At 47.5% G+C, this 72,089-nt stretch overlaps 1 protein-coding gene across 1 annotated transcript; it reads right to left on the bottom strand.

Annotated features, from left to right (window-relative positions):
• Positions 1-39,880: 39,880 nt before the first annotated feature.
• On the bottom strand, positions 39,881-67,459 carry LOC144500336 (golgin subfamily A member 7B-like). The gene is made up of 5 exons (XM_078223077.1): positions 67,373-67,459; positions 59,631-59,756; positions 54,407-54,559; positions 45,061-45,162; positions 39,881-42,573 (listed from the first exon to the last, which is right to left on the bottom strand). Exons 1-5 carry the CDS (start codon positions 67,379-67,381, stop codon positions 42,487-42,489), a joined length of 477 nt encoding a protein of 158 aa, XP_078079203.1. The 5' UTR covers positions 67,382-67,459; the 3' UTR covers positions 39,881-42,486.
• Positions 67,460-72,089: the final 4,630 nt, after the last annotated feature.

Below are 72,089 nucleotides of genomic sequence, written 5' to 3'. Positions count from 1 at the left end.
ATTGTTGTTTTGTTTCCATCCATGTGTATGATGAACAAAGAACAATACAGCACAGGAACAGGCCCTTCGGCCCTCCAAGCCCGCGCCGCTCCCCGGTCCAGGATTGAATCCTGAATCCAGGATCCCCGCCCAATTTTCCAGCCTATCTACATACCAATATCCTATCCACCGAGCTGTCCCTCACAGCTACGATGCTTTGTTCATTACAACCTATTAACTCACCCCCACCCCCCCATTCCAGACCATGTGATCTCCAGGGAGAGGCGAAAACCCAGAGTGAAAAACCCCAGGGCCAATATGGGGAAAAAAAATCTGGGAAATTCCTCTCCGACCCCCTGAGGCGATCGAAACGAGTCCAGGAGATCACAATGGCCCCGATCGGAAAATGCTTCCCAACCCTAGTCATTTCCACTTCCACGAACACCATATGAATTCCCTGCCCCCGAGACAGGTTCCCAACTTGGCATCCAAATCCTTTTCTCTTGATGCAGTGAGTTGTTCAGATCCGGAATGCTCAGTCTAAAAGGCCATGGGAAGCAGGATCAAGAATGGCTTTCAAAAGAGAATTGAATAGATACCTGAAGGGGAGAGATTCTTGGGGCTACAGGGAAGTGGGACTAATTGAATGGCTTTTACAAAGAGCCACAGAGACATGGGAGGCAGAATGTCCTCTCTCTGTGCTGTCCCATCCTATGCTTTACCACAGGGATTGGTTGAAGCAATTCTTTGCGGGAAGGGTAGATAAATTATTGAAATTTTGAGACTTAACAGAGGGTGCACAGAGATGTGAGATTGGATTTGGAGTATTCCAGCAAAGAGGCAGCGTAGATGAGATGGGGACTAATTTTAATCTAACTCACCTACTCAGGAAACGAAGGGGATCCAGTGCAACATTTTCCATCGATCTGATTTCGCCTCTCCATCAGAGTCATCACTCCCATGAGTTTTCCGTAGAGAGTTCAATTAAAATAACCCTCCCCCCTCCACCTCCCCCCACCACCACCACCACCACCTTTGGACAAGGCTTCCTTTAGTGTAGCGATTCATTTAGAAAGTAGTGTTATAAAGCGGAGGTTGATCCCCCTTCTGAGAACTAACACCCAAAGAGGAGTACCTCGCCCTATAATCTGTAAAAAGTGTGTGTGAAGTGGTGTGACCTGCTCTTCAGCAACTCCTAGTGGTTAAATACAAAATAAATCCCTGACACTCTCTCTAAAATCAACACATAACTATTTATTTATCTAATTAACAGTGAACAAATTAACTCAACTACTAACAAACCAAATAAATCCCTTCTAACTATTAACTATTCCCGAATAAAACAAGATTCTAATGGAATGCTGTTCCAATAAATACAATTCCCACTCTGACAAAATAGAATATAGTCACCCTCTAAATTACAACCAGGTTTGGTGCCTTCCAGAATATTCTGGGCCTTCTCTGTTGATTCTTCTGTCTGGAACTTCTTTCTTCTTTGGTACCTTTGCTATCGAGATGGTGCTTTCTCTAAGACACAGATGAAGCTATAAGAGCCGGCGATTCTCTCTCTCTCTCCCCCTCTCTTGAGAGAGAGTTGAGAGCTAACAGCTGTTAGCTCTAGCAAGTGGCAGTTGCTCTCCCGCTTTGTCCCACTGCCTCCTTCTTTTATACCCGTGATGACATTTCAATACTTTCCACAACAGGATTGGTTCCAGGTTGTCAAAACCATCAAATTTAAAGTTAACAGGTTTTTGGTATCTAAGTGCCTGATTCAAATTGATTGGCTAAATTCAAAAAATTCAAAAGCCCGTTGCCTTGGTAACACTGCTGCTTGGTCTTTTGCTATAAATGTTTCAGTTTGGGTTCTCTGTGTACTTGCATATTAACTCCCTAAGCACAGAAAAAGCACCACCTTTTAACGGGACCACACAATGCTTCCCCCCCCCGAGCATTTTACACTTTTACAAACACCAAATTCTAACTTCCTACTTCCCAATCTACATTGACTCTACCCAACTTCCCAACAGTAGACACTCGGTTGATTGCTCCTAATTTTCTGGCACAGGGATGTTAAGATTATCTGCAGCGACCACACTGCTACCCTAGCTAGATCGGGTGTTCATCATCAAATCTGGGACTTCCCTTCCCACGTTATCATCTCACGCTCCAACTAACTCGATAAACTGGTAAGCTTTTGGTGTTCATTTCTTGTCCATCCTTAATTGCCCTTGAACTGAGTTCAGAGGACAGCTAAGAGTCAACCACATTACTGTGGGTCATATGTAGGTCAGACTGGGTAAGGACGGCGGATTTCCTTCCCTGAAGGATGGTGGGGAGATTCTTTCCACTTAGAAGGGAAACCAGAACTAGAGGGCACAGCCTCAAAATAAGGGGGGGCCGGTTCAGAACAGAGTTGAGGGGGAACTTCTTCTCTCAGAGGGTAGTGAATCTCTGGAATTCTCTGCCCATTGAAGTGGTGGAGGCTACCTCGTTGAATATGTTTAAATCACGGGTAGATAGTTTTCTGATCGATAAGGGAATTAGGGGTTATGGGGAGTAGGCGGGTAAGTGGAACTGATTCGCTTCAGATCAGCCATGATCTTGTTGAATGGCGGGGCAGGCTCGAAGGGCCAGATGGCCTACTCCTGCTCCTATTTCTTATGTTCTTATGTAAAGGATGTTAGTGAACCAGATGGGCTTTTCTGACAATCGACAATGGTTTCATGGTCATCAGTAGATTCTTAATTCCAAAATGTTTCATTGAATTCAAATTTCACCATCTGTCGTTGTGGGATTCGAACCCGGGCTCTGGAGAATATCCCTGGGTCTCTGGATTATTGGTCCAGTGACAATATCACTCTGCCACTGCTTCACCGCGAGTTATTTAAGAATAAAGAAGTCTTACTACAGTCATGCAGGGCGATGGTGAGATCACACCTGGAGTAGTGTGTGCAGTTTTGATCTTCCTTTCTAAGGAAGGATACAACTGCCTAAAAGGAAATGCGACAAAGGTTCACTCAACTTCTTCCTGCGATGAGGGGGTTGTCCCTCTGAGAAGAGATTGAGTAGACTGGGACTATATTCCCTGGAATTTAGAAGAGTGTGAGGTGATCTCAGTGAGGGTGAACTTTGGGAATCTCTACCTCAGAGACCAGTAGATGCTCAGTCACTGAGTAAATTCGAGACGAAGATTGATAAATGTTTGGATACTCAGGGAATTAAGGAATATGGGGACAGTGCAGACAGGTGGAGGTTCTTTTATTCATTCACGGGACATGGGCATCGCTGGCTGGGCCAGCATTTATTGCCCATCCCTCGTTGCCCGAGGGCAGTTGAGAGTCAACCACATTGCTGTGGTTCTGGAGTCACATGTAGGCCAGACCAGGTACTTCCCTAAGTTTCCTCTCCGCCCCCCCCCCCCCCCCCCCCCCCCCGCCGCCCTCACCCCCACCCCCACCCCACCAGTGTGCAGGAAAGATTAACTGGTTTGTCTCAGTGATGTTAGTGTGTCCGTGTTGTGTGTAAACTAGCTGTTGAATTGCCGGCGGTCTATTTTCTGTAAAATATTATGGGAGGCTTTCTATGTGAAAGCATCAAGTCAGTGCAAGTCATTTAGCCTTTTAGTTCCACATAAGAACATAAGAACTAGGAGCAGGAGTTACAGGTCTCAGGTTATCTTTTGACACTCTGCTTCGCTTTGCTCTGCCATTTACACATTATGATCTCTTAATGGCCGCTATTAGCACCCTTCTTAGAACAAAGAACAAAGGAAATTACAGCACAGGAACAGGCCCTTCGGTCCTCCAAGCCTGCACCGACCATGCTGCCCAACTTAACTAAAACCCCCTATCCTTCCTGCGACTATATCCCTCTACTCCCATCCTATTCATGTATTTGTCAAGGCGTCCCTTAAAAGTCACTACTGTATCCGCTTCCACTACCTCCCCCGGCAAAGAGTTCCAGCACCCACCACTCTTTGTGTAAAATATCTGCTTCGTACATCTCCTTTAAACCTTGCCCCTCGCACTTTAAACCTGTGCTCCCTAGTAATTGACTCTTCCACCCTGGGAAAAAGCTTCTGACTATCCACTCTGTCCATGCCTCTCATAATCTTGTAGACTTCTATTAGGTCACCCCTCAACCTCCGTCATTCCAGTGAGAAGAAACCAAGTTTCTCCAACCTCTCCTCATAGCTAATGCCCTCCATACCAGGCAACATCCTGGTAAATCTTTTCTGTACTCTCTCCAAAGCCTCCACATCCTTCTGGTAGTGTGGCGACCAGAATTGAACACTATATTCCAAGTGCAGCCAAACTAAGGTTCTATAAAGCTGCAACATGGCTTGCCAATTTTTAAACTCAATACCCCGGCCGATGAAGGCAAGCATGCCGTATGCCTTCTTAACTACATTCTCCACCTGCATTGCCACTTTCAGTGACCTGTGTACCTGTACACCCAGATCCCTTTGCCTATCAAATGTGAGGTGTTTGCTGTAAATTTCCTATCTGTATTAGACCTTCCAAAATGCATTACCTCACATTTGTCCGGATTAAACTCCATCTGCCATCTCTCCGCCCAAATCTCCAACTGATCTATATCCTGCTGTATCCTCTGATGGTCCTCCTCGCTATCCGCAAATCCACCGACCTTTGTGTCGTCCGCAAACTTAGCCATGATCGGCACCACTCACATTCCCTTTGTCTTTTTGTCCATAGCATCTATAAGAACATAAGAACTGGGAGCAGGAGTCACCCATCTGGCCCCTTGAGCCTGCTCCGCCATTCAATAAGGTCATGGCTGATCTTTTCGTGGACTCAGCTCCACTTACCCGCCTGCTCACCATAACCCTTAATTCCTTTACTGTTCAAACATTTATCTATCCTTGCCTTAAAAACATTCAATGAGGGAGCCTCAACTGCTTCATTGGGCAGGGAACTCCACAGATTCACAACCCTTTGTGTGAAGAAGTTCCTCCTCAACTCAGTGCTAAATCTGCTGCCCCTTATTTTGAGGCTATGCCCCTAGTTCTAGTTTCACCCGCCAGTGGAAACAACTTCCCTGCTTCTACCTTATCTATTCCCTTCATAATCTGATATGTTTCTCTAAGATCCCCCCCTCATTCTTCTGAATTCCAATAAGTAGAGTCTCAGTCGACCCCATGAAGACACTGGGGTAAATGAGAGTGGATAGTAAGGGACGGAAGAATTTTGCAGCAATCTCAGGCAGGAACCGGTGCAAACAAATCTCCGCCAGACAGACAAAGATTCTTGGAATTATTTTCAAGGCTGACAAAAATTGTCAGAGGCACAAAGTAAACAGGTCCATCAAAGCAGAATAAAAGCATAAAATAAAATGTTTGAAAAAAGTGCAAATTGGGAAATGTGTTTCACATTTTGGTCTCATTACTCTTTTTAAACAATAAAACCCTTTCTAATATCCCCAAGGAGAGTGAATTCCTAATGACACCAGGTGAGCATTTCTCACTGCAGGTCATCCTCAAATATTGGCCGACCCGGGACTTCATTTTGTAATCGTAAAGAACTCTGCTCTTGGAGGTGTTTACATATTTCTTTTTTCTGCTTTTGCATTAGCCAGACTGTGAAATTAAAAACTTCACCACCCCTGATCTCAACTTCAAGTGTTCTCAGGCCAGGCTGGATCGAAGTTAAGTGGTTCTCCCACGAAATATTCCCAAGTCATTCATGATATTTATTAAACGTAGGTTAGTTTATGTATTAGTGTCACAGGTAGACTTACATTAACACTGCAATGAAGTCACTGTGAAAATCCCCTGGTTGCCACACTCTGGCGCCTGTTCGGATACACTGGGCAGCACGGCGACACAACGGTTAGCACTGCTGCCTCACAGTGCCAGGGACCCAGGTTCGATTCCCGGCTTGGGTCACTGTTTGTGTAGAGTTTGCACGTTCTCCCCGTGTCTGAGTGGGTTTCCTCCCACAGTCCGAAAGACGTGCTGATTAGGTGACCCGAACAAGCTCCGGAGTGTGGCGACTAGGGAACGTTCACAATAACTTCATTGCAGTGTTAATGTAAGCCTTACTTGTGACTAATAAATAAATAAACTTTTACTATAAAATGAAACTGAGGGAGAATTTAGCACGGCCAATGCACCTAACCAGTATGTCTTTCGGAATGTGGGAGGAAACCTGGACTAGCCATATTTCTTTTTATTCATTGGGTGTCACTGGCTGGCCAGCATTTATTGCCCATCCTAATTGCCCTTGAGAAGGTGGTGGTGAGCTGCCTTCTTTTAACACTCCAGTCCACGTGCTGTGGGCTTATCCACAATGCCGTTAGGGAGGGACTTTCAGGATTTTGACAAGGCATTAGTCAGGAATGTGGTGGAATATTCTCCACTTGCCTGGATGGGTGCAGCTCCAATAACACTCAAGAAGCTCAACACCATCCAGGACAAAGCAGCCTTGCTTAATTCCTACTCCTTCCACTACAACAAACATTCACCCAATCCACTGCGGACACACAGTGGCTGCACTGTGCACCATGTACAAGATGAACTGCAGCAACGCAGCAAGACTCCTTCGACAGCACCTTTGAAACCTGGCAACCCCTACCATCAAGAAGGACAAGGGCAGCAGACATGGGGACACCACCACCTGCAAGCTCCCCTCCAAGTCACTCACCATCCTGACTTGGAAATATATCACTGTTCCGTCACTGTCGCTGGATCAAAATCCTGGAGCTCCCTCCCTAACTGCACTATGGGTGTACCTACACCCCATGCAGCAGTTCAAGAAGGCAGCTCACCGCTACCGTCTGAAGGGCAATTAGCCAATAAACGCTGGCCTACTCATTGACATTCCCATCCCATGGACGAATATATTAAAAAACAATCATCCTGGAATGATATTATTACAAAGAGGTTAATGGTGTTGGGGAAGAATGGGTTGGAGCTCCAGAGAGGCTGAGGTGACTATGGACGGTGAAGATCAAGAGAAGAATGAAAGTAATGAGAGTGTTGGGATACTTGAGGATTAATTCACTGTATCAAAAAGGAGGACTTGCATTTACATAGTGTATTCCTCACAATATCCCAAACCAATGTCACAGTAGGAGGGCACGGTGCCACAGTGGTCAGCACTGCTGCCTCACAGCGCCAGGGACCCCGGTTCAATTCTGGCCTCAGGTCACTTTCTGCGTGGAGTTTGCACATTCTCCCCGTGTCTGCGTGGGTTTCCTCCGGGTGCTCCGGTTTCCTCCCACAGTCCAAAGATGTGCGGGTTAGGTTGATTAACCATGCTGAATTGATGCTAGTGTCATGGAGATGAGGAGGATAAATATATGGGGTTACAGGAATAGGGCCTGGGTGGGATTGTGGTCGGTGCAGACTCGATGGGCTGAATGGCCTCCTTCTGTCGGGATTCTATCGTTCAATATCCCAAAGGATTCAGTCGCGGTAGGAATTGAACCCTACAGCTTGAGCACTGAAGCTGTGCCCTTTCTTAACGATAAGGAGCTTGCAGCAGCCCAGCAGGCAGTTTATTACTGTGCGTGTTTCCTTTCCTTCCCTTCCTCTCTTGAAAAAAAAACAAATATTTATACAGCATCTTTCGCCACTTCTGGACTCACCCAGAATGTCATAACACCAAGTCTCTGTGCTTTTTGAAGTGCAGTTGTTACATTGTAGGAAACACTGCAGCCAGTTCTCAGACAGGAAACTCCCACAAACAACATTGTGATGAGAGGATATTCATTGATGTTGGTTCGGAGATAAATATTGCCAGATATCTACTTCAAAATATTACCTTGAGATCTTTTACATCCACTTACACAGCGAGATGAGCCTTGTCTCAAATGAAAGGCAACACCTCCAACACAGGAGGCACGGCGGCACAGTGGTTAGCACTGCTGCTTCACAACGCCAGGGACCCGGGTTCAATTCCCAGTTTGGGTCGCCGTGTGTGTGGAGTTTGCACGTTCTCCCCGTGTCTGCGTGGGTTTCCTCCGGGTGCTCCAGTTTCCTCCCACAGTCCAAAGATGTGTGGGTTAGGTTGATTGGCTATGCTAAAAATTGACCCTAGTGCCAGGGGGATTAGCAGGGTAAATATGTGGGGTTACGGTGATAGGGCCTGGGTGGGATTGTGATCGGTGCAGACTCGGTGGGCCAAATGACCTCCTCCTACACTGTAGGGATTCTATGATTCTATGAACACTGCATTGGAGAGTTAGTCTAGACTTCATATTCTGGACTTCGAATCACAGAGTGTTATCGCAGACTCAGATGTGAGAGGGTTACCTATCGATTCACTGACTCAGAGACAAGAGAGATACACGCTGACTTGATGACTCTGAGGTGAGCCACAGCAGCTGAGGAAGGGATTTCCAGAGGATTGGGGATGGGATAGTGCAGGCTCGATGGGCCGAATGATCTGCACTGTAGGGATTCTACGATGGACGGTTCTGCCCACTTGTTACAGCTTGAAACCATTTATGTATTTTTTAATATAATCTTCAAAGCAAATGTTCTTACAAATGACAGCACACTCAACAGTTCACAGTTCAATTAAAATCAGTGGGACTAAAAGATCTATGCCAAACATTTGGTAAGCAGATTACTGTGGGCAGTGTAATTGGATCCTCTCTATAGTTCTGACTCTGAACTGCAAACAGTTCCATATCCTCTTATCCATGCCATCATCCTATTAGGATGTCATATTCTGTTGTTGTGAAAGAATTGTCTGCTCAGGGTCAGATAAAATGGCGCGACACATGATAATATCGCCTACACGCTAAATTTACATAGGAACTTTTGTAACTAAATCATGCATTACCTAAGTTCTACCAGGTTTAGCATTTTTTTCACATCCGCATTATGTTTTGTTCAAAAAAATCCTTGCATTTATACAACACCTCAGTTAATCGGATAGATTGGAAAAGTTGGGAACGTTCTCCTTCGAGAAGAGTAGGTAGAGAGAAGATTTGATCGAGGTGTTCAAAATCTGGAGGGATCTGACCAGTCGACCGAGCGAAACTTCCATTATTGGAATGACAAATGAGAGGGCACAGGGTTCAGGTTATTGGCCAAAGAATTTTTAGGAAAATCTTTATCACGCAGCGAGTGGTTAGAATCTGGAATGTACTGTCTGAGAGTGTGGTGGAGACAGATTCCCACAGCAAGTGGTTAGGATCTGGAATGCACTGTCTGAGAGTGTGGTGGAGACAGATTCACTCAGTGAGTGGTTAGGATCTGGAATGTACTGTCTGAGAGTATGGTGGAGACAGATTCACACAGTGAGTGGTTAGGATCTGGAATGCACTGTCTGAGAGTATGGTGGAGACAGATTCACTCAGTGAGTGGTTAGGATCTGGAATGTACTGTCTGAGAGTATCGTGGAGACAGATTCACACAGTGAGTGGTTAGGATCTGGAATGCACTGTCTGAGAGTGTGGTGGAGACAGATTCACTCAGTGAGTGGTTAGGATCTGGAATGTACTGTCTGAGAGTATGGTGGAGACAGATTCACACAGTGAGTGGTTAGGATCTGGAATGCACTGTCTGAGAGTATGGTGGAGACAGATTCACTCAGTGAGTGGTTAGGATCTGGAATGTACTGTCTGAGAGTATCGTGGAGACAGATTCACACAGTGAGTGGTTAGGATCTGGAATGCACTGTCTGAGAGTGTGGTGGAGACAGATTCACTCAGTGAGTGGTTAGGATCTGGAATGTACTGTCTGAGAGTGTGGTGGAGACAGATTCACACAGCGAGTGGTTAGGATCTGGAATGTACTGTCTGAGAGTATCGTGGAGACAGATTCACACAGTGAGTGGTTAGGATCTGGAATGCACTGTCTGAGAGTGTGGTGGAGACAGATTCACACAGCGAGTGGTTAGGATCTGGAATGCACTGTCTGAGAGTATGGTGGAGACAGATTCACACAGTGAGTGGTTAGGATCTGGAATGTACTGTCTGAGAGTGTGGTGGAGACAGATTCACACAGTGAGTGGTTAGGATCTGGAATGCAATGTCTGAGAGTGTGGTGGAGACAGATTCACACAGTGAGTGGTTAGGATCTGGAATGCACTGTCTGAGAGTGTGGTGGAGACAGGTCCAATTGAGACTATCAAGAGGGAACTGGATTGTTACATGAAAATAAATGAAGTGCAGTTACCGGGAGAAGGTGAGGGAGTGGCATCAGGTGATTCTTCCTCAGGAGGGGCAGCAGCCAAGCATGACGAGTCGAATGGCCTCCTTCTTTATTGTAACCATTCTGTGATATAGCCTTCCACAACCATATGGCATCCTAAAGTACTTTGCAGCCAACAAAATACTTTTGAAGTCACTGTTGTAATTCAGAGTGACATGGTGGCACAATGGTTAGCACTGCTGCCTCACAGTTCCAGAGACCTGGGTTCAATTCTGGCCTCGGGTGACTGTGTGGAGTTTGCACGTTCTCCCTGTATCTGCACGGGTTTCCTCCGGGTGCTCTGGTTTCCTCCCACAGTCCAATGATGTATAGGTTAGGGGGATTAGCCATGCTAAATTGTCCCTTAGTGTCCCAGGATATGTAGGTCAGTTGGATTGGTCATGATAAATATGTGAGGTTATGGGGCGAGGGGGTTAGCCTGGCGGGATGCTCTTTCAGAGAGTCGGTGCAGACTCAATGGGCCAAATGGTCTTCTTTTAAAGTTTATTTATTAGTGTCACAAATAGGCTTACATTAACACTGTGGATGACACGAAGATGGCTGGACTTGCGGATAGCGATGAGCATTGTCGGGCAGGATATAGATAGGCTGGAAAATTGGGCGGAGAGGTGGCAGATGGAATTTAATCCAGATGAATGCGAAGTAATACATTTTGGAAGAACTAATGTAGGGAGGAGTTATACAATAAATGGCAGAGTCATCAAGAGTATAGAAACACAGAGGGACCTAGGTGTGCAAGTCCACAAATCCTTGAAGGTGGCAACACAGGTGGAGAAGGTGGTGAAGAAGGCATATGGTATGCTTGCCTTTATAGGACGGGGTATAGAGTATAAAAGCTGGAGTCTGATGATGCAGCTGTATAGAACGCTGGTTAGGCCACATTTGGAGTACTGCGTCCAGTTCTGGTCGCCGCACTACCAGAAGGACATGGAGGCGTTAGAAAGAGTGCAGAGAAGGTTTACCAGGATGTTGCCTGGTATGGAGGGTCTTAGCTATGAGGAGAGATTGGGTAAACTGGGGTTGTTCTCCCTGGAAAGACGGAGAATGAGGGGAGATCTAAAAGAGGTGTACAAGATTATGAAGGGGATAGATAGGGTGAATGGGGGGAAGCTTTTTCCCAGATCAGAAGTGACGATCACGAGGGGTCACGGGCTCAAGGTGAGAGGGGCGAAGTGTAACTCAGATATTAGAGGGATGTTTTTTACACAGAGGGTGGTGGGGGCCTGGAATGCGCTGCCAAGTAGGGTGGTGGAGGCAGACATGCTGACATCGTTTAAGACTTACCTGAATAGTCACATGAGCAGCCTGGGAATGGAGGGATACAAACGATTAGTCTAATTGGACCAAGGAGCGGCACAGGCTTGGAGGGCCGAAGGGCCTGTTTCCTGTGCTGTACTGTTCTTTGTTCTTTGTTCTTTGAAGTTACTGTGAAAATCCCCTAGTCGCCACACTCCAGTGCCTGTTTGGCTACACTGAGGGAGAATTTGGCATGGCCAATGCATCTAACCAGCACATCTTTTGGACTGTGGGAGGAAACCGGAGCACCCGGAGGAAACCCTCGCAGACACAGGGAGAATGTGTAGACTCCGCACAGACAGTGACCCAAGCAGGGAATCGAACCCGGGTCCCTGGCGCTGTGAGGCAGCAGTGCTAACTGCTGTCGGAATTCCATGAGATGACATGCCAATATACTTGGCCAATTTAACCATCCAATGGCTAAAACCTCCCCAAACATTATCTATTCCCGATGGTAAAGTCAAGAAACCACATCAAAGATTTATCAGGGCAGTAAATGTTAGCTGGACCACTTTCCATTCAAGCAATTTCTCTAACTTTTTTTGATGAAAACTATAGCTTTCCACACTTTCCTTCAGTAACTCTTACATACTTTCCTAGGGCATTGGAGGGCAGCCATTTTGAGTCATCCCTCCTCCATTGCTATGACAGGAAGGACCCTCCAGTCTCCTGTATCCCAAAATAGTTCAACCTATTTCAGTAGATGGTACAAGATTTGATTTGTCTGGGAGTTGGTCCAACAGATCCTTGGAAGACAATTTGACGGTGGCATCAATTACTGAGGTTGGTGGATAGCATGAAGCTCCCAGACTGGTCCAAACGGCACGGTGGCACGGTGGTTAGCACTGCTGCCTCACAGAACCAGGGACCCAGGTTCAATTCCGGCCTCGGATCACTGTCTGTGTGGAGTCTGCACGTTTTCCCCGCGTCTGCGTGGATTTCCTCCAGGTGCTCCGGATTCCTCCCACAGTCCAAAAGATGCGTGGGCTAGGTGCATTGGCCGTCCTAAAATTGCCCATTTGTGTCAGGGTTATTAGCTAGGATAAATGCATGGGGTTATGGGGATAGGGCCTGGTTGGGATTGTGGTCGGTGCAGACATGATGAGCCAGATGGCCTCCTTCTGCACTGTAGAGATGCTATGATTCTATGAAACCTGAGTGAAATAATGGAGGTATTCCAACATCAAACAGAAGAGGGAAGGAATCCAAAGATTATTGGCTGAAATGCTGAGAACTTTTCCAAACATTAAGTCAGATTTCTTTTAAGTGCTACATTTTTCTTTAAAGAGACATTGGGGATGAGAGCAGACCATGTTCTTGATGAGCTTATTTTCCTCTTGGCAATGTTTTCAGACCATTGGGTATAAATAGTTGCAAGGTGATCATGACCCAACATCTCACAGTTTCAGAGCAAACACACGCTGAGTTCCTACAGATGTTCTTAGTTATGGAGATATACTGAAGGGAAATTTGTCTCACTCATTTTTGAGAAAAGGCGATTCAGAGGAGATAATGCATGTAGGTCATTAGGATAACGAGGAATTTGATGCTTTGGTCACCAACAACTTCTCCAAATAAAACCTCAGAAACAGAACCTAGGAGTCTGGGCAAGCGCATGGAAACGAGCAGAATGCCGCTGTGGTCATCGCTCTGAAAATGTTCGAAAGTATGGAGACCCCTGTACATCGATCATTCAAATGTTATAAACAGGTACAGAAAACACAAAGGGTGTGATTTTCCCACCCCGCTGCGCTGCTCGAGTAGCCTAGCGGGAAATGGGAATCGCGCCCAGCATCTGGCCAGTCGCAATCTTCCCAGGTCACTTGTATTGGCGTAATCAGCCTTGCGCTGGCAATTGGAGGAGGTCTGTTGAGGGGGGAGGGGTTCTGTAGAGGGGATGTGGGGGGTATATAGGGCTCTTTGGATGGGTATATGAAGGGGTCTGTGGGGGGTCTATGGATGGGTATATGAGGGGGTCTGTGAGGGAGGTCTGTGCGGGTTACGTGGGGTGGGTTGTGTTGGAGGTATGTGGGAGGGTCTGTGGGGTGGGGTCTATAGGGGGTACGTGGGCTGCCATCTGTGGGGGGATGTGGGGGGGATGTGGGTGGTCTATGGGGTCTGTGGGGTGGGATCTGTAGGGGGATATGTGGGGGAATGTGAGGTGGGATCTGTGGGTGGCATGTGAGGGAATCTGTGGGGGGTCTGTTGTGGGAGGGGGGTTGGCGGTGTCTGTGGGTGGGGTGGTTGACAAATCTCCCATATCGAGTTATACAGTGGGTGGAACTTGCCCCCAAAAATTGGAAGGGTGGGATTTTCCAGCCGCGCTCACCCCAAGACCGGAAAAATCCTGCCCGAGGTCAGTGAACCTTTTCACGGTCTGGCCCCTGCCTGCTACAGGTGGGTGGGATGGGAAAATTCTGCCCTAAGAGACCCCTTAGCGGTCTAGAACTAGAATTAGAGAGTTGAAGTTCAGCAACATCCATATAAAGCACATGAATCACACACAAAGTACTGCATTCTGGGGGATAAACACCTTATGAACAATACACTGACCTTGGAGATTTACTCGATTGATGCCTGAATTCATAGATCATAGAATCGACAGTGCAGAAGGAGGTCATTCGGCCCATCAAGCCTGCACTGACAACAATCCCACCCAGGTCCTATCCCCATAACCTCATATATTTACCCTCTTAATCTTCCTGACACGAAGGGGCAATTTCAGTGGCAGAGTTAATGATGGGCAGTAGAGTGTGTAGGATAGTGCTTTTGGAACTTAGAAGGTAAATAAAAGTTTGAACATAGAAACAATAATAGACTGTTAGCCCCTCAAGCCCATAACATCTGTACCCTAACTCTATACTTCATAGAAATCATAGAATCCCTACAGTACAAAAGGAGGCCCATCAAGCCTGTACTGACCACAACCCCACCCAGGCCCTGTTCCCGCAACCCCACGCATTTACCCTGCTAATCCCTCAGCGTTTACCCTGCTAATCCCTCTGTTAGGATGTGTACCTGTTAACAGTGCACCTTGAATATTAAAAAAGACTAATTTCAATTATACTTGATGTGGAGATGCTGGCATTGGATTGAGGTAGGCACAGTAGGAAGTCTTACAACAGCAGGTTAAAGTCCCACAGGTTTATTTGGAATCACGAGCTTTTGGAGCTCCTGAGACTCACCTGATGAAGGAGCAGCGCTCCGAAAGCTCGTGATTCCAAATAAACCTGTTCAATTAAACTTGGCATATGGATATGGTATGCCCCCAGGAAGAACTGATCAACTATTGGTGAAGATTGGTGAAGATCATAGAATCCCTGCAGTGCAGAAGGAGGCCATTCAGCCCATTGAGTCTGCACCGACCACAATCCCACCCTGACCCTATCCCTGTAACCCCACATATTTGCCCTGCTGATCCTCCTGACACTAAGGTCAATTTAGCATGGCCAATCAACCTAACCAGCACATCTTTGGACTGTGGGAGGAAACCAGAACACCCAGAGGAAACCCACACAGACACGGGGAGAATGTGCAAACTCCGCACAGACAGTGATCCGAGGCTGAAATTGAACCTGGGACCCTGGCGCTGTGAGGCAGCAGTGTTAACCACTGTGCTACTGTGCTGTCCTTTTCTAGAAGGAGGCCATTTGGCCCATCAAGTCTGTACTGACCACAATCTCACCCAGGCCCTATTCCCGTAACCCCACGCATTTACCCTGCTGATCCCTCTGACACTAAGGGGCAATTTAGCATGGCCAATCAACCTAACCTGCACATCTTTGAACTGTGGGAGAAAACCGTAGCCCTCGGAGGAAACCCATGCAGACACAGGGAGAACGTGCAAACTCCACACAGATGTTGACCCGAGACCGGAATTGAACCTGGGTCCCTGGTGCTGTGAGGCAGCAGCGCTAACCACTGTGCCACCGTGCCACCCAGTCGATCCTGGAATCTTTTAAAGGATCTGTTAACATTGAGAGATAGGTTGAATTGACCTTTTTCTGAATGTTATAGATTGTCTCAGCTTCTGTAGTGTCATTTGTCGCCGTTGGCAAAAGGAGAGCAGAGTTTTCAGAGCAGATTGTTGGATGTGAATTGGCAGACACCTCCCTCACTGAGATGGAAGCTCTTAATAAAAATATTTATTTTTTTCAACTTTGTAATCACAGAGCTTCAACCAGGCAGAGAAAGGTCTCGGGGAAGAGCTTAAATAACACTGAGTTAACGCAGTGTGGCAGAGATCGGTACTCCAAGGAGTGCCCTCATCACTTGTTCTGGCTGCCTTTGAACCAAGCTTCATTCCATCTGTTACTTGAACTCCTTCAACCCCAACATTTCCTCGAACCTTCCAACTTTCAAATCTCTTTGTGTCGCAGTGGGACCACCACCCAATAGAGTTGGGGCGATTCCCCCAGCCAGCTACGCTGCTCCAGCAGCGCAGAGAGCCGGGAGACTCAAGCGGAGGCCATGTAGTGGACTCCCCACTGGGTGCCATAGCCTCGAAGGGTCTCTGGCCACCGGATTTCCGGCATCGTCAGCTCCGCTCCAGAAATCGCCGTGAAGCTGAATAAATTATTCAAATACACATTAGCATATTATTAATGGGCCTGGGACTGAGGTCTCCGTGACCGCTCACCTCTCCCCCCCCCCCACCAGGAATGTGTCACTCCAGCGGAGTTTACAACAAGTCCCCACGAGCGGGGGTGTGGGGAGGGTTGGGACTGCGGTGGGGGGCTGGGGGGGCGGTCTGCCGGTGGGGGAGTGGGAGGGTCACTATCTGTGTGGAGTTTACACATTCTCCCCGTGTCTGCCTGGGTTTCATCCAGCTGCTCTGGTTTCCTCCCACAGTCCAAAGATGTGCAGGTTAGGTGCATTGGTCATGCTAAATTGCCCATGAGTGTCCCGAGGTTAGAGGGAATAGCAGGGTGAATATGTGGGGTTGTGAGGATCGGGCCGAGGTGGGATTGTTGTTGGTGCAGACTCGATGGGCCGAATGGTCTCCTTCTGCACTGTAGGGATTCTATGAAATGAGAAATCAGGAGTTCCTTCATGAGGAAGTTCAAAGGGAGATATAACCACAGCTGACTTTCTTGCATTGCTTATACTCACCCCGCATTTCAAAGACAGATGACAGGGAACAACTTAGTGCCCGGCACAGGCAGATCCAAACAGAACATAAGAAATAGGAGCAGGAGTAGGCCATCTAGCCCCTCAAGCCTGCTCCACCATTCAATAAGATCATAGCTGATCTGATAGTGGGTTCAGTTCCACTTACCCGCCCGCTCCCCATAACCCTTAATTCCCTTAATGGTTAAAAATCTATCTATCTGTGACTTAAACACATTTAACGAGGTAGCCTCTACTGCTTCATTGGGCAGAGAATTCCAAAGATTCACTACCCTCTGGGAGAAGAAGTTCCTCCTCAACTCTGTTCTAAATTGACACTCCCGTATTTTGAGGCTATGCCCCCTAGTTCTTGTTTCCATTGTAAGTGGAAATAACCTCGCTGCTTCTACCCTGTCTGGCCCCTTCATTATCTTATATGTCTCTATAAGATCTCCCCTCAACCTTCTAAACTCCAATGAGTACAGGCCCAGTCTACTCAATCTCTCCTCATAAGCTAACCCCCTCATCTCCGGAATCAACCTGGTGAACCTTCTCTGTACCCCCTCCAAAGCTAATATATCCTTTCTTAAGTAAAGGGACCAAAATTGTACACAGTACTCTAGGTGAGGCCTCACCAGTACCCTGTACAGTTGCAGCAAGACCTCCCTGCTTTTATACTCCATCCCTCTCGCGATAAAGGCCAACATTCCATTTGCCTTCTTGATCACCTGCTGCACCTGCAAACTGAGTTTTTGTGATTCATGCACAAGGACCCCCTGGTCCCTCTGCACAGCGGCATGTTGTAATTTTTCACTGTTTAAATAATAGTCCATTTTACTATTATTCCTTCCAAAGTGGATAACCTCACACTTACCAACATTATACTCCATCTGCCAGATCCTTGCCCACTCACTTAGCCTATCCAAATCTCTCTGCAAACTCTCTGTGTCCTCCACGCAATTTGCTTTCCCACTCATCTTTGTGTCATCCGCAAACTTTGTTACCCTACACTCGGTCCCCTCCTCCAGATCGTCTATGTATATGGTAAATAGTTGAGGCCCCAGCACCGATCCCTGCGGCACGCCACTAGTCACTGATTGCCAACCGGAAAAGCACCCATTTATTCCGACTCTCTGCTTTCTGTCAGATAGCCAATCCTCAATCCACGCTAACACTTTACCCCCAACTCCGTGTACCTTTATCTTATGCAGCAACCTTTTGTGAGGCACCTTATCGAATGCCTTCTGGAAATCTAAATACACCACATCCAGCGGTTCCCCTCTGTCAACCGCACTCGTTATATCCTCAAAAAATTCCAGTAAATTAGTCAAACATGACTTCCCCTTCATGAATCCATGCTGCGTCTGCTTGATTGAACCATTCTTTTCCAGGTGTCCTGCTATTTCTTCCTTAATGATGGATTCCAGCATTTTCACAACTACGGATGTTAAGCCAAGAAGGGAAAATGCGCATCATATAAATAAAACAAATGATGTAGCTTCAGTATTATCCAAAGTTATGAAGTGTAGTCACTGTTGTGATGCCGGGGACTCAGCTTTCAATTTGCACAAAGAGTTAAACATTGCTAAGGATGGGCGTTCCCTGTTTCTTCCTGATATAATCAAAGAATCGGTTGTGTCCACCTGAGAAACAGGTAGTACCCTCAGTGTAAACATCTCATCCAATGTTACAGCACCTCCGACAGTGCTGGGCTTGGGGTATCAGCTGAGTTTTCAGTGCTAAGGTCACTGGAGTAGGAGCTGAACCTGAACTTTCAGCCTCTACTGCTTCATTGGGCAGAGAATTCCAAAGATTCACTACCCTCTGGGAGAAGAAGTTCCTCCTCAACTCTGTTCCAAATTGACTCCCCCGTATTTTGAGGCTGTGCCCCCTAGTTCTTGTTTCCATTGTAAGTGGAAATAACCTCGCTGCTTCTACCCTGTCTAGCCCCTTCATTATCTTATATGTCTCTATAAGATCTCCCCTCAACCTTCTAAACTCCAATGAGTACAGGCCCAGTCTACTCAATCTATAGGTCAGGGATAAGAGTGTTACCCTGGAACTCCCTCCCCAACAGCACTGTGAGTGTTCCTACACCTGCAGTGGTTCAAGAAGGCAGCTCACTCACCACTTTCTGAAGGGCAACTAGGGATGGACAATAAATGTTGGCCTCGCCAGTGATACCCATATCCCATGAAATGAATTTTAAAAATGAACCATAACTGATGCTTGGGTCTAACGCCAGTCTGTCCTGAGTATCTGGGTTGGTGTGGTGCATGGGATGTTATAGGCAGTCACAGGATCCATGGAGTGGGAAAGGTTAGTCCCAATGTTAGTCAATGTATTGTGAGGACACTGTGCCATTTTGATATGTTTTATGTTTAAGGTGGGACTGCTTTAAGAGGCAGTGTTTTGCTACAAGAGTCGATTTGGCTGGGAAAACATACAGCTCAAATGCTGAGAATGCAGGATAATAACTGATTTTAGCTCGGAATGTGTTACTTTATAGAATTAATGGACCTTGTGTTTATTTAGGTTCTCCTGGGATTTTAGACCAGGTGTGCAGAGTCATGTGAGGTTTTGATTAGGTTGATTAATGGGAGGAGATAAGCTTGCAGGAAAGCTAGTTTCATTTTCATTTTAAAATACAAGCAGTTGCTGCCTAGACCTGCCAGAAGAAACAGGTGTCTCTCTGTACTGCTCTCTCCAGAGATTTTCCGATAATCAATATCTTTTCCCAAAGACGGGGGAGTCTAAAACTAGAGGGCATAGGTTTAAGGTGAGGGATACAAAAGTGTCCAGAGAGGCAATTTTTTCAGACAGAGGGTGGTGAGTGTCTGGAACAAGCTGCCAGAGGTAGTAGTAGAGGCGGGTACAATTTTGTCTTTTAAAAAGCATTTAGACAGTTACATGGTTAAGATGGGTATAGAGGGATATGGGCCAAATGTGGGCAATTGGAACTAGCTTTGGGGTTTAAAAAAAATAGGGCAGCATGGACAAGTTGGGCCGAAGGGCCTGTTTCCATGCTGTAAACCTCGATGACTCTATGATAGCTCCAAGCCTGGTAACCTAAGTTAAAGCAAGTATGCCTGTGCTTTGCTAACTGATTTTAAAGAGGGGTTTAAGTCTATATTGTTTGATTGGAACTCACAGTGATAGGTTAGCAGATAAGTATTGTGTCTTGTCATGTTTAAGTCTTCTTCAATTGTTAAAGGTTAAGCTAATTCATTTCTTATAAATGAACTATGTTATTAAATGAAGTTTGTTTTGATGAAAGCTCCCCAGTGTGTCAGTCGAATCGCTCCTGGAGTGAAACACCTTAACCTCACATTAGTGCCAAAATAGAAACATTGTTGGATTCTGGTCTGGCTTCAGAATATACCTTGGGGTTTCTGATGTGGTCTGAATACTGTAATGACCCTTCAATATGCGTATACAGGTCAGGATTTGTACGGCTGCAATGTCCTGCGATGGGGCGGCAGGGTGGCACAGTGGTTAGCACTGCTGCCTCAGTGCCAGGGACCCAGGTTCGATTCCAGCCTCGGGTCACTGTCTGTGTGGAGTTTGCACATTCTCCCCGTGTCGTCGTGGGTTTCCTCCGGATGTTCCGGAGGAAAGTGTGCGGGTTAGGTGGATTGGCCGTATTAAATTAGTTAGGGTCTGGGTGGGATTGTGGTTAGTGCAGACTCGATTAGCCGAATGGTCTCCTTCTGCACTGTAGGATTCTATGATTCTATGATGTCCTCCAAGTTCAAATAGCCCAATGACACAATTCTAGTGTGAAGGAGGCTACCAGGGTGTGGGTGTAGGGTCACACATGTGCCCTAGGCTACACCTTCAGTGAAGATAGCGAGAAAATTGGAGGAGAAAAATAATGTAAATCCATTCTCGCCTGGTGACCAGATCAACCCTGGCTCAGTCTCACTGCTGAGTCAGAAGGTTTTGGGTACGTATCCCACTCATAGTGGAGAAGGGGAGTGCTGCACAGTCGGAGGTGTCACCCTGTGGGTAAAATGTTAAGCCTTGTCTGCTCTCTCAGGGAGATGTGAAAGATCGTGTGGCACTATTGGGGACAGAGCAGTGATGGGATTTTCTGCTCCTGCCCGACGTCAATAAACCTTGCGCTGGTCCGTCAAATTATCCGTCCCGCTTGTGGCAATTCCCGCAGCAAACGGGATTGAACGATTTAGGCCCAGATTTGTTCATCCTGGTTAATAGTTATCCCTGAATCAATATTATTAATGAGAATGATTAATTGATCATTTATCTCATTGCTGTTTGTGAGAGCTTGCTGCGTGCAAATTAGCTCCCGATTACTACAATACTACCTGAGCAGAATAAAAACACTTAATTGATCCCTACAGTGCAGGAGGAGGCCATTCGGCCCATCGAGTCTGCACCGACCACACCCAGGCCCTATCCCCATAACCACATGCATTTACTCTAGCTAGTCCCCCTGATGCTAAGAGGCAATTTATCATGGCCTGTCCACCTAACCCGCACATCTTTGGACAGTGGGAGGAAACCGGAGCACCCGAAGAAAACCCACGCAGATACGGGGAGAATGTCTAAACTCCACACAGACAATGACCCAAGCCAGGAATCGAACCCAAGCCCTTGGCACTGTGAGGCTGCAGTGCTAACCATTGTGCCACCGTGCCGCCCCTTTGCGGATGTAACTTCTTTTGAGATTGTAAAAGGTGCTTTATAAATCAAAGCCTTATTGCACTGGGCTTGTTGTTACCTTGTATGGAGCAGAGAGGCATTGCCTTATAAGGCATCTCTATTCTGCAGAGAATAATACTAAATCATTTATCGTGTGGTGGCAACACATTTGTCTGGAGAATGGTATTAAATCATTTGTTGTTTATTGGTGTCCAAAGCAATCACACCCACGCAATCTTAAGTATTCAGTGAAAGAATCTCATTGCTTTGTGAGTCTGCTGATGTGCCTGCATTCTGTTTTCTTTATGCAAAGCGGCAAAACCTAAACATTCAAAATGTTTAAAGGAATTTTAATCTTTGATTTTATGCTTGGCAGCTAAATCCAGAAGGAAAGTGAAATAGTATTTACTCTGATTCTCAAACTGTTATCAGTTACGTGCTTCAAAGGACTTGGAAAGTTGTGCTTTCACCTCTGACCTTTCACCTTTGTGACCTAGGTTCATGTCTCACCCATTCTTACAGGATGGTTTAGTCTTTTCTTCCTTGTCGTTATAAAGAACCTGAGTGAAATCATACAACAACGACATCATACAATTCAGCCCATCGAACCTATACTGGTGGTTTGAAATAGTAAGAAGTCTCACAACACCAGGTTAAAGGCCAACAGATTTATTTGGAATCATGAGCTTTCGGAGCGCTGCTCCTTCATCAGGTAAGTGCCTCACTCACCTGATGAAGGAGCAGCGCTCCGAAAGCTTGTGATTCCAAATAAACCTGTTGGACTTTAACCTGGTGTTGTGAAACTTCTTACTGTATCAAATATTTATCCACCTCCACTTTGAATACTTCTAATGATCCAGCCTCCACCACCCTTTGGGGCAGAGAATTCCAGAGATTCACCACCCTCTGCAAGAAGAAATTTCTACGCACCTCAGTTTTAAATGTCCGGCACTTTATCTTGTAGCTAAGTCCTCTTGTTCGAGACTCTCCCACGAGTGAAAACATCTCACCATCTACCCTGTCAGGCCCCCTCAGGATCTTATATGTTTGAATAAGGTCACCCCTCAATTTTCTAAACTTCAAGGAATACAGACCTAGACTATTTAGTTTCTCTTGATAGGACAACCCTCTCATCCCAAGTTAGCCTGGTGAATCTCCCTGGGACTGCTTCCAATGTTACTATATCCTTTGCAGGCGGTGGGGGAACACGACCTGCATGTTCACCTCCAGAGGGAGGTGATGGCCTAGTGGTATTATCGCTAGACTATTAATCCAAAGACTCAGCTAATGTTCTGGGGACCTGAGTTCGAATCCCACCACAGCAGGTGGTGGAATTTGAATTCAATTAAAAAAGAATTATTGGAATTAAGAATCTACCAATTACCATAAAACTGTTGATTGTAGGAAAAACCCATCTGGTTCACTAATGTCCTTTCGGGAAAGAAATCTGCCATCCTTACCTGGTCTGGCCTACATGTGACTCCAGAACCACAGCAATGTGGTTGACTCTCAACTGCCCTCGGGCAACTAGGGATGGGCAATAAATGCTGGTCAGCCAGTGACACCCATGTCTCAGGAATTAATTTTTAAAAAGCCACTCATCATCCTGACTTGGAAATATATCGCTGTTCCTTCGCAGTCACTGGATCAAGATCCTGGAATTCTCTCAGCATTGTGGGTCAACCACAGCACGGGGACGGCAGCGATTCAAGAAGGCAGCTCACCACCACCTTCTCAAGGGCAACTAGGGATGGGCAATAAATGCTGCATGTCCCACGAATGAATAAATTAAAAAAAAGATAAGGGGACCAAAATTGTACGCAGTATTTCAGGTGAGGCCTCACCAACACCCTGTACAATCGCAACAAAACCTCCCTATTTTTAAACTCCAACTCCTTTGCAATAAAGGCCAAAATGCCGTTTGCCTTCTTAACTACTTGTTAATCACTTAACTACTGCCTGCTAGATTAATATGATTCATACAATAGAACACTTAGATTCCTCTGTACTTCACTCACCTTCAGTCTCTCTCCATTTAGATAATAATCTGTCTTTTGAGACAGAGTTAGCTGACATTGCAAAGATTCCACAGAAATAATTTTGCTCCTCAAAGCCTTGCTATTTTCAGAAGTCTAAATTGCAGATGATTTGATGATAGATAACAATCGCTTCCTACCCATCCTCAACCTTGCTGGGGGATTGTTGCATTAATACGCCTGTCCACTTAGTTCCAAAGAAGCATCCATAGCCCCAAATGGGTCTCACCTCTCCGTGGGGTCAGACCTGCTGGTACATTTTCACCTTTATTGGTTTCCGACTGACTTGCAACGAGTAAGGTCTCACAATGGATGGTGTGGAATCGGGGTCAGTACAGGTTTACATCACAGTGAGTGGCAAGGAGAGGGTTCTGAGGCCAGGAATCAAATGGCTTGTGGCTGGTGTCAATGGGACGGTTAAGGAGAGGCTTAGTAGGGATATTCAAAATGATGAGGAATCTCGGTAGAGAAAGTAATCAAACTGTTAAGATGTCTCTCAACCAGGGATCACAGATTTCAAATATTAGCAATGGAACTAGAAGGGAAAACAGGAGAAATATCTTCACACAGAGAGCTTCTGACATCTTATTTATTAATTCGTGGGACATGGGCATTGCTGGCTGGCCAGCATTTATTGCCCATCCCTAGTTGCCCGAGGGCAGTTGAAAGGGTGGGTTTCCTCCGGGTGCTCCAGTTTCCTCTCACAGTCCAAAGATGTGCAGGTTAGGTTGATTGGCTAAATTGACCCTTAGTGTTAGAGGGGTTGCAGAGTAAAAGCATGGGGTTACAGGGATAGTGCCTGGTTGAGAATGTTGTTGGTGCAGGCTTGATGGGCCAAGTGGCCTCTTTCTGCACTGTAGGGATTCTATGATTCTATGAGAGTCAACCGTATTGATGTGGCTCTGGAGTCATACATAGACCAGACCGGGTAAGGACGGCAGATTTCCTTCCCTAAAGGACATTAGTGAACCAGATGGGTTTTTCCAGCATTTGACAATGGTTTCATGGTCATCAGTAGATTCTTAATTCCAGATATTTCTTTTATTGAATTCAAATTCCACCAACTGCTTGTGGTGGGATTTGAACCCGGGTCCCCAGAACATTAACCAAAAGAGAAAATGCTGGAAAATCTCAGCAGGTCTGGCAGCATCTGTAAGGGGAGAATGGACTCGAAACGTCAGCTCTTTTCTCTCCTTACAGATGTTGCCAGACTTGATGAGATTTTCCAGCATTTTCTCTTTTGGCTTTTTCCCGCAGAACATCAGCTGAGTTTCTGAGTTAATAGTCTTGCGATAATACTACTAGGCCATCGCCTCCCCAGTGGGAATCTGGAATGCGGACCACCATAAAAGGTGATGGAATCAGAACTTTCAAAAGGCAATTGGACATGTCGTTGAAAAAGGCAACCTTTTCAGGGTTGTCATGAAAAGCTGAGTAACACTAAATTACAGAACTGTTCCAAAGGGCCAGCAGGTCCATATCAGCTTGAATGGCCTCCTTCTGTGCTGGAAGACTCTGGTTCCATGATGCCAGAGTATTGATGTGGGGGGCAGACTGTAAGATAAAAGCCTATCTCAATTAGATCTAGGTTTGTGCCGTGCCCACAGGAAAGCACATTGTGCAGTCGGGATCGACAAGTAAATGGTTTGCAGCCTTTGGCCATGTGCCCTGTGGTTTCGTGAACCCAACATGAACCTGTTCCTCCCTTTCACATGATTGAGGCCAGGATCTTCTGCCTTCTGAGACATCAAACAGCACATTCTGCACTCCTCCTCCTGTCTTGGCTTTCAAGCTATCTTCAAGGGGACAAACCATTTGTTGAATAGCCTAGTTGGACCTTCAGAGTGGACCCAATTATTTAGGATGTCACTTGAGACAAATAGCTCACTGTGGGTGAGGGATTCAACCCCCAGGGGGGAATGATAAAAGGAATAGGGTGGGAGCAAAAATGGAGGTCAACAGAATTGAACCAACAGCAATGAAACAAACATTCAATTCTAATAATCGCATCACTATTTATAGCACCCTGCTGTTTATAAATTGATTGATTGATTTATTATTGTCACATGTGGATCAACCCACAGCACGTGGACTGCAGCGATTCAAGAAGGCAGCTCACCACCACCTTCTCAAGGGCAACTAGAGATGGGCAATAAATGCTGGCCAGCCAGCGACGCCCATGTCCCAGGAATGAATAAAATTAAATAAATGCATTAACATTCAGTGAAAAGTATTGTTTCTTGCGCGCTGTACAAAGCATACCATTCATAGAGAAGGAAAGGAGAGAGTGCAGAATGGAGTGTTACAGTCATAGCTAGGGTGTAGGGAAAGATCAAGTTAATGCAAGGTAAGTCCATTCAAAAGTCTGATGGCAGCAGGGAAGAAGCTGTTCTTGAATCAGTTGGTACGTGACCTCAGACTTTTGTATCCTTTTCCCAACGGAAGAAAGAATGTCTGGGGTGCGTGGGGTCCTTAATTATGCTGGCTGCTCTTCTGAGGCAGCGGGACGTATAGACAGAGTCACTGGATGGGAGGCTGGTTCGCGTGGTGGACAGGGCTGCATTCACGAATTATAAATTGCATTACAAATTGGCTGCGACACTTTTTTATATTCATTCGTGGGACATGGACATTGCTGGCTGGCCAGCTTTTATTGCCCATCCCTAGTTGCCCAAGGGCAATTGAGAGTCAACTACATTGCTGTGGTCTGGAGTCACATGTAGGCCTGACCAGGTAAGGATGGCAGATTTCCCTCCCTAAAGGACATTCGTGAATCAGATGGGTTTATCCAACAATCGACAATCGTTTCACGGTCATCCGTAGATTCTTAAATCCAGATATTTTTTATTGAATTCAAATTCCACCATCGGCCATGGCGGGATTCGAACCCAGGTCCCCAGAACGCTAGCTGAGTTTCTGGATTAATAGTCTAGCGATGATACCACTAGGCCATCGCCTCCCAGCACAATCAACCGAGACTTCCTCAGTGACAGTCTGTTGGAGAAAACCTTTGGCCGCTCCTCCAATCTCTCCTTTTCCTGGACTGGTGACTATTTTCCACATGGCCACTTGTTAAGCACCTCGGGATATTTTACACGAAGGATGCTACATATCGAGATGTGGTTGTGATTCGAACCTCTCGGTGTATTTACCTGCTGCACCACTGGGGGAGATGCAGTCTTAGGTTTGAAATCTGTGTTTGGCTGTGGGATGCGCAGAGGGTGGAGAGGATGAGTTGTTTCTTTCTGCATGTCCTAATATGGGACCTTGACATCTCAATGATTTCTGTGGGGGGTTGGGGAGGGGGGTTGGGGTGGGGAGGGGGAACGGGGGGGTTGGGGTCAAGAGCGCTGCTTTACTTGAAAACAGGGTTGATGTAATTAATCACTTCAAAAGATGCAACGCTGACCTTCTAAGCTCAGCCTCAGCTCCGTAAACGAAAGCAGCAGTGAGGATTTTCTTGTGTACACAATATTCTCTGTGACGAGTTGCCAGTACTCTGCGGTGGTTTTGTGCTTTGACCACCGTAGATCCTATCCCTTCCCTTTATGTCCATGCCGCCTGTGTTTCTAGCTTTGGGAGAAGGGCCTGTGATCGCAATGAGTCTAACCATAGCAAAGGGGCAATAAACCCACTACAGATTTTCCACAGGAAATGGCTGCAGCAGAAATCAGGGACCGAGTTATTGTTCGTCCTGTGTGCTAGTAGCGGGGAACACACACAAGGGCCGGCACCAGACCTTTCTCCTGCCAGCATACATTGCCAAATGGGTGGATTGAAATACCATAAAGTCATAGAATCTCTACAGTGCAGAAAGAGGCCATTCAGCCCATCAAGTCTGTACTGACCCTCCAAAAGAACATCCTGCCCAGGCCCTCCCCTCCACATAACCCCACGCATTTACCATAGCCAATCCATCTAACCTACACATCTTGGGATACCAACAGGCAATTTAGCATGGCCAATCCATCTAACCTGCACAGCTTTGGAAGGAAACCAGTGCATCCAGAGGAAAGCCATGCAGACACAGGGAGAACGTGCAAACTCTACACAGTCATCCAAGGCCGGAATCAGACCCAGGGCCGTGGCGCTGTGAAGCAGCAGTAATAACCACCGTGCCATGTCCTTTAGGGAGGGAAATCTGCTGTCCTTACCTGGTCTGGTCTACATCTCACTCCAGCAATGTGGTTGACTCTTAAACATCCCTCATGGTTGGGCAATAAATGCTGGCCTAGCCAGCGACGCCCACGAACAAATAAAAAAAGACAGATGACTGAATGTTTGCACAAAGGGGCAGGTTTAAAGGGTCTTAAACATAGCCACCGGAGAAGGTCATCTAACCCCTCATGCCAGTCCTGCCATTCGATTAGATCACTGGCTGATCTGTGACCAAACCCTATCAATGAACTTTAGCCCCTTTCTCTTATTACTCTTGATTCACAAATTGGCCTGAAAGGAGAGAGGGATACAGGTTCCGGGAAGGAATTCCAGTGGCAGTCAGGCTCAGGCATCTGAATCCACAGCCACCATGGATGGAAATCGGCAATGTAATCTGGGCTCTGCACTGTAACGTTACGAGAGGTATGTGAGTAGTGAGGAAAATATTATCTTCACTGAAACTCGCTCCTCCGGTGTTGTAGCGTCACATCAACAGTCACGAGGAAATTCACCCGTTTCACTGTTTGTTTCCACATTGCTACGTTTTTGGGGTAATTCTGAAGTCAAAGTAAAGGAAGCTGGCCAGAGATATGTAATGGTTAGCACTGCTGCCTCACAGCGCCGGGGACCCGGGTTCGATTCCTGGCTTGAATCACTGTATGTGCAGAGTCTGCACGTTCTCCCCGTGTCTGCGTGGGTTTCCTCCGGGTGCTCCTGTTTCCTCCCACAGTCCAAAGATGTGTGGGTTAGGTGGATTGGCCATGCTAAATTGCCCCTTAGTGTCAGGGGGACTAGCTAGGGTAAATGCATGGGGTTATGGGGATAGGGCCAAGGTGGGATTGTGGTCAATGCAGACTCGATGGGCCGAATGGCCTCCTTCTGCACTGAAGGGATTCTATGATTTCTATGGACAACTGACCTACTTTATCATCCGCAGTCCAAATTCCACCCTTTATTATTTTGGACCCACATATTATTGTATCCAACATTAGACCAACTGTACACACACCCAGTTACCTTTGCTAATTCCTGTATGCTACCCCGCTAGAGCAAGTTGGGGACTGGAACACACAAACCTTAATCTTCGTGTCCTCTAAGGACTCATTTAAAGAACATTTGTTGAACTTTTTGAAATGAATGGGACAACCAACTGCCCTCGTTGCTTCCCCCCCATGGGCCCTCCACTGTGAAAACTCCCCAGTGGTTAGCACTGCTGCCTCACAGCGCCAGGGACCCGGGTTCAATTCCCGGCTTGGATCACTGTCTGTGTGGAGTTGCATGTTCTCCTCATGTCCACGTGGATTTCCCCTGGGTGCTCCGGTTTCCTCCCACACTCCAAAGATGTGCAGGTTAGGTGGATTGGCCATGCTAAATTGCCCCTTCGTGTCAGGGGAACTAGCTAGGGTAAATGCATGGGGTTATGGGGATAGGGCCTGGGTGGGATTGTGGTCGGTGCAGACTCGATGGGCTGAATGACCTCCTTCTGCACTGTAGGGATCTATGATTCTATGAAATTATGGAGGAAGTTTCAAAAGCAGGAAAATGGAGTGAACTGGAACTCAAGCAGCTGACTCCAGGAAAAGCAAAATGCTGCAAATTCCCATGTTTAATTCTCTGATTAGTGCTCTCATTAAGTAATGAGGTGGATTGGCCGTGCTAAATTACCCCTTAGCGTCCCAAGATGCGTAGGGTTAGCCGTGGGAAATGTGCGTGGTTATGGGAATAGGGCAAGGAAGAGGGCTTGGGTAAGATACTCTTTCAGAGATTCAGTGCAGACTCAATAATGGGCTGAATGGCCTTGTTTTGCACTGTGGGGATTCTATGATTGTATGACTTTATTCTATGAAGACCACACAATGGGACAGAGCCCCACACCCTGTGGTGGGTATATAAATTAAGGGGGGGGGGGGTAGGGAAATGATAGCTATAGCTGAGGAACCAGGAATGGCACAAGTCCGATGGGACAAATGGTTTCCTACAATATAAAAAATAAACAACATACAAAGAAACATTACAAAGTACAACAACATTTCACCTGAATGCATGAGAATCACACAAACTCAGCACCTTCGCAGGCAATTTAAAACCAAAGACCGTGTGCACACTTTAGCAAGACTCAACTTGACAAGAGCACCTGTCGTACTTGGTATTAATGAAATGGCATCGAGATAAGAAAGTGCTTGCTCCACCTTGCAGCTGGGAAGAGAATAAGAGCCCATTTGTAGAGCTGTCGAGATGAGGGACTGCTCCAGCCTCTGTTCAAACATTATAAATCACCCATCACGCTCGCCGATAGCAATTTGACACGAGAAAACATCTCTGGCTTTGGATCACTTCAAACGTGCACACTTTCTATTAATACGCTGACTTTCGATGAGCTATGATTAGTCCCTGGTTTAAATGGGAGAGTAATGAATGATGCCCCGTTCCCTTCAGTTTAATTGGAATTCTTGGACGTAGGAACTATTGAGAGCAGTGAAATTGTGAAGGAAATAACTTGCATCTATATAGCGCCTTTGAGTTATAAGGAGAGGCTGGATAGACTGGGACTTTTTTCCCTGGAGCGTAGAAGGCTGAGGGGTGATCTTATAGAGGTCTATAAAATAATGAGGGGCACAGATCAGCTAGAAAGTCAATATATTTTCCCAAAGGTAGGGGAGTCTAAAACTGGAGGGCATAGGTTTAAGGTGAGAGCGAAGAGATATAAAAGTGTCCAGAGGGGCAATTTTTTCACACAGAGGGTGGTGAGTGTCTGGAACGAGCTGCCAGAGGCAGTAGTAGAGCCAGGTACAATTTTATCTTTTAAAAAGCATCTATACAGTGACATGGATAAGATGGGTATAGAGGGATATGGGCCCAATGCGGGCAATTCATAGAATCATGGAATCATAGAATCCCCACAGTGCAGAAGGAGGCCATTCAGCCCATCGAGTCTGCAACAACCATAATCCCACCCAGGCCCTATTCCCATAATCCCACATATTTATCCTGCTAATCCCGCTGACACTCGGGTCAATTTAGCATGGCCAATTCACCTAACCCTTTTGTCTTTTGTCACCTAACAATTTTGTCCTTTAAAAAGCATTTAGATAGTTACATGGATAAGATGGGTATAGAGGGATATGGGCCAAATACGGGCAATTGGGATTAGTTTAGGGTTTAAAAAAAAAAGGGCGGCATGGACAAATTGGGCCAAAGGGCCTGTTTCCATGCTGTAAACCTCTATGACTCTATGACTCTATAACCCGCACAACTTTGGACAGTAGGAGGAAACCGGAGGAAACCCACGCAGACATGGGGAGAACATGCAAACTCCACACAGACAGTGACCCAAGCCAGGAATCGAATCCGGGTCCCTGGCGTTGTGAGGCAGCAGTGCTAGCCACTGTGCCACCATGGTGCCCGTGCTGGGACTAGCTTAGTGGTAAAAACTGGGCAGCATAGACAAGTTGGGCCGAAGGGCCTGTTTCCATGCTGTAAATCCCTATGACTCTATGACTTTCACAATCTCAGGACAAAGCCCTTCAGCCAATGAAATATTTCTGAAGTGTCGTCACTGTTGGAAGGAAGGGAACGTCACAGCCAATAAGCGCACAGCAAGCTCCCACAAACAGCAACTGGATAATGAGCAGCTAATTTGTTGTCGCACTGTTGGTCGAGGGATAATTATTGACCGGGGGCTGGTGGAGAGAACTCCCTGAAACTCTTCACAGAATCACAGAATTTTTGCCATTTCATTCCATCGCGCTTGCACTGGCTCTTTTCCAAAACAGGATCTTTTATCCACAGGAAAGGGCAGACAGGAGCTCGATTTGTTATAAAAGCAAAATACTGCAGACGCTGGAATCTGAAACAAGAACAGAAAATGCTGGAAAATCTCAGCACATCTGGCAGCATCGGTGGAGAGAGAATAGAGCCAATGTTTCGAGTCTGGATGACCCTTCATGAGAGCTCTCTGTCATCTCTGACGAAGGGTCAACCAGATTCGAAACGTTGGCTCAATTTCTTAATTCATCCAAAAGATGATTTCATCAAGGGCAGCACGGTGGCACAGTGGTTAGCTCTGTTGCCTCACAGCATCAGGGACCCGCGTTCGATTCCCGGCTCGGGTCACTATCTGTGTGGAGTCTGCATGTTCTCCCCGTGTCTATGTGGGTTTTCTCCCACAGTCCAAAGATGAGTGTGTTAGGAGGATTGGCCATGCTAAATTGACCCTCACGTCAAGGGGACTAGCTAGGGTAAATGCACGGGGTTATGGGGGTAGGGCCTGGGTGGGATTGTGGTCGGTGCAGACTCGATGGGCCGAATGGCCTCCTTCTGCACTGTATGATTCTACTCTATGATTCTATGAAATGTGTGGCACTCTGTTCTGGAAGCTTCAGCCTAGATGTTATGCTCACTTCTCTGGATTGGGCGTATTGACCCACAAGCCTCTGAATCAGAGGGTGAGAGTTTGACCCACTGAGTCACGACTGACACTAATTTATTACCCTGAAGGGAAGTTAAATAATTCAAAGTTAATCTGGTCAAATATATATTTGGGTCATGGATTTCAATGGTTACTGGAAGACAATCGAGTTTGGATAGATAATAAAAATACAATTTTGAGTCTAATCTACAACAGTGAACCAAACCGGGAATTGAACCCGGGTCCCTGGCACTGTGAAGCAGCAGTGCTAACAACTGTGCCACCCTTGATGAAATATAAGGAATAGGAGCAGTCCATTTAGCCCACCGAACCTTCTCCACCATTCAGTAAGATCATGGCTGATCTGATCTTGGCCTCAACTCCACTTTCCTGCCGGTTCTCCAAAATCCTTACCTGCCGTTCGTGCCACACCTCTGCTGCAGCAAGGTCAGAGAATTTGGGCTGACAAGTGGCAAGTAACATTTGTGCCACACAAATGCCAAGCAATGATCATCACCAATAAAAGACACTCTAACCACCGCCCCTTGACATTCAATGGTGTGACCATCACTGAATCCGCCCACTGTCAACATCCTTGGGTTTACCATTGACCAGAAACTCAACTGGACTCACCACATAAACACAGTGGCTACAAGAGCAGGTCAGAGGTTAGGAATACTGCGGTGAGTAACTCACCTCCTGACTCCCCAAAGCCTATCCACCATCTACAAGGCACAAGTCAGGAGTGTGATGGAATACTCCCCACTTGCCTGGATGGCTGCAGCTCCAACAACACGCAAGAAGTCTGACACCATCCAGGACAAAGCAGCCCACTTAATTGGCACCACATCCACAAACATCCACTCCCTCCACCACTCAGTAGCAGCAGTGTGTACTATCGACAAGATGCACTGCAGCAATTCACCAAAGATCCTTAGACAGCACCTTCCAAACCCACGCCCACTTCCATCTATAAGGACAAAGGCAGCAGATAAATGGGACCATCTGCAAGTTCCCCTCCCCTCCAAGCCACTCACCATCCTGACTTCGAAATATATCCCTGTTCCTTCGCAGTCGCTGGGTCAAAATCCTGGAATTCCCTTCCTAACGGCATTGTGGGTCAACCCACCGAACATGGACTGCAGCGATTCAAGGCGGCAGCTCACCACCACCTTCTGAAGGGCAACTAGGGATGGGCAATAAATGCTGGCCAGCCAGCGACGCCCATGTCCCAATGATGAATAAAGAAAAAAAATCACCCCGCACTCCCGCTGCTGCAAGGTCGGAGAATTTGGTGGCTAGCCAAATCTCCGTTCACTGCAACAGGATGGGAAAGTCCCGCTGATGTGAACAGTGGTAAGATTCCGGCCTTTGATTCTCTGATAGTTTATGCAATGACCCAGCCTCCAAAATTCCCGGGAGTGGTGAATTTCAAAGGTTTACAATCATCCAAGAGAAGATATTTTTCCTCATCTCTGTCTTAAGTGGAAACCTTTTATACTGAAATTATGCCCCCAGTTCATAGAATCCCTACAGTGCAGAAGGAGGCCATTCAGCCCATCGAGTCTACACCAATAACAATCCCACCCAGGCCCTATCCCCTGCTAATCCCTCTAACCTATCACATTCCAGGACACTAAGGGGCAATTTAGCATGGCCAATCAACCTGACCCGCACATCTTTGGACTGTGGGAGGAAACCGGAGCACCCGGAGGAAACCCACGCAGACACGAGGAGAATGTGCAAACTCCACACAGACAGTGACCCAAGTCAGGAATCTAACCCAAGTCCCTGGAGCTGTGAGGCAGCAGTGCTAACCACTGTGCCATCTCATCTTTCTTGATGCCCCAATGAGGGGCAACATCTTCTTGGCATCTACCCTGTCAAGCTATCTCAGAGTCTTTTATGTTTCAATAAGATCACCTCTCATTCTTCTAAACTCCAATGAGTATCGGCCTTTCCTCATAAGACAAGATAAACTCCAACACATGCACCTACCCAGCAATATTGAGAATTACCCAGGTATGTCCTGTACACAAAAAGCAGCACAAATCCAACCCGGCCAATTACAGTCCCATCAGTCTACTCTGGATCATCAATAAATTGATGGAAGGGATCATTAACAGCGCTAGCGAGTGCAACTTACTCAGTAATAACTTGCTCACTGACAGCCCACAAGGCTAACTCAGCTCCAGACTCCATTACAGCCTTGGTTCAAACATGGGCAAAAGAGCTGAATGCCAGAGGGGACATCAAGGCAGCATTTGATAGGGTATGGCATCAAGAAGCCCTGACAAAACTGGAGTCAATGGGAATTGGGGAAAACCCACCTCTGGTTAGAATCATACCTGGCACAATGGAAGATGGTTGAAGGTCAAATCATCTCAGTTCCAGGATGGGGGAACTGAAAGGCTTGCTTGGCCATTTTAGAGGACGTTTAAGGTCAAGCACATTGCTGTGGGTCTGGAGTCACGTGTAGGCCAGACCGGGTAAGGTTGCCAGATTTCCTTCCCCATTAGTGACCCAGATGGGTTTTTACTACAATCGACAATGAGTTTGTGGTCATCAGTAGATTTTTAATTCTAGCTTTTCATTAAATTCTAATTTCATCATCTGCTTTCCTGGAATTCAAACGCAAGTCTCCAGAGCATTATCCTAGGCCTCTGGATTACTAGTCCAGTGACAATACCACTACGCCAATGCCTCCTCTGCAGGCTAGGTGCATGGGTATCCCTCACTTGAAAAAACAAATCATCTTTATTTATAATGGCAACATATGTGCTTAAGAGCCCACTTAATCAGAGCTCCTACCCTTGGTTCCGAGGGGACAGGGGAGCGCCAAGGCAAGAATTGTTACTCAATACTAAATTGAAACCAAATGAGTTGACTAGGAGTAAGGAAAACCAGCTCTTTGACAGATCAAGAAGATAATAGCTGTCAGAGTTTGTGTAAGAGTAGTGTGTTGAAGCGGTTGTGGGTTGATGATATTTTGGTTCTGACTGCGCCTAGATCTCCCTGTGGGGGAACATACTTATAAACAAGGGCCCCTATCCCAGCTGCTACATCAGCAGCAGAAGGCACAGATACAAAAGGAAAGCCAGTGGATAACAAGCCTTTCAGAATGGATACCAAATGGCCAGGGCAGCGAAATCACTGCTCGCTGCGCTATTCAGTTGTCCTGTGCTTAATGATGAGTCGGTTTACCATTGATGCTCACTGTAGTGGAATTGATTAGTTAAGCCTGGGTGTGGACTGAGAGAAAAGTGAACAAGGCTGCGGTAGAAAGAGCTGGAAGCCAGAGCTGAAGCATGGAGCGGACATTTTGAAGCACTGTGAATTCAACTCACATAGGAACTGGTGTCATCTCTGCGCAGCTCCGAGATATAAAATATACTACACTCATTGGTGCAGGGTTTGGGATCTTGAATAACTCCTTGACTCGTAAGTTGAAAGTGAGTGTTTTAAATGTGAAACAATAAATTTACTCAAAAGAGTTCATCGGAACTTTCCCTCATCTGGGCAGTTCCATATCTGGTGTGAAACTCAGCTATATATTGTCTGTGTGGAGTCTGCACATTCTCCCCGTGTCTGTGTGGGTTTCCTCCGGGTGCTCCAGTTTCCTCCCACAGTCTAAGGATGGTTAGGTGGTTTGGACATGGTAAATTGCCCCTTAGTGTCAGGGGGACTAGCAGATTAAATACATGAGGTTACAGGGATAGGGTCTGGGTGGGATTGTGGTCGGTGCAGGCTCAATGGACCGAATGGCCTTCTTCTCCACTGTGGAGATTCTATGATTCTATATGGAGCAGGAATAATCCCAGGTTGAGGAAGAAAGATGAGCCCTTTCTGTGCTGTGTTGCTAAAATCCTACCGGACAGTTCACTCTCTCATAGGCAAAACAAGAGTTATATATCCAACAATAACATCCCTATACTCATTAAAGTTGGACATTCAGAAGCATTTTTTCACACAAAGGGTTGTAGAAATCTGGGACTCTTTTCTAAAAGACGGCAAGACTGGGGCAAAATGAAAACGTGAAAGATGGAGGTTGCTGGATTTTTGTTAGGTGGGTGTGTTAGTTATGAAACCAGAGTAGGTAGATGGAGTTCAGATGCAGATCAGTCATGGCTAAATTGAACAGTGGAAAGGTACAAGGGGTTGATTGGCCTCCTCCTGTTTCTGCCACTGATCTCAGCAGGGTAGAATCGGTATTCACACACTGAACTTTCTGCATTGGCTGGAATGATATTCAGGCCAGGGGAGCAGAGGGCAGCCTTTCGCTATAGTGCTGAGCGTGCTGTGTCACAGGCAAAGACTGAGTTACTCTGAATTCCACCCCCTCCCCCCGAGGACTCCCCTAATAACTGATCCCGTTCCAATGAAGGCATTTCAGTTATAAATAGAGCTCTTGTCCTCCTGCTCTCTACTAAATGTCTCTGTGTTTGCTGATTTGGCTGAAGGCTAGTGTTGGGTTCATGCATGATGTGACCTTTATACAGATCTGCAGGTGCACAGAACACCTGAGAACAGTGCTGATCATGCAGGGAGTCAGTCCATGACACGGCTGAGTCTCTGTGCGTCTAATAGTCACAAACAAGTCTTTTGATAGCAAAACAAAGCCTCGTGTGTACTTGCCAATTTTATGGATTTCACCCCTTCCTCCTCCCCTTTTCCTTCCCCTGCGGGAAATGTCAGCGACTGACCCTCCGAGAGGTTCTTCCCACGAACGAAGAAAAAAGTCTGGGTTAAAACTGAGTCACTGCGGCCACATGTTCCTATTGGAGAACACTCATCTCATTCCCTCAATGCAGGCAAACCTCCCAGGGCCATTAACCGGAAACACCGTCAGATCAAACAAAACTGAAACCAAGGCAGAGGAGACATTAAGTGGGGACAGACGGGAAGCTTTGGCAAAGAGGTAAGTTTTGAGGAAGGTCTAAAAGGAAGGAAAAGACACAGATGTTTAGGGTCCAGAAACCTTCAAGCGTTATTAGCGGGGTAAATATGAGGGGTTACGGGAATAGGGCCTGGGTGGGATTGTGATCGGTGCAGACTCGATGGGCCTAATGGCCTCCTTCTGCACTGTAACGATTCTATTCTATGACTTCTATAAATGGAGCTCTTATTGCCCTTAGTCTATCGTAAATATCTCAGTGTTTGCTGATTGGAAGCCAATGATACAGCGAAGAGAGTAGAGAATGGATCAGAGACCAGGCTTGGAGGAATATGGGATTCTCAGAGAGCTGTTGGACTGAATTTTTTATTCATTCGTAGGATGTGGGCAGCTCGAGCTGGGCCAGCATTTGTTGCCCATCCCTGGTTGCCCTTTCAGCGGGCAGTTGAGAGTCAACCACATTGCTGTAGCTCTGGAGTCACATCGGCCAGACCGGGGAAGGATGGCAGATATTAGTGAACCAGATGGGTTTTTCCAACAATAGACAATGGTTTCATCGTCATCAGTAGATTCTTAATTCCAGATTTTTAAAATTGAATTCGAATTCCATTATCTGCCGTGGCGGGATTCGAACCCGGGTCCCCAGAACGTTAGCTGAGTTTCTGGATTAATAGTCTAGCGATGATACCACTAGGCCATCGCCTCCCGGCACAATCAACCGAGACTTCCTCAGTGACAGTCTGTTGAAGAAAACCTTTGGCCGCTCCTCCAATCTCTCCTTTTCCTGGACTGGTGACTATTTTCCACATGGCCACTTGTTAAGCACCTCGGGATATTTTACACGAAGGATGCTACGTATCGAGGTGTAGTTGTTATTCGAACCTCTCGGTGTATTTACCTGCCAGTAGGTTCTTAATTCCAGATTTTAGGACGTTACAGAGAGAAGGAGGCGCAAAGAAATGGATGGATTTGAAAACGAGGATGAGAATCTAAATTGGAGGCAATGATGGATCAGAAGTCAATACAGGCCAGTGGACGCAGGGGTGATGGACAGGCGAATAAGTTCACAGGAAGCATGCAAGAGAGTAGACCAGCAAGGGTAGCATTAGAGTAATCAAACCTAGAGGTTACAGATGCCCGACTGAGAGTTTCAGCAGCAGATGAGCTGAGGCAGGGACAGTGTTGGCAATGTTATTGTAATGACTTCAATCAGGCTATTGAGGTGGGCCTATTGGAATATGAACTCCCTGACTAAGAAGTCAATTGATGGGCCAATCAGGGAGTCTTTTCCTTGTATTTAACTGGAAGTCCTAGTTCCTCTGGCACTCCCGAAGGTAGACTGTTAGCATTCTGTGTATTGCTGTTGGAATTGTAAATGAAGGGATTTTGGTGAAGGGACTTCTGCCTCCGAAGACTTATTACATTTACAGAACTGGAGGTGGGCAGTCTTAGTGCTGTCTCAGATATGTGGTTGGAACTTCATCTCAGTGTCAAATGAGACACCAGAATTGGGCAAGGTCTTTGAGGCAGCGTTGGTTGTCATTTTGAAATTAGTTTGATACAGAAATTCTTCAATTTCACCTCTGATCACTGACTGGTTTCAACCATTGAAAATGTCATGCAAACTGATGGATCAGTAGCTCCCAAACATAGCTCGGAAGCTAAGGCTGGAATTCTCTGGCCGTTCACATCCCGCTGCCAGCGAGAATGGAAAATTTGGCGCTGAGTCAAATTTCAGTTCACTGCAGCGGGACTGGAGAATCCCAGCTAAAGTTTTAATTTATTTATTAGTGTCACTAGTCGGTTTACATTAACACTGCAATGAAGTTACTGTGAAAATCCCCGAGTCGCCACACTCCGTCACCTGTTCGGGTACACTGAAGGAGAATATAGCATGGCCAATGCACCTCCAACCAGCACGTCTTTCAGAATGTGGAAGGAAACCGGAGCACCCAGAGGAAACCCACGCAGACATGGGGAGAATGTGCAGTGCAGACTCCGCACAGACAGTGCTGCGGGCGAGGTTGGAGAACCGGTCCAAAGTGTGCAGGGATTTGTACTGAAGTTCACCCCAGGGGTTCAAGCGATAAGCTTTGGGGAATGCCTATACAGCTTGGCTCTGTTCTGTTTTCAAAACTTAATGGCCCAAATTTTGCAATAAGGATAATGGTGAGGTTACCAGCACTCATTGTAGGGGGGTAGGGGGGGGGGTTTGGGGTGGGTGGGGTAGGGGGCATAGCGGGGGGGTGGGGGGGGATGGTAGAGCGCCATGATTGGAGAGGAAGATACAGTTGAAGAGAGAGAGAGGAGGAGGGGGTAAGGGAGAGAAGAGGGGCGTGGGGGTCAGGGAGGGGGGTAAGGGAGAGAGGAGGAGGGGGGTAAGGAAGAGAGGGGGTGTGAAGGGGTGGGGTGGTGAGGGGGTAGGGGGTACGTGGGGGGGTGTGGGCGGTAGGGTGGGGGGGGTATGGGGGAGTAAGGGGGGTAGGAAGGGTAAGAGAGAGGGGGAGGGGGGTAAGGGAGAGAGGGGGAGGGGGGTAAGGGAGAGAGGGGGAGGGGGGTAAGGGAGAGAGGGGGAGGGGGGTAAGGGAGAGAGGGGGAGGGGGGTAAGGGAGAGAGGGGGAGGGGGGTAAGGGAGAGAGGGGGAGGGGGGTAAGGGAGAGAGGGGGAGGGGGGTAAGGGAGAGAGGGGGAGGGGGGTAAGGGAGAGAGGGGGAGGGGGGTAAGGGAGAGAGGGGGAGGGGGGTAAGGGAGAGAGGGGGAGGGGGGTAAGGGAGAGAGGGGGAGGAGGGGTAAGGGAGAGAGGGGCAGGGGGGCTAAGGGAGAGAGGGGGAGGGGGGTAAGGGAGAGGGGGGTAAGGGAGAGAGGGGGAGGAGGTAAGGGAGAAGGGGGTAAGGGAGAGAGGAGGAGGAGGAAGAGGGAGAAACAGAAAGCAGAGAGAAGAGGTAGAGCAAGGGGGGCAAGGGAGAATGGGAGAAAGGGAGCGATCACAAGAGATAGAAAAAGGTGGGAGAGGGCAGAAGACATGGTTGATTGATTGAGGGGACCGAGTGAATGGGTAGCATCCCATGATACAGATGGGACAAGGGCTGGAGGCCTGGTGGATGCAGTCACAGAGATATCGATTGATAAAAAATGGTCAGAGAGAGAGTATCAAAAACACCACAAGCTCAATCAGCTGTGTCACGCAGACAGCGTTACTAACCCATGTGGTTTATTCATTACATTTTACAGTACAGGACCACAGCGCATGCTGATTACATGATACAAGGTAAGAGGAACAAGCAGCTTTAATCTGTGACCGACAAACATAGAGATTATATTGGTGACCTTAATATTACAGGAGAGCCTTGCCAATAAGTTATTGGGCACTGCGCACATTCTCTCTGCACTATTTTAACAGAGTGTCTTTCAAAATCACAAGGTATCTGGGCAGGATAAAAAACTGTTCCCTCTCGTGAAAGGATCGAGAACACAGGGGACGCAGATTTAAAGTAAATGCAAAAACAGGAAAAGTGAGATGAGAGAAAGCTTGTTCATGCAGTGAGTAGGCATGGTCTGGAAAGCGCTGAGAGTGTGGTAGAGTCAGCATCAACTAAATTATTCAAAAAAGGAACAGGACTGATAATTGAAAAGTTAGAATGTGCGTGGTTACGGGGAGAAGGCCGGAGAATGGCACTCCTCAGTTGCTCCTTCAGAGAGCCAGTGCAAACACGATGGGCCGAATGGCCTCCTTCAGAGCTGCAACAAACGATTCTGTGATACGTTAAGTGTCAGTATTCTAACAGTGTACGTGCTAATTCACAGCATTGGGCAACAGACAGTGCAACTTAGCCCAGGTTTAATATTTACAAGAAGCAAGGAACACTTTGCATGTTTAAGTTAATACAGCTTACTCTTCTGACATAAGACAGAGGACTTTTCACATGCACCAGTCAGAACCATTTTTCTCATACATTCTCAGGATGTAGGCTCTGGAAGATCCAATCCCTAACTGCCCCTGGAGAAGGGAAGTGGTGAGCCGCCGCCTTGAATCACTGCAGTCCACGTTGTGTAGGTACATCCACAGTGCTGTTAGGGAGGGTGTTCCAGGACTTTGACCCAGTGACAGTGAAGGAAGGCGACATATTTCTAAGTCAGGATGTTGAGTGGCACCTGCTGCCCTTGTCCCTCTAGATGGCCGCAGGTTTGGAAGGTGCTGTCAATGGAACTTTGGTGAGTTCCTGCAGTGCATTTTGTAGATGGTACATACTGCTGCCACCGTGCGTCGGTGGCAGAGGGGGTGAACGTTTGTGGATGGGGTAGCAATCGAGCGGCCTGCTTAGTCTTGGATGGTGTCAGGCTTCTTGAGTGTTGTTGGAGCTGCACCCATCCAGGCAAGTGGGGAATATCCCATCACACTCCTGGCTTGTGCCTTATAGATGGTGGACAGAGTTTGGAGGGTCAGGAGGTGAGGTACTCAATTGCTCTTGGAGTCACAGTGTTTATATCGACAGTCCAGCAAAACACAGATGAGGGCCTGACCAATGGGTAACTGCCAGTCCGTACGAACCTCCACACTGAACAACATACTTACCAAACTAAACTACCGGAGGTGAAGTTAAGGGTGAAGTTAAGGTACGATTGACATTTGGTGATGTCCATGCTTTCCGGGAGACACCAGATATATTAAATGGAAGATTTTTTGGCCAATCTTGCTCTTCTCTCTCCATTGAGAAATACTCCCAGTCAACGCCACCAATTGAGAGTTTTTCAGGAGTGTCTCCTTAACTCTCACTCACCCTATAATAACTGTCCAGCCGTGTGTAAATAAGGCAGAGGCTAAACCACCACAACTTTGTATTTATATACGGCCTTTAATGTGGTAAACTTCACAGGGAGCTTCACAGGAAGGACGGGCAAGGATAATTTGACATGGGACCAAAGAAGGAGATGTTTGGACACAGAAGCTTGGTCAGAACAGTAGGCCTTAAGGAGCATCTTGAGGAAAAGTGGGATGTCGGGAGGCAAAGAGGGTTGTGGAGGGAATCCTGAATTCAAGGTTGAAGGCTCTGCCATCAAAGGTGGAGACCTGGATACAGCACATTTCGCAGACCAGTGGCATAGATCCAGTGAGAGGTGGTGAGTGGGAGGTTATGGGAGGGCCAGTGGCACAGTGGTTAGCACTGCTGCCTCACAGCCCCAGGGACCCGGGTTTGATTCCTGGCTTGGGTCACTGTCTGTGCGGAGTTTGCACGTTCTCCCCGTGTCTGCGTGGGTTCCCTCCGGGTGCTCCGGTTTCCTCCCACAGTCCAAAGATGTGCTGGTTAGGTTCAATGGTCATGGTAAATGAACCCTAGTGTCAGGGGGATTAGCAGGGTGAATATGTGGGGCTACAGGGGATAGGGCCTGGGTGGGATTGTGGTCGGTGCAGACTCGATGGGCCGAATGGCCTCCTTCTGCACTGCAGGGATTGTATCATTCTATTCTATGATTACTTACATTACAAACATTCGGAATACAGGGTCATCTCCAACACTGCGTCCTGGGTGAAATCAGTTTCTCGTTCTACAGGATGGTGTCCATAATCTTTGTTCACTTGCCTGGTGTCCTTGTTCCTTCCTGTAAAAACCGACAGCGAGAGCTCGTGATGTAGAATCGCTTTCAGATACAATAAAGTCATTAAATGTCGTTATTGCAAAAGAAATGGTTGTTTTTTTGTTTGTTGTAGAGAGAGGAATCGAGCTGGAGTGTGGTGGAGGCCGGTGCATCCTCCACCGTCACCCCCTGCTGCAACTGCTGCTACTGCTACTGCCACTGCTACTGCTCCCACTGCTGCACCGGTCCTCATAGATCGCAATCTCAATCTGCACAGAACAGGGTGAAGGAAAGCAGGACCGCACTGGCGGACAACTCGAGAAGGCTGCCAACAACCGCGTGGGATCCCTGGCTTTATTAGCCAGGAGGAGGCCATAAGACATATGGTCCATAAGGAGGAGATTACAGAAACAAGGGAATTATGCGGTCGACACCCTGCTAACCCCCCCCCCCCCCCCCCCCGACACTAAGGGACAATTTAACGCGGCCAATCAACCTAACCCGCACATCTTTGGACTGTGGGAGGAATCCGGAGCTCCCGGAGGAAACCCGCGCAGACACGGGGAGAACGTGCAGACTCCGCACAGACGGTCACCCGAGGCCGGAATTGAACCTGGGACCCTATCGCTGTGAGGCAGCAGTGCTAACCACTGTGCCGCTTCTGCACTATAGGGATTGTTAGTGAACAGTGGCTGCAACGCTGTGACTGCGCTGATCTCCAACATCCTCTACAGCAGATTTCCGTTTCTGGTGGCGCAGTGGTTAGCACTGCTGCCTCTCAGCGTCAGGGACGTGGGTTCAATTCCAGCCTCGGGTCACTGTCTGTGCGGAGTCTGCACGTTCTCCCCGTGTCTGCGTGGGTTTCCTCGGGGTGCTCTGCTTTTCAGTCTAAACATGTGTGGGTTAGGTGAATTGGCCATGCTAAATTGCCCCCTTAGTGCCCAAACTACAAACGGTTGTGAAGGAAGCCCAGTCCATCACGCAAACCAGCCTCCCCATCCATTGACTCCATCTACACTTCCCAGAAAAGCAGATGAGGGAGAAAGTACAGAAGCCAACGCTGATGAGAAGTTAGGTCAGGTGTTCTAAACTGAGGGTCACTACAGCAGGGGGGGGTCCTGGGGAAAGATTTTGGGGTTGCGAGTTCCGAGGCAGCAATGGTGGCCATTGCGCTGGGACTGGGTTTTGATAGCTGGTGGAGGTGGCCTAATTGGCTGTTCTCCGAGGCCTGATCATTGCTGCTACCACAGCCTTTGATAAGGTGGACCTTTGCATTTTTCCTCAGGGTAAACCCAACACTCTTAACACCACCCACCGCACTCACAGTGGCCTAGCGGTATTGTCACTGGACTAGTAATCCAGAGACAGAAAACTCTTCAAATCTGACAGCAGATTTAGAGAGAGAACAGAGTTAACAATTCAAGTCTCCCCATCAGAGCTAGAGAAAACTGGATGAGATTTATACTGTTCCTGGGCGGAAGGATGGAGCAGTAGGGGCTGGATGGAGCAGTAGGGGCTGGATGGAGGCAGTAGGGGCTGGATGGAGGCAGTAGGGGCTGGATGGAGGCAGTAGGGGCTGGATGGAGCAGTAGGGGCTGGATGGAGGCAGTAGGGGCTGGATGGAGGCAGTAGGGGCTGGATGGAGGCAGTAGGGGCTGGATGGAGGCAGTAGGGGCTGGATGGAGGCAGTAGGGGCTGGATGGAGGCAGTAGGGGCTGGATGGAGGCAGTAGGGGCTGGATGGAGGCAGTAGGGGCTGGATGGAGGCAGTAGGGGCTGGATGGAGGCAGTAGGGGCTGGATGGAGGCAGTAGGGGCTGGATGGAGGCAGTAGGGGCTGGATGGAGGCAGTAGGGGCTGGATGGAGGCAGTAGGGGCTGGATGGAGGCAGTAGGGGCTGGATGGAGGCTCGGGAGAGACTGACAAGGATGCCGTGGACAAAAAGACTAAGGGAATGTAAATGGTGGTGATCATGGCTAAGAAAGGTGCTAATAGCGGCCATTAAGAGGTCATTAGGATCATTAGGGAGGGGATTGTCCAGTAGTATTTGCGCTAGACTACTCATCCGGAAACTCAGCTAATGTTCTGGGGACCTGGGTTCGAATCCCACCACGGCATTTGGTGAAATTTGAATTCGATAAAAAATATCTGGAATTAAGAATCTACTGATGACCATGAAATCATTGTCGATCGTTGGAAAAACCCATCTGATTCACTAATGCCCTTTAGGGAAGGAAATCTGCTGGCCTTACCCGGTCTGGCCTACATGTGACTCCAGAGCCACAGCAATGTGCTTGACTCTCAACTGCCCTCTAAAATGCCTCGCAAGCCACTCAGTTCAAGGGCAACTAGGGATGGGCAATAAATGCTGGCCAGCCAGCCAGCCACGCCCACGTCCCACAAATGGATAAATAAATAGTGTTAATGGCAGGACAAAGGTCAGCAGTGTGACTAAAGACAGCCTGAAACAGTTAACCGATGGCCCCAGTGGGGTGGGTGTCTGACCCATCTCCCATACCTCCACCCTCACCCCTTCCACTCCCTCCCAGAACCAGGCACTAAGATGGGGTCACGTCGGAAAAGAAGTTTGGGAAGCACTGGGTTCGATGAGGCACAATGGAGCATAAATACCAGCATTGACTGGTTGCGCTGAACTTTAAACTCAATATATTGATCCACATTCCCGTCTGCTGAGGCTGCCTCAGGAACTGAACTTGCCCCACAGAGTCAGACACAAAATAAATCTCTGAAAGGATACAACTCGCAGCCCCCGCTCAATGGGATCTGTCACCAACAACCCTCGGGGGGCGTAGATTTTCTCATTCTGTTCCTGAATGTATTTAGAAATCTTCTTCAAAACCTAGGAGAAAACACACAACAAAGAAGCAAATGTGCAGTATCTCGAGATATACGAGGGCAGTTACTCAAACTCCAGTTGTCAGTGGACCCCTCTGGAGCTAACGGAGATCCACAGCGGCAGTTAAAAGTACAGTAAAGCCAGAGTTTCAAGCCTGCATGTAGGACAGAATCTGAGGCAACGTGAGAAAACATTCTTTGCGCGATACATGTTGTGATCTGGGAGGGGATGCCTGGAAGCAAACTCAATTATAACTTGCAAAGCGGAATTGGATATGTATTTGAAGAGCTGACATCTGCAGGGTTGTGGGGGAAGAGCGGGGAAGTGGAACTAACTGTTAGCTCTGGCAGATGGACAACAGATCGACTTTGCTTTGGAACGTGGGCAGTGCTGGAAGGCTGCTCGGAGCTGAGAGGCTGCAGTGGGCACCATTAGAAAGATGAACTGAAAATGAACCAAGTGCTTTCTTCATTCAGAACGACCTTCTGAGTACCAGACTATTCCACAAGTCTTGTCTTTTCCAGCAACCTGTAAGGCTTTTAAAACTCAAAGCGTCAACTGAGCGACAGGACTTGTTTTAGAAAGTTTAATGCCACTTACGCACGGATACTTTGATTTGATTTGATTTATTATTGTCACATGTATTAACATACAGTGAAAAGTATTGTTTCTCGCGTGCTATACAAAGCATACCATTCATAGAGAAGGAAACTAGAGAGTGCAGAATATAGTGTTACAGTCATAGCTAGGGTGTAGAGAAAGATCAACTTAATGCGAGGTAAGTCCATTCAAAAGTCTGACAGCAGCAGGGAAGAAGCTGTTCTTGAGTCGGTTGGTATGTGACCTCAGACTTTTGTATCTTTTTCCCGACGGAAGAAGGTGGAAGAGGGAATGTCCGGGGTGCGTGGGGTCCTTAATTATGCTGGCTGCTTTGCCGAGGCAGTGGGAAGTGTAGGCAAAGTCAATGGATGGGAGGCTGGTTTGCGTGATGGATTGGGCTACATTCACGATCTTTTGTAGTTCCTTGCGGTCTTGGGCAGAGCAGGAGCCCATACCAAGCTGTGATACAACCAGAATGTTTTCTATGGTGTATCTGTAAAGGTTGGTGAGAGTCGTAGCACACATGCCAAATTTCTTTAGTCTTCTGAGAAAGTAGAGGCATTGGTGGGCTTTCTTAACTATAGCGTCGGTATTGGGGGATCAGGACAGGTTGTTGGTGATTTGGGCGCCGAAAGACTTGAAGCTCTCGACCATTTCTACTTCATCCCCGTTGATGTAGACAGGGGCATGTTCTCCTTTATGCTTCCTGAAGTCGATGACTATCTCCTTCGATTTGTTGACATTGAGGGAGAGATTATTGTCATCGCGCCAGTTCACCAAATTCTCTGTCGCATTCCTGTACTTGGTTCATTTCATCTCCTCCTTTCCAGACACCCGTGTTCTGTTCTTGGTACACTTGGTGTAAGCCAGTGTTTTAATCGGAAGTTCTGTTGTACCACCATATCCCCCAGCGATGCTTGTTGACCTACACTGACGCCCGGCCAAGCAACACCTCGATTTTCAATTTCTCATCCTCGTTTTCAAGTCCCTCCATGGCCTCACTACTCCCTATCTCTGCCAACTCCCCCAGCTCACAACCCTCCGAGATATCTGTGCTCCTCCAATTCTGACCTCTTGAGCATCCCCCAATTTAATCACTCTGTGATTGGAGGCCGTGCCTTCAACTGCCTTGACCCTGAACTCTGGAATTCTTTTGGAATTCCCTCCCGAAACCTTTCTGCCTCTCCACTTAGTTTTTGTCCTTTACCATAAGACCATAAGACATGGGAGCAGAATTAGGCCCATGAACTGAAAATGAACCAAGTGCTTTCTTCATTCAGAACGACCTTCTGAGTACCAGACTATTCCACAAGTCTTGTCTTTTCCAGCAACCTGTAAGGCTTTTAAAACTCAAAGCGTCAACTGAGCGACAGGACTTGTTTTAGAAAGTTTAATGCCACTTACGCACGGATACTTTGATTTGCTCCGCCATTCAATCATGGCTGATATTTTTCTCATCCCCATTCTCCTGCCTTTTCCCCATAACCCCTGATCCCCTTATTAATCAAGAACCTATCTATCTCTGTCTTAAAGACACTCAATGACCTGGTCTCCACAGCCTTCTGCGGCAAAGAGATTCACAGTTTCACTACTCTCTGGCTGAAGAAATTCCTCCTCATCTCTGTTTTAAAGGATCGTCCCTTTAGCCTGAGGTTGTGCCCTCTGGTTCTAGTTTTTCCTACTAGTGGAAACATTCTCCTCACGTCAACTCTATCCAGGTCTCGCGGTATCCTGCAAGTTTCAATAAAATTCCCCCTTATCCTTCTAAACTCCAACGAGTACAGACCCAGAGTCCTTAACCGTTCCTCATAGGACAAGCTTTACGTTGCTCCCTGAAACCTACCACTTTGACCAGATTTATGGCCATCTGACCCAACATCTCTTTCTGAGGCCCGGTGTCAGATTTAGTTTAATGATGCTCCAAAAAAGCACCTTGGATCATTTTATTCCAATTGAGGTGCTGTAGAAATATGAGGCTGTTATTCGGGAAGTTTGGGATTCGATCCTTGGCTCGGATCTCTCCGGTAAGACAAACCAATCACTCACAAATGCAGCAAAGCAAGGTCGAACCACAAAACCTTCCAACCGAACAGGGAACCATTGGGAAAGCAGAGAGATGTGTGCAGCCTGGGGCACAGAACAAAAAGAGGTGTGGTTCCATTTATAACACGGTAATTATCATTCTGCATTAATTGTACGGCAACCATTCATCATTGGTTGCACAGAGGTTATCTTCCAGGAAAATATTATGACAACTTGGTTGCTGAACAGTTGTGATTTTGGTAACTAAAGCATTGGAAAGAAGAAAAATGAAATTATATGACTTTAATCGGGGAGCAGTCATGACTACACAATACCGTAAGCATTTTAGCACGGTGGTAAGCACTGCAGCCTCACAGCGTCAGGGACTCAAGTTCGATTCCGATCTTGGGTGACTGTCTGTGTGGAGTCTGCACTTCTCCCGTGTCTGCATGGGTTTCCTCCAGGTGCTCCGGTTTCCTCCCACACTCAAAAGATGTGCAGATTTGGGGGAATTGGCCATGCTAAATTGCCCCTAGTGTCCCACGATATGTAGGTTAGGGGGGTTAATGGGGATAAATAAGTGAGGCTACGGGGATAGGTCCTGGGTGGGTCAATGCAGACTCAATGGGCCGAATGGCCTCCTTCTGCACTGTAGGGATTCCTGGTGAGATTCCTGGTAAATAAACTGTTTCAAAACTTCATCTGATTCTGGGTCTAATACAATAACTTGCATTTATTTCCCATCCGGGCGGCACGGTAGCACAGTGGTTAGCACTGCTGCTTCACAGCTCCAGGGACCTGGGTTCGATTCCCGGCTTGGGTCACTGTCTGTGTGGAGTTTGCGTTCTCTCCTCGTCTCTGCGTGGGTTTCCTCCGGGTGCTCCGGTTTCCTCCCACACTCCAAAGATGTGCGGGTTAGGTGTATTGGCCAGGCTAAGTTGCCCCTTAGTGTCCCACTAAGACAAGAGTTCTCGGAGGTTTGCAGGGCTGGAGGAGGTTACAGAGATTGTTCAAGTTTATTAGTCACAAGTAAGCTTACATTTACACTGCAATCAAGTTACTGTGAAAATCCCCTAGTCGCCACACTCCGGCGCGTGTGTGGGTGCACTGAGGGAGAATTTAGCATGGCCAATGCACCCTAACCAGCACGTCTTACAGACTGTGGAAGGAAACCGGAGCATCTGGAGGAAACCCACGCAGACATGGGGAGAACGTGCAGACTACGCACAGACTGTGACCCCCAAGGAATCGAACCCTGGTACCTGGCGCTGTGAGGCCAGCAATGCTAACCACTGTGTCACCATAGGCAAGAGTGTGGATGCATCGAGGGATTTGAGCACAAGGAATGAGGTTTTTAAATGAGGGACGTTGATGGACAGGGAGCAAACGTAGACTTTAATAATGGGAACAAAGAACAAAGAACTTTACAGCACAGGAACAGGCCCTTCGGCCCTCCAAGCCTGTGCCGATCACATTGTCCTTTCTAGACCAACTGCTTATATCCCTCTATTCCCCACCTGTTTATGAATCTATCCAGGTAAGTCTTAAATGTCGCTAATGTAACTGCATCAACCACCTCACTTGGCAGCGCATTCCAGGCCCCCAACACCCTCTGTGGAGAAAACCTTCCCCGCACATCTCCACTGAACCTTTCCCCCCTTACCTTGAACTTGTGCCCCCTTGTAATTGTCATTCCTGTCCTGGGAAAAAGCTTCCAACTGTTCACTTTATCTATACCCCTCACAATTTTATACACTTCTACCAGGTCTCCCCTCAGCCTCCATCTTTCCAGGGAGAACAATCCCAGTTTATTCAATCTCTTGGCTAATACCCTCCATACCAGGCAACATCCTGGTAAACCTTTTCTGTGCTCTCTCCAAAGCCTCCGCATCCTTCTGGTAGTGTGGTGACCAGAATGGGACACATTATTCCAAATGTGGCCTAACCAACGGTTTATACAACTGTAACATAATTTACCAACTTTTATATTCGATGCCCCGTCCGATGAAGACAAGCCTGCCATATGCTTTCTTCAACATCTTTTCCACCTGTGCTGCCACTTTCCAAGATCTGTGGACCTGCATGCCCAGAGCTCTCTGTGTGTCTTCTCACTGGGTGTAACCAAAATGGAAAACCTATTCGTGAAACACTCAACCGATGGGACAAAGTACTGTGTCCATTCCGGAGTTTAATAGCTCATTCATTTTTTTATATTCTATCATGGGGTATGGGTGCCACTGGCTGGGCCACCATTTATTGCCCACCCCTAATTGCCCCTTGAGAAGGTGTTGGTGAACCACCTTCTTGAACCGCTGCAGTCCATGTGGTGTAGGTACACCCACAGTGCTGTTAGGGAGGGAGCTCCAGGATTTTGACCCAGCGACACTGAAGGAAACTTTGCTAAAATAAAATGGAATTGTTCTAAACCCTTGGCAATGTAACATTTCAATGATATCCATCGTATGAGAAGCAAAACCACATCTTAGTTCCCCTTTAATTTTTCAGCCTCTTGGCCAAGCCCTCCCCGACTGATCCATATCACACTTGGCTTCATCCTGGAATTAAAACCTTACTTTTCAAAATAAGGGGAATAAAAGACAAGGGAGTTCTCAGGTAGACTGTCTGGCTCATCAACAATGGCCATCTGTTTTCTGGAGAAAGCTGAGAGGCTGGAAAGGAGATCAAATGATCTACTTTACACCCACGGCCACAGCTTTGAGTAGGCCTCAATGTGCCAACAGGCCTTCTCCAGTGACTCTTCATTAAAGTATCTGAAACAGTTCCAAGGATATCATCAATGAGGAGCCATTCAGCTGTGACCACCAGGTAGCACAAGTTTCTGTAGTGTCTGATTTCCTGCAATAGCACTCTCCATTTAATCAGGTCAGGCCATCTCCAATGACCTGTCATGAAGGATTCTGGTGACCATAAGATACCAAGCAGTCGCAGGTGGGTATCAGTCATCACCTGCCTGCGTGTGCCTCTAGGTCTTCCCCCTCTGTCGTACGCCACCGTCAGCTGAGAACGCAAGGTTCACGGCTGTTTTCCTGTGTCGTACAGTAACCCCTCCTGGATGGGAAGTACCTCCGTCACTGTCTCCTTGGGAGACGTGTGGAAGAAAGGACACAAGGAAATGTTTAACTCTCCCTCCACCTCGGCCCAAGGTAGGGTCAGAACCTGATGCCAGGGATCAAAGGTGCGACCCCAGTCCAGTTCTAACGCAGTACAGTTACACCAATGAGTTGGGGTGGCACAGTGGTTAGCACTGCTGACTCACAGCGCCAGGGACCCGGGTTTGATTCCTGACTTGGGTCACTGTCTGTACGGAGTCTGCACATTCGCCCCGTGTCTGCGTGGGTTTCCTCCGGGTGCCTCAGTTTCCTCCCACAGTCCAAAGATGTGTGGGTTAGGTGGATTGGCCATGATAAATTGCCCCTTAGTGTCAGGGGGACGAGCTCGGGTAAATGCATGGGGTTATGGGGATAAGGCCTGGGTGGGACTGTGGTCAGTGCAGACTCAATGGGCCGAATGGCCTCCTTCTGCACTGTAGGATTCTATGACACTAGTTTCCCAATAACAATCTACTCCAAACAATGGAGAAGCGGTTTGTGTAAATGAGGTATCGGTCAGTCAGGAATAGCTTGGCTACCAGGCAACTAAACTACCGTGTCTGAACCAAGGGCATTCCAGATACCTCAGGTATGGGCATCAGATGTGCTTTTATTTCAGGTATCCTTGTGTTCAAAAATCATAGAATCCCTACAGTGCAGGAGAGGCCATTTGGCCCATTGAGTCTGCGCCGACTCCCTGATAGAGTATCTTACCACAGCCCTCTCCCCGCCCTATCCCTGTAACCCCACAAATTTCCCACGGTGAATTCACCTAATCTAGGGACATCTTGGGACACTAAGGGTGGAATTTTCCCATTCCACCCACCATGGGAATCATAGAGGGCAGGACACGGACCATGCAAAGATCTGTTGACCCTGGGGCAGGATTATCCGGTCTTGGGGTGAGCGAAGCCAGAATATCCCACCGAAGGGGCAATTTAGCATGGCCAATCCACCTAACCTACACGCTTTACGTCAGCAATCCCACTGAATAAACATGCGACCCCAGAGATAGAGAGGTTTCGCTGGCCCGGGGGATGCTGGGTATAAAGTTCACCATTCCACAAAGGCTGTTTCACTGACAAATCTCAGTGTTGCCTCACACTGATCAGTGTACAGTGACCTGGTAACTGTTCTGTAAACGGAGAAATTCAGCTACAAGGGGGAATGCCAGCGATCCCGACTCAAATCAAAGTTAAAGATACAGGACTAAGGTGCAAACGATATACTGAAGGCTGTGCTAAGTGCGTCGCTTGCCATTTTCCAGTGTTTGAGGGTGCCTCTTGAAGCTTTACCATGCCAGATATTTAACCCTCTCAATAACTGCTCATTCCCCTTTGCAAATGTCACTTCACATCGATCCTAAACTGGAAGCAGCAGGAATATTTGTGTTCTTCAAGATTCTCCGTTTGGTAAATTTTGTGTTTAAATTGCAGTGCTCTGGGGAAGGAAAACGAGATTAATTGGATTGCGCTTTCAAGGAGTAGGGGCAGGCACGATGGGCTGAACGACCTTCCTCTGCGCTCTTAAAAGGCTATGATTCTATGAAGGGACACTAATCCCGGGAACAGAAAGCCCTTCCCAATCTGGAAGGCCAGTGCCAGCGCTAAGGAATTGCAAGTAGTTTGCAGCACAGCAGAACGCAGAGCTCTGCACTGTTCCCAAAATACCTCAACCCACACCTCGAGAGACATGCCTACAGCCTGTCTGCATCAAACTGGCGACGCTAGCTTTACTTAGAACTCAATAAAGACTGGTTGATAATTGAGTCCGACAACCAACAGAGGAGACTGAACAGGGCCGCTTGAAAGGGTAGCATCTAACACAAAAACCACTACGCAAACCAGCCTCCCATCCATTGACACTGGCTACACTTCCCGCTGCCTCGGAAAAGCAGCCAAGATAATTAAGGATCCCATGTGTCCCGGACATTCTCCTTTCAACCTTCTTCCATCAGGAAAAGATACTAAAGTCTGAGGATACGTACCAACCGACTCAAGCTTCTTCCCTGCTGCCATCAGACTTTTGAATGGACCTAAATAAAAGCAAATTACTGCAGACGCTGGAATCTGAAACCAAAAGAGAAAACGCTGGAAAATCTCAGCGGGTCTGGCAGCATCTGGAAGGAGAGAAAAGAGCTGACGTTTCGAGTCCAGATGACCCTTTGTCAAAGCTTTGGGCTCGAAACGTCAGCTCTTTTTTCTCTCCTTACAGATGCTGCCAGACCTGCTGAGATCTTCCAGCGTTTTCTCTTTTGGGTTTGAATGGACCTACCTTGCATTAAGTTGATCTTTCTCTACACCCTAGCTATGACTGTAACACTACACTCTGCACTCGCTCCTTTCCTTCTCTATGAACGGTATGCTTTGGCTGTATAGCGCGCAAAAAACAATACATTTCACTGTATGTTAATACATGTGACAATAATAAATCAAATCAAATCAAAACAGTCCTGATTCATGATTGCCACAACTAACAGGCGTTGGGATGTTATGTTACAAATGTACTAGACATTGGTAAGGCCACTGAATATTGCATACAATTTTGGTCACCCTACTATAGGAAGGATGTGATTAAATTAGAAAGGGAGCAAAAAAGATTTACAAGGATGTTACCGGGACTGAAAGGTTCAAATTATAAGGAGAGGCTGGATCTGCTGGAACTTTTTTCCCGGGAGCGTAGGAGGATGAAGGGTGACCTTATGGAGGTTTATAAAATGATGAGGGACGTAGATAGCGTGAATAGCCAAGGTCTTTTTCCCCAGGATAGGAGAGTCCAAAATTAGAAACTTATAAGAAACTTATAAAATTCTAACAGGGTTAGACAGGGTAGATTCAGACAGAATGTTCCCGATGGTGGGGGTAGTCCAGAACTAGGGGGTCATAGTTTGAGGATAAGGGGTAAACCTTTTAGAACTGAGGTGAGGAGAAATTTCTTCACTCAGAGATGGTGAGTGTGTGGAATTCACTGCCACAGAAAGTAGTTGAGGCCAAAACGTTGAGTGATTTCAAGAAGAAATTAGATATAGCTCTTGGGGCTTAAGGGATCAAGGGACATGGGAAGAAGGGGGAATCAGGATATTGAATTCGATGATCAGCCATGATCATAATGAATGGCGGAGCAGGCTCGAAGGGCCGAATGGCCTCCTCCTGCTTCTAGTTTCTGTGTTGAGTGCATAGGTTTAAGGTGAGAGGGGAAAGATTTAAAAGGGACCTGAGGGGCAACTTTTTCACACAGAGGATGGTGCGTGTGTGGAACGAGCTGCCAGAGGAGGTGGTAGAGGCAGATACAATTACAATGTTTAAAAGACATTTGGGCAGGTACATGGATAGGAAAGGTTTAGAGGGATAGGGGCCAAATGCAGGCAAATGGGACTAGTTCAGTTTAGGAAACCTGGTGGGCATGGACAAGTTGGGCCGAAGGGCCTGTTTCCATGCTGTAAATCTCTGTGACTCTGTGTAGCAGCTTAGCTGCAATCTCTGAGGAAAATCAAATGGAAACTTCTCCTCTGATACCTTTTCATATCGAGTCTCCATGCAGATGAAGATGACATAGGCAGTAACACACGCCAAACAGCCTTCGAAGTAGGATGTTCCTCCAATTTTCTCTGCTTCAGCGTAGTAATTGTTTAAGGTCTTTACGGTTTCTTCAAAGTAGTGTCTTTCAACCTGGAAGGTAGAGAAATGGAAACCGATGGTTTGGAGGCCTCAGTAAAACATTTCCACAGTCTCCTTGTACGAGCACTTCCCACCGTTCGGAGAACGAGACGGAGGGTCCACTCTTCACCCACTCCCAGGATCAGCAGGAGTTGTGCAATATCTCTGCCCCATTTCACCCTCTGACCTGTTGCTTACAAAGGACAACTGACCTTCAGTGGCAGTCACCGTGAGCAAGGTCTGGATCTCAACCTCTGCAGCAGAAAACACCCGCTACGGACAGCTCTGAAACATCACCCTAACCTGAGGGGACACATTATTACTGAGTGAAAACCTGAGGATTTCTCTCAGTGACAGAGAGGAAGCTCTGCCTTAAAGTAAAGTAAAATTAAAGTTTATTTATTAGTCACAAGTAGGCTTAGATTCACACTGTAGTGAAGTTACTGTGAAAATCCCCTAGTCACCACACTCCTGTTCGGGTACACGGAGGGAGAACTTAACATGGCTAATCAACCTAAACCGCACATCTTTGGACTGTGGGAGGAAACCGGAGCACCCGGAGGAAACCCACGCAGACACGAGGAGAATGTGCAAACCCACACAGACAGTGACCCAAGCCGGGAATCGAACCCGGGTCCCTGGTGCTGTGAGGCAGCAGTGCTAATCACTGTGCCGCCCCACAAGAGCTTGGTCCTAAGACCCCATATCTATTGGTGAAAGAGGAGATAGCTGGCGAAGCTTTTCACTGTGCACTCATCAGGACAAATTCAAGAATGCCAAATTTCAAAGGAAGCAACTATTTATACTGCCCAGAAAAAAGGGTGCTGGTTGATTGGCACATCGACATTGATTGTCGAAGCGTTGCTATGGAGAATACACCAGGGAACTATTGTCCCCCTACACTACTGTTCAATTCAGAAAAGGTCCAATGCCTGGACATGTTTAAAAGCAAATTACTGCGGATGCTGGAATCTGAAACCAAAAGAGAAAATGCTGGAAAATCTCAGCAGGTCTGGCAGCATCTGTAAGGAGAGAAAAGAGCTGACGTTTCGAGTCCAGATGACCCTTTGTCAAAGCTAAAAGACAGAGAAAGTGGGAGATATTTATACTGCAGGGGGAGGGAATGAAAGATGAGTCATAGCCACAAAAAACAAGGGGGAAGACTGCTAATGGCAGCCCACAGAGAGAGGAAAGGGTGAATGGCCAAACGGCAGAGAAGCTAAAACGAGAAGGTAAGCTGTGACAGATGAAGATGTTGGGGCGGGAGGGGGAGGGGGGTGGGGGGAGGGAAATGGATGGGACAGAGGTAAAATTTAGAAAAGGGGACCTGTTTGTTTGGTGGAGATGCCGGCGTTGGACTGGGGTGGGCACAGTAAGAAGTCTCACGACACCAGGTTAAAGTCCAACAGGTTTATTTGGAATCATCAGTGCTCCGGAAGCTCGTGATTCCAAATAAACCTGTTGGACTTTAACCTGGTGTCGTGAGACTTCTTACTGTGTTCTTTCTGGTTTAGAGAGGACAGGTCTCCGGGCATGAAGATATGTAGCTTCTTTTATTAGCATCTCAGGTTTTATTATTAGTTCACTGACAGGATTTATTGCCCATACATAATTGCCCCTGAAGAAGCTGGCCTTCCTGAATACAGCTGGGTGGCTTGCTAGGCCATCGCTGTGGGTCTGGAGTCGCAAAACCATTGGAGTGGGTAAGGAGAACAGATTCCCCTCCCCACAGGCCATTTGCAGGGGTTTTTCAACAATCCAGTAGTTTTGTCATCACGATTATTCATTCTCTAATCCAAATTTATTTCATGGACTGAATTTAGATTGCCCCGGCTGTTCTGGTGGGATTTGGACTAATGTCTTCACCTGAGCGTTAGATTCCCAGTCCCTTAACAAGACCACTAGGCTGAGGTTCCCAATTTTTTATCTCTATTCTTTCATGGGATGTGGGCATCGCTGGCTGGGCCACCATTTGTTGCCCAGCTCCAATTGCCCTTGAACTGAGTGGTTCACTGGGCCAGTTCAGAGGGTATTTAAGAGTCATCCACATTGCTGTGGATCTGGAGTCACATGTAGGCCACACCAGGTAAGAATGGTAGATAAGTTTAAAGTTTATTTATTAGTCACAAGTAAGGTTTACATTAACACTGCAATGAAGTTACTAGGAAAATCCCCTCGTTGCCACACTCTGGCGCCTGTTCGGGTTACACTGAGGGAGAATTTAGCACGGCCAGTACACCTAACCAGCACGTCTTTCGGACTGTGGGGGGAAACCGGAGCACCCAGAGGAAACCCACGCAGACACGGGGAGAATGTGCAGACTCCACACAGACACTGACCCAAGCCAGGAATCGAACCCAGGTCACTGGCGCTGTAAGGCAGCAGTGCTAACCACTGTGCCACCGTGCCACCCTCCTTCGCTAAAGGACATTAGTGAACCAGATCGGTTTTGTCCAACAATCGAAAATGGTTTCATGGTCACTTGTACCAAGACTAGCTTTTCAATTCCAGATTTATTCATAAAATCCCTACAGTGCAGAAGGAGGCCATTCTGCCCATCAAGTCCGCACTGCCTCTCCGACAGAGTATTTTTCCCAAGCCTCTTTCACAGACCTTTCCCTGTAACTTAGCCCATTTATTCCGCTAATTCCCCCCAAACCTGCATATCTTGGGACACGAAGGAACAGTTTACCAAAAGACAAAATGCTGGAAAATCTCAGCAGGTCTGGCAGCATCTGTAAGGAGAGAAAAGAGCTGACGTTTCAAGTCCAGATGACCCTTTGTCAAAGGAACAATTTAGCATGGCCAATCCACTGAACCTACACATCTTTGGACTTATGGGAGGGAACCCACGCAGAGATGGGGAGAATGTACAGACTCCGCACAGACAGTCACTCAAGGCCGGAATCAAACCTGGGTCCCTGGCGCTATGAGGCAGCAACGTTAACCAATATGCCACCCCATTGTGGGGTTTGAACCCATGCCCACAGAGCATTCGCCTGGGTCTCTGGATTACTAGTCCAGTGACGTTACCTCTACACCACCATCTCCGCTCAACATGTAGAAAGACAAGAACTTACAGGACAGGGAACCATTTCGCTCATTTCATATTTGCGCGTAGTTTTGTTACTGCACCTGTAATCTACTCACCTACTTTACAGCCTTTGAGCCAAGGGAAATCAGCCATGAATCCTGCCTGCCAATGCTAGTATTTAAAACAAAAATATCTGCAGCAAGTAAACTGTGCTGCAAATCTAGGACTTTTATAACAAGCCTCAAGCTTGTTAACGCTGAATAATGAGCAACAAACAAACTGTTTTTCTAAAAGCTTCTTTCTTTAGGTTAGTGCCAAGTCTTGGGGATGAGGACCACACACTGAATTAGTGGCAACCGGATGTGAAATTCTCAGTGCCAACTCAAACATCGAGGCCAATTAGTGACCAGAGCGATGATTAAACAGAGGCCGGTTGTAGCAGAACTTGGCAGCAGGACCCAGGACCAGCAAGCCTTTGAAGTTTATGATCTCAATGAGGGATCCATTAGTTTGGTCAGGACTGAGAAAGTCGCAATTAGTCAGTCGGGCCTGTGATTTACTTTCCGTCTGATTAATTCAGAGCCAATGTGCTCTGAACCCCGGAATTGGACAGCCACGCATCACAGATGGCGTGGAAGGAATGCCACTGAAGTGCCAGAGATACCCACCCCCCCTCTCCAAAGGCAGAGGAGTATGGAGTCAATACAAGGCCCACCAGGAGGTGAAGCCCCGTCTCACCTGAAGAGCATGAGAGGGGTGTAATCCCGAAACGGGCAAGTGTGAAGGACCATGAGGGTGAGAGAAAACATGGAGTGGAACACTCAGTGAGGAATAGCGTGAGAAAGTGGGGTTGAAACAAGAATCTGAAGTCAAAGGCATCGAAGTGAGAACATGGGATTGTGAGGTCGTTCAAAGCAAAAAGCCTCTTTGGGTCCAATAGCCTTCCCCCCCCCCCCCGACCCCTTTTCAAAAATGTCGTAAAGTTGTTTTGCTCCCCACATCCGTGTCATTCCCATATTCCCCACACCCCAGGTGCAGGTAACATGTCACCAGGCGGAGTGTGCTCGCCTCTGCTCCCCATTTGGGGTTTGGGGATGCGTGGGGGGTTGGCAGTGGGTGGGGGGTGGGTGGACTTGGGTGAGGGTGGGGGTGTTGAGGGGGGTGGAAGTGGGTGGTGGATGCAGGGGTTTGGGGGTGGGTGGAAGTGGGTGAGGGCATTGGAGGGTTTGGGGGAGGTTGGGGGTGGGTGGAAGTGAGTGGGGGGTGGGGGGGGTGGGGGGAGTTGCGGGGGGGGGGCGGGGGGGGGGGGGGGGGGGGGGGAGTTGGGGCTGGGCATGGGGTTCTCCCACTTATTCCAGGAAGTAAGGTTCTGGACTCTCCCTGTTCTGGTCTCCCCACATCACAGAAACATTTCTTTTTAATTAAAACGTTTCAATTCCTTTCGTTATCTTGAACACCTCAATCAAATCACTGCTTAATCTGACCCGCTCTGACGAAGGGTCATCCAGACTCGAAACGTTGGCTCCATTCTCTCTCCACAGATGCTGCCAGACCTGCTGAGATTTTCCAGCATTTTCTGTTTTTGCTCCACTTCACCTTCCGCGAGCGAGTTCCTGCAATCCCCAATCTGGGCCTTGACACAGGGACCAACTGTGCCCAAATTATTCCAGTGGTAACTCGTTACCTCAGCACAGGCCCGGAATCGGACACAGGAAAATCACTGGGAGTAACCCAGATACAGGGTGGGCGTGTGAAACGGCTGCCCACACGCAGGGTGGTCAGAAATATGTTAACATTCGTTGTTTTCCCCAAACTAGTCAACCTCTGCTCAACATTAAGCTCCTTGGCCCAGTTCTCTGCGCTGACAATTCAGATCTGCCACGGTCACATTAGAAACATAGAAACTAGAAGCAGGCGTAGGCCATTCAGCCCTTCGAACCTGCTCCACCATTCACTATGATCATGGCAGAGCAGGATTGAGGGGCCACATGGCCTGCTATTGTTTTAAGTTCACATTTGCAAAGGAAAGAAATGCCAACATTGAAATACCCGACTCTCCAACTCTGCTGGGAACTTGGTCTGAAACTGGCACAGGATGCCATCCGTGTAGTCTCGCTGGATGAAGACTTTGGTTGCCAACGAGGCGCTTGGCTGTAACTCCTGAAGATTGTGAACCTGGAGGAGAGAGAAGCAAATCAGAGAGTGAAGAGGACGCGGGGCCTACGATCACACCCTCAGATAAATGCTGACAGGTGACGGGGGCGGCACAGTGCTTAGCACTGCTACCCCACAGTGCCAGGGGCCCGGGGTTCAATTCCAGCCTTGGGTCACTGTCTGTGTGGAGTTTGCACGTTCTCCCCGTGTCTGCGTGGGTTTCCTCCGGGTGCTCCGGTTTCCTCCCACACTCCAAAGATGTGCAGGTTAGGTGGATCGGCCATGCTAAATTGCCCCTTAGTGTCAGAGGAATTAACAGGGTAAATACGTGGGGGTTACGGGGATAAGGCCTGGGTGGGACTGTTGTTGGTGCAGACTCGATAGGCTGAATGGCCACCTTCTGCACTGTAGGGATTCTATGATTCTTTTCAATTACCTATAAAAGGGGCCATGCTCCGCAGTGGGCCTGAGATACCAATGGCACATACCAGGGGCCTTGCAAAATTTAGCCTCAAATCTCACCCCCATTCTTCAAGAAGAACATACTTTGCTTCTCCCCTAAAATCTCACAACAGCAAATTTACGTTTTGTATCCTGATGATCTGAAATGTTAACTCTGTTTCTCTCTGTACAGGGGTTGTCTGACCTGCTGACCAGCATTTTCTGTTTCTATTTCAGATTTTCAACCTCTGCGCTATTTTGCTCATCGCTTTTGAAAGGTGGGATGAGAAAAGACTGAACAAGAGAAGCAGAATAAATTCCTCAAGGTGTTCACTGATGTTCACAATGGATAGGACATCATGCCCTCCTCATGCCACCACTTGCCTGGATGGGTGTAGCTCCAACCACACTCAAGAATCTTGACACCATCCAGGACAAAGCAGCCCGCTTGATTGACACCACATCCACAAACATCCACTCCCTCCACCACTGACGCTCAGTAGCAGCAGTGTGTACCATCTACAAGATGCACTGCAGCAATTCACCAAAGATCCTTAGACAGCACCTTCCAAACCCACGACCACTTCCATCTCGAAGGATAAGTGCAGCAGATACATGGGAACACCACCACCTGCAAGTTCCCCTCCAAGCCACTCACCGTCCTGATTTGGAAATATATCGCTGTTCCTTCGCAGTCACTGGATCAAAATCCTGGAATTCCCTCCCTAACAGCATTGTGGGTCAACCCACAGCACATGGACTGCAGCGATTCAAGAAGGCAGCTCATCACCGCCTTCTCAAGGGCAACTCGGTATGGGCCATAAGTGCTGGCCCAGCCAGCGACGCCCATGTCCCTGCACATTCTTCCTGTACAGATGATAATCCAATTCCCTCTTGAATGCCTCAGTTGAACCTGCCTCCACCACACTCTCAAGCAGCATATTCAAGATCTTGACCATTCACTGAGTGAACGGGTTGTTCCTCATGTCTCCCTTGCTCCTTTTGCCAATTACCTAAGAAAGACCACCAATGATTCTACTTTCTCAGAAGAAATTTGCCATGTCAGCTACGACTCTCACCAACTTTTACTGATGCGCCATAGAAAGCATTCTTTCTGGTTGTATCACAGCTTGGTATGGCTCCTGCTCTGCCCAAGGCCGCAAGAAACTACAAAGAGTCGTGCATGAAGCCCAGTCCATCACGCAAATGGACCTCCCACCCATTGACTCTGTCGACACTTCCCGCTGCCTCGGGAAAGCAGCCAGCATAATTAAGGACCTCACGCACCCCGGACATTCTCTCTTCCACCTTCTTCCGTCAGGAAAAGATACAAACGTCTGAGGACACGTACCAACCGACTCAAGAACAGCTTCTTCCCGGCTGCTGTCAGACTTTTGAATGGACCTACCTCGCATTAAGTTGATCTTTCTCCTCACCCTAGCTATGACTGTAACACTACATTCTGCACTCTCTCCTTTCCTTCTCTATGAACGGTATGCTTTGTCTGTATAGTGCGCAAGAACCAATACTTTTCACTGTATGTTAATACAGTGACAATAATAAATCAAATCAAAATCTGAACCCTCCCACCAATGGGAACAGTTTCTCCCTGCCCACTCTTTCTCGAGGCCTCATGATTTTGAACACCTCGATCAAATCTCCTCTTCTCCAAGGAGAACAGTTCCAACACCTCCAATCTACCTATGCAACTGAAACTTCTCATCCCTTGAACCATTCTCCAACACCTTCACATCCTTCCTGAAGTGTAATGCTCAGAACCAGATACAATACTCCAGCTGAAGTCTACTCATGTTTGATTTAGCTCAGTTGGCTGGACAGCTAGTTTGTGATTCAGGAACGATGCCAACAGCGTGGGTTCAATTCCCGTATCAGCTGAGGTTATTCATTTAGCCCCCGCCTTCTCAGCCTTGCCTCTCACCTGTGGTGATCCTCAGGTTAAATCACCACCAGTCAGCTCTCACCCCTCAAAGGCGAGAACAGCCGCTGGAATACTGTGTGCAGTATTGGTCCCCTTATTTGCGGAAGGATATATTGGCCTTGGAGGGAGTGCAGAGAAGGTTCACCAGGTTGATGCCCGAGATGAGGGGTGTTGATTATGAGAAGAGACTGAGCAGATTGGGTTTGTACTCGTTGGAATTTAGAAGGCTGAGGGGGGATCTTATAGAGACCTATAAGATAATGAAGGGGCTGGATAGGGTAGAGGTGGAGAGATTCTTTCCACTTAGAAAGGAAACCAGAACTAGAGGGCACAAAATAAAGGGGGGTCAGTTTAGGACAGAGTTGAGGAGGAACTTCTTCTCTCAGAGGGTGGTGAATCTCTGGAATTCTCTGCCCACTGAAGTGGTGGAGGCTACCTCGTTGAATATGTTTAAATCACGGATAGATGGATTCCTGATCGGTAAGGGAATTAGGGGTTATAGGGATCAGGCGGGTAAGTGGAACTGATCCACTTCAGATCAGCCATGATCTTATTGAATGGCGGGGCAGGCTCGAGGGGCTAGATGGCCTACTCCTGCTCCTATTTCTTATGTTCTTATGTCCTCTGGGACTATGGTGACTATATCTTTATTTTACTTACGTTTCACATTTCTTATATAAAAAAAGTGTGACCAAACTGCCTGAATTTGAACAAAAATCAATAGGAGATGGAACTAATCAGCAGAGGGTACAAATGGTCAGTCACTTCCATACTAAGGTTGTGGGACGGGTTTGTGCGCCAGTTCCTGATGCCCCGGCCTCACACAGCCGGAGGCCAACCCAACATAAACTTGAGGGATTCCTAGGTGCTGACTTGAGCTACAGTTTCTATCACTGGCCTCTGGTCGTGCAAGACATGGCACTTTGTGGGATCTTACTATGCGCAGAATGTCCCCTGCTTTGGCTCGCAAACTCAAATCCATGATTCACTGCGATTTCTTTCTGGACAAAAGGAATAATGAGAACTCATATAAATAGGAATAAACCTTTTCTGGAATATTCCTGCTCACGTGACAGACTGTAAGTCACAGGGCACAGTCACTCACATGACTTCCTGTAAATTTACACAAAGTTTTTTTTTAAAGTTTATTTATTAGTCACAAGTAAAGCTTACATTAACACTGCAACGGAGTTACTGTGAAATTCCCCTAGTCGCCACACTCAGGCGCCTGTTCGGGTCAATGCACCCTAACCAGCACATCTTTCAGACTGTGGGAGGAAACCGGAGCACCCGGAGGAAACTCACGCAGACACGGGGAGAACGTGCAAACTCCGCACAGACAGTAACCCGAGGCCGGGATTGAACCTGGATCCCTGGGTACTGTAATGCAGCAGTGCTAACCACCATGCTGTCCTTGCTGCCTCGGCAAAGCAGCCAGCGCAATTAAGCATCCCACGCACCTCGGACATTCTCTCTTCCACCATCTTCCATCGGGAAAAAGATACAAAAGTCCGAGATCACGTAACAACCGACCCAAGAACCAGCTTCTTCCCTGCTGCTGTCAGACTTTTGAATGAACCTACCTCGCACTAAGTTGATCTTTCTCTACACCCTAGCTATGACTGTAACACTACATTCTGCACTCTCTCCTTTCCTTCTCTATGAATGGTATGCTTTGTCTGTACAGCGTGCAAGAAACAATACTTTTCACTGAATACTAGTACGTGTGACAATAATAAATCAAATCAAAATGCATTATTGTAAAATAAAAATAGCTAAGAGTTAAATATTGCAGATAATTGGAATTAATGAAAAAGACTAACCTTTTCCACAGAGTGTAATGTGAAACTAGTCATCAAATTAAAAACCATCTTCCAATATTTTACCACTGGGTTCTGATTCAAACTGTCTTTAGGCTTCATTTAATTTCTGGAAAATGTCTTGAGACAACTAGATCTCTTCTCAATCTCACCCAATGCAGTAGATTTTTTCCCCATTGTGTGCAGCGTCCTGACTCAGTGGATGACACTCGCCTCTGAGTCAGTCGGTCCTGAGTACAACTATCGCTCCAGAGACCAGAGAACAGAACCTGGGGAGTGCTGCGCTGTTGGCAGCACCCCGTGTCTCAGGGCAGACATTAAACCGAGGCCCGGTCGACCCTTAGAGGGGGACGTATAAGATTCCGCTGAACTCTTTTTATAGAATCATGGATCATAGAATCGTAGAATCCTACAGTGCAGAAGGATGCCATTTGGCCCATCGAGTCTGCACCGTCCATGACCCCACCCAGGCCCATAACCCCATGCATTTATCCTGACTAGTCCCTCTGACAGTAAGGGGCAATTTAGCCCGGCCAATGCACTTAACTCGCCTTTGGACTGTGGGAGGAAACCGGAGCACCCGGAGGAAACCTACGCAGACACAGGGAGAATGTGCAGACTCCACACAGACAGTGACCCAAGCTGGAAATCGAACCCAGGTCCCTGGCGCTGTGAGGCAGCAGTGCTAACCACTGTGCCATCGTGACGCCAGTTTGTAGGAGAGCAAAGAGGATTCTACCCAAAACTCTGGAGCTGCTACTTATCCATCCCAAAACAGATGATCTGGTCATTATTGCATAGGATCATAGAATCCCTGCAGTACAGAAGGAGACCATTCGGCCCATTGAGTCTGTGTCGACAACAATCCCACCCAGGCCCTATCCCCATAACCCCATTTACCCTAGCTAGCCCCCCTGACACAAAGGGGCAATTTAGCATGGCCAATCCACCTAACCCGCACATCTTTGGACTGTGGGGAAGAAACCGGAGCACCCGGAGGAAACCCACGCAGACACGAGGAGAACATGCAAACTCCACACAGACAGTGACCCGAGGCCGGCATTGAACCTGGTTCCTTGAAGCTGTAAGGCAGCAGTGCTAACCACTGCGCTCATTGGTGTTTGTGGGATCTTGCTGCATGCAACTTGGGCTGCCTCATTTCCCAGACCAGAGGCCACACTTCCAGACCATATCATTGGCTGCAGTGCACATTTGGCGCATCCTGAGGTCACAAAGGGGGGCCTTTATAAATAAAAGTTCTTTGTTTTCTTTTTAGCATCTCTTACTCATTCAGCACCAGTTTCCGCGGTGGATCTGGATGGGATGCTCTTTCGGGGAGTCGGTGCTGACTCGATGGGCTGGTGGCTCGCACTGCTGCCAGGGACCCAGGTTCAATTCCGGCCTCGGGTCACTGTCTGTGTGGAGTCTGCACCTTCTCCCCGTCTCTGCGTGGGTTTCCTCGGGGTGCTCCGGTTTCCTCCTACACTCCGGGTTAGGTTGATTGGCCGTGCTAAATTGCCCCTTAGTGTCAGGAGAATTAGCAGGGTAATTTTTTTTATTCATTCGTGAGACATGAGGCTGACTGGCCAGCATTTATTACCCATCTCTAGTTGCCCGAGGGCAGTTTAAAGTCAACCACATTGTTGTGGCTCTGGAGTCACATGTAGGCCAGACCGAGTAAGGACGACAGATTTCCATCCCTAAAGGACATTAGAAACGTAGAAGATAGGAGCAGGATGAGGCCATTTGGCCCTTCGAGCCTGCTCCGCTATTCATCACGATCATGGCTGATCGTCCAACTCAACAGCCTAATCCTGCTTTCTCCCCATAACCTTTGATCCCAATCGCCCCAAGTGCTATATCCAGCCGCCTCTTGAATACATTCAATGTTTTGGCATCAACTACTTCCTGTGGTAATGAATTCCACAGGCTCAACGCTCTTTGGGTGAAGAAATGTCTCCTCATCTCCGTCCTAAGTGGTCTACCCCGAATCCTCAGACTGTGACCCCTGGTTCTGGACTCCCCCCCCCCCATTGGGAACATCTTCCCTGCATCTACCCTGTCTAGTCCTGTTAGAATTTTATAAGTCTCTATGAGATCCCCCCTCATTCATCTGAACTCCAGTTAAAACAATCCTAACCTAGTCAATCTCTCCTCATACATCAGTCCCACCATCCCCGGAATCAGCCTGGTAAACCTTCGCTGTGCTCCCTCGAGAACGAGAACATCCTTCCTCAGAAAAGGAGACCAAAACTGCACACGATACTCCAGGTGTGGCCTCACCAAGAAGTGAACCAAATGGGTTTTTCTGAAAATTGATAATGATTTCACGGCCACCAGATTCTTAATTCCAGATATTTTTTATCGTATTCAAATCCCACCATCTGCCGTGGCAGAATTCGAACCATTGTCATTAGCTGGATTTCTGGATTAATAGACTAGTGATAATACCACTGGGCCATCACTCCTGTGGGGAAACAGGGATAGAGCCTGGGTGGGATTATTCTAAGTGCAGACTCTATGGGGTGGCACAGTGGTTAGCACTGCTGCCTCACAGCGCCAGGGACCTGGGTTCGAATCCCGGCTTGGGTCACTGTCTGTGCGGAGTTTGCACGTTCTCCCTGTGTGGGTTTCCTCCGGTTTCCTCCCACAGTCTGAAAGACGTGCTGGTTAGGTGCATTGACCATGCTAAATTCTCCCTCGGTGTACCCGAACAGGCGCCAGAGTGTGGCGACTAGGGGATTTTCACAGTAACTTCATTGCAGTGTTAATGTAAGCCTTACTTGTGACACTAATAAATAAACTTTCAATAATCCTGACTGGGGCACTCCTTTGGAATCACATGCTCCTGTGAAAGAGTACAAAGGTCATGTTTGTTAGACATATTACAATCACCTTCTGTGTCATTCCTTTGCAAGCAACAGCTATTTTTATTGTGAATGGAAAGAGGGAATGTGTAATTAGTGCTGAGGATGGGTAATTTGCAGCAATAGATCCAGGCCCCGTCAGAATGCATCTGAATGAAAAATAAATCAACGCTTTTTGCTCTGGGAAATCTATGCACGGTTATGCATTCCTTAAATGTGCAAAATCTAAAATGCAATCACAGGGTGGGGTCTGCGGTCAATTTTAGTTTGCACTGGACTGTCCACACAGGCCGCAGACAAAAAAGGACAAGAATGAGATTATTGCCCGTTACATGAGATCTTGGCGCCGGCTGCATTTGCAGCCATGCAATGGGTGGGGATGTCCGGGTTGCTATCCTTGTGGGAGGTGTCTCTTCCCCCCCTTACCCAATTGCAAAGTGAATCTGGGCTCCGGGGTGTTGGATTGAGGGGAATGCACCGAGGGGGTGTTGCATTGAGAAGAATGCACCGAGTGGGGGGTTGCATTGAAGGGAATGCACCGGCTGTCAATAAGCAGAAAGGCTTCCTTACCTCGGCCATCTCCGCAGCGCGATGCCCGGGGCCCGGCGGCCGCTTCCTGCTCGTCCCGGCTGATTGACAGGCCCCAGATTCCAGGGGACTCCGTCACCCCGGCAACCGCCGGCTGATTGACAGCTGCCGCTGCCCGCCCGGGATTCCCCCCCTCTCCGTCAGATTGATTGACAGCTCGGGAGGAGGTCGCCCCGGCAACCCGCGCCGGCTCAGCTACAGAGCGCGCGCTCTTTGCATTGTGCCAATGTGCAAGAACCCAGCCAAGGTCTGGATGCAGAATTGAAACATTGCAATGTTAATAAAGGACCTGCATTTATCTGACGCCTTAAGGGGTTGGAGGGCAGGGGTTATGAGCAGCACAGTGGTTAGCACTGCTGCCTCACAGTGGCAGGGACCCCGGTTCGATTTCCGGCTTGGGTCACTGTCTGCGCAGAGTTTGCACATTCTCCCCGTGTCTGCGTGGGTTTCCTCTGGGTGCTCCGGTTTCCTCCCACAGTCTGAAAGACGTGCTGGTTAGGTGCATTGGCCGTGCTAAATTCTCCCTCAGTGTACCCGAACAGGCACCGGAATGTGGCGACTAGGGGAATTTCACAGTAACTTCATTGCAGTGTTAATGTGAGCCTTGTGACACTAATAAATAAACTTAGTTGCATGAATTAGAAAATCAAAATTAAAGGTAGGAATGCAGGTTAGCTGATTGTTCGCAGGAAATAAAAGGAAGGAACAAAACTTGTGAATGTCTTTTGCAACGAGGATTTATACAGGAGTGGGGAAATTTGATGATCGAACAAACTTAAAGGCCGTCGTGTCTGAACGCGCTCGGAACAAAGTTAACAAGTTAACAGCGCAAATAGTTTTAAAGTTTATTTATTAGTGTCACAAGTAGTCTTACATTAACGCTGCAAGGAAGTTACTGTGAAAATCCCCTAGTTGCCACACTCCGGCGCCTGTTTGGGTACACTGAGGGAGAATTTAGCACGGCCAATGCACCCTAACCAGCACATCTTTCAGACTGTGGGAGGAAACCGGGGCACCCGGAGGAAACCCATGGGGAGAAGGTGCAGACTCCACACAGACAGTGACCCAAGTCGGGAATCGAACCCGGGTCCCTGGGGCTGTGAGGCAGCAGTGCTAATCACTGGGGGGGGGTGTTTGCAGAAAATAAAAGGATGGGACAGAACGCACAAACGATTTTGCGATGAGAAGTTATGCAAGAGTGGGGAAGTTTGATGATGGAACAAACTTAAATTCTTTGGCCAGAATTCTACCACCCCGCCCGCCACGGAATGGGAGGGGGCGAGGGGCGGACAACAGGAATGTCTGTTGACCTCGGGCCGGATTTTCCCATCCCGCTCAAGCAAGACCGTAAAATCCTGCCCTTTGTGTCCGAATGCACAAAGCACTCAGAACAAAATGAACAAGTTGAGAGCGCAAACAGAGACAGAGGGGTCTGATTTGGTGGCGATGACTGAGACACGGTTACAAGGAGACCAGGTCTGGGAATTGAAAATCCAAGGGTACTCAGTATTTCGGAGGGAAAGACAGAAAGGAAGAGGAGATGGTGTAGCTTTGCGAGCGAAGGAAGGGATCGGTGTGGTAAGTGAGAAAGATATAAGCACTCGATCAAGATGTGGAATCAGTCTGGGTAAAAATGAGAAATAGCAAAAGAAAGAAGTCCCTGGTGGGGGTAATCTTTGGGTCCCCAGACAGTGGTTCCGCAGTGGGGCATAGTATAAACCAGGAAATAGTAGGGGCTTGTAGGAAAGTTATGGCAATAAGCATGGGGGATTATAATATGCACATATACTGAATTAATCAAATTGGCAAGTGTAGCTTCATGGGAGAGTTCATTGAATGTATTAGAGATTATTTCATGGAGCAATATGTTGTGGAACCAACCAGAGAGCGGGCTATTCATGGATTTGGTATTGTGTAATGATCAGAGGTTAATTAATGACCTCAGAGTTAAGGATCCTCTGGGGAAGAGTGATCATATTAATTATAAAATTCAAAATTCAGCTTGAGGGTGAGAAATTGGAATCTCACATTCTGGAATTAAACAAAGGTAATTACATTGGCATGAGGACAACTTGGCCCCAGTGGGCTGGGCAGGAAGGCTGAAAGGTAGGACAGTTGATGAGCAGTGGCAGTTGGTTAAGGCGATATTCAATTCCACCCAACTAAAATATATTCCAGAGAGGAAGAAAGGTTGTAAGAGGGAAAATAAACCATACATGGCTAAGTAAGGAAGTTAAAGACAACATAAAGACAAAAACTAAGGCATACGATATCGCAAAGGCCATTGGCAGATTGCGAAACTTTTAAAGATCAACAAAGGGTTACTAAAAGAGTACTAAAAAGGGCAAAAGTAAATTATGAAAGAAAGCGAGCATAAAATATAAAGAAAGGACGGCAGAAGCTTCTAAAGGAAAGAAAAGGGAAGAGAGTAGCTAAAATAAATGTTGGTCCCTTGGAAGATGAGACCAGGGAGGTATTAGTGGAGAACACCGAAATGGTGGAGATAATATATCAATATTTTGCCTCAATTTTCAACATGGAGGACACTATTTAATGTGAATAAGTGTCAGGTTATCCATTTTGGTCAGAAAAATGGAAAGGCAATTTATTATCTAAATGGAGAGAGACTTTGGGGTGCTTCAGTGCAGAGGGATCTGGGTATCCTTGTGCATGAATCACAGAAAACTGTATGCAGGTAGAGCAGGTAATAAGGAAAGCAAATGGAAGTTTAGCATTTATAGCTAAAGGAATAGAGTATAAAAGTGAGGAAGTGTTGCTGCAACTTTACAAGGCATTGGTGAGGCCGCACCTGGAGCACCGTGTACAGATTTGGTCCCCTTATTTGAGTAAGGATGTAGTGGCAGTAGAGGCCATTCACAGGAAGTTCACCAGATTAATTCCAGAGATGAGGGGTTTGTTTTATGAAGAAAGATTGAGCAGATTAGGCCTATACTTACTGAAGTTTAGAAGAATGAGGGGAGATTTTGCATCCACCTGAATGGGTACAGCAGGCAAATGTGAGGCTCAGTCCTTCATCCAATTGATGGATAGGAAGCGAAGAGAACTGGGAGACATTTTTTTAAAAAGTCTTTTGCAATTAGCTCATCAAATGTTTAAATCACACGAAGGTTCGAAAAAGGCACTCCTCTGACAACCTTAATCCATTCTATTGTACGCTGAATAAAAGGTTTCTGAGACACCTGTTAAATGTTCCAAATGTGTAAATCAAAAACAGGCAAAGAGTAAGGGCTGAGGTAAAGTCGGAGAGTTTGACATTATTTTGTTTCCCAATGTCCTCATTCCATGGATCGAAGTGGAGATCCATGTTTCTCTCTCTCTCCCTCTACCTATCTCTCTCTCTCTCCCTATCTCCCTCTCTCTGGGGACAATCCTCCCATCCCGACACGCTAATCTTTTCGCGCATCGGGCCGGGAGAATCGCGTGTGGGCCAAGTCGCGGGATTCGTGCCTGCGTTCCCGACGTGTTTGCATCTCCCAGTGCCGGATATCCGGTGCTGTCGGGACCACGCTGGAGACTGGCGGGGGACCAGCAGGACTCGATGGGTGAGTGGCCTAATTCTTCTCCTATCTTATGAAATTATGAACAGGCCCCCGCCCCCCCCCCCCCCCCCCCCCGAGCTTTTAATGATATTCACGATTGTGAACTCGGCATTGCACAGAGTATGGGAGATTCGAGACTGAACTCCCACTGAAAAAACAATCGTGATTTACACCATTTTTCCTGCAAATTCAGCACTTGGAATTTTTTTGGGAGAATCGCCCCTCTCTCCCTTTCTCTCTCTCTCTCGCACTTTTGGTTAATCTTGGGCAATTCTTATCCTGGCCACCAGATGGCGCACTCCATAACCATTGGGGACAAGTATTAATTAATGTTAAAAGCTGGTTACCGGGAGAAATACTTTCCCAGCAGCCCAGTTGACCCTTGTTACTCTTTGCTGTTATTGCTTCAGAGACTATGGGCATCATTGGTAAGACCAGCATTGATTGCCCACCCCCAATTGCCCTTGAGTTGCAAAGATCAAAGAACTTGTTCCCTGACACCTGACTTTGAAATAGGGAGTGAGTATAAGCAATGCAGGAAAGCCATGAACTTCTTCATGAAGAAACTCCTGATATCTAATAAAGAACAAGGACAAATACAGCCCAATCAGGGAGTCTCACTTGCGTATATAATGAGGAATGTCGAGTCTCGATACAGGAAGGATGTTCCCGATGGTGGGGGTGTCCAGAACCAGGGGTCACAGTCTGAGGCTTCAGGATAGACCATTTAGGATGAGGAGACATTTCTTCGCCCAATGAGTGGTGAGCCTGTGGAATTCATTACCACAGGAAGTAGTTGATGCCAAAACATTGAATGTATTCAAGAAGCGGCTGGATATAGCACTTGGGGCGAATGGGATCAAAGGTTATGGGGAGATTAGGCTATTGAGTTGGATGATCAACTATGATCGTGATGAATGGCGGAGCAGGTTCGAAGGGCTGAATGGCCTCCTCCTGCTCCTATCTTCTGTTTCTATGTCTACTGACACTCCGGATTCTGACTGTGTGTCTGAGGCACTCTTAGGAACGAGGATAAATTTATAAATAAAGGGAATGTGGTGAAGGGACACTGGCGGAGTTACTTCACTCGTGTTTTGAGGAGTTGAATCAATTGTGAACACTCGAAGCTGGAATCAGAA

This window comes from Mustelus asterias, chromosome 11, assembly GCF_964213995.1.
Source record: "Mustelus asterias chromosome 11, sMusAst1.hap1.1, whole genome shotgun sequence".
Taxonomy (NCBI): Eukaryota; Metazoa; Chordata; class Chondrichthyes; order Carcharhiniformes; family Triakidae; genus Mustelus; species Mustelus asterias.
This window is presented reverse-complemented; position numbering and strand designations above follow the sequence as displayed.

Excerpts from the sequence above, each read along its gene's own strand:
- LOC144500336 (XM_078223077.1), bottom strand. Across the intron at positions 54,560-59,630 it reads CAGCAGAGTTGGAGAGTCGG|GTTGAAAGACACTACTTTGA; the intron begins GTATTTCAATGT and ends TCTACCTTCCAG. Across the intron at positions 42,574-45,060 it reads TTGAGCGGGGGCTGCGAGTT|ATTGAGATTGCGATCTATGA; the intron begins GTATCCTTTCAG and ends TGTTCTGTGCAG.